The sequence below is a fragment of the Maylandia zebra genome, linkage group LG14 (assembly GCF_041146795.1).
Source record: "Maylandia zebra isolate NMK-2024a linkage group LG14, Mzebra_GT3a, whole genome shotgun sequence".
NCBI classification, from domain to species: Eukaryota; Metazoa; Chordata; class Actinopteri; order Cichliformes; family Cichlidae; genus Maylandia; species Maylandia zebra.
The window spans coordinates 23,576,987-23,649,075 of NC_135180.1; the positions used below are offsets into that span (position 1 = coordinate 23,576,987).

The following is a 72,089-nucleotide window of genomic DNA, read 5'->3' on the forward strand; positions in this document are numbered from 1 at the left end:
GCTTTTGGCCTCACTGCAAAATTATTAACACATAATGAGGACAGTTGAGTATGCTGCATTTAAAGCAATCACATTTTTTATGTTCTTAGTTATTATACAACATTTTCCAGCTTGTTCTTATGAAGACTTATTTCAGTCCTTTAGTTGTGAGGAACAAATGTACGATTTAACAACGAGTTTGAGTCAAGTACTTGGAGAAGTTTAGGGGTCAGGCTGGCAAGCAAAAACTGTGGCAGCTTGGGCAGCTGACTGAAAAAACGTCAGGTGAGGAAAAAGTGAACTTGATTAATGTGTAATTTTCAAAGGGGATGCTGAAGGATCAGAGTGATAAATGAGGCAGTGGGAGGGGTTGTAGGTGAAAGAGTGAGTAAGGGTCATGAAATAAAAGAGGCCAGAGGTTATCGTCCAACCACTGCATGAGTGATGACGTGTTACAGCACATGCTGAAATGCACTGGCAGTAACCCAGAGTGTTATTCGGTACAATGCACATGTGAACATGAGATCATAAAACACATGTGAGGTGCACATCTTCAGCTGCTTATTTTCATGGCCCTATTTATCTCATCTCTCTCTCTCTCTCTCTCTCTCTCTCTCTCTCTCTCTCTCTCATGCGCACGCACGCACACACACACACACACACACACACACACACACACACACACACACACACACACACCTACCTGTGCACTCCTGACAGGTGTTGAAAGATGAAATATACAGGGGAAATGGGTTTATAGAGTTCCGGCTGTATGCTCTGGACAGTTACCACCAATGCACTGCTTCACACCCAGTACGCATGTGCAAAATTGGTAAGGTAGGGTTAGGTCCAGATATCTGTGACTTCTTTTTGACGCCTCAACACACTTATTTAATACACATATTGCCATGCCTGCACACATATCTACTTCTAAAGATGTAATGCATACATCGGTAGTGGTATTTGGTAATGGAATGTTTTAAATGCATAGGAAATCAGCTCAATCTGAAATCTCATCCTGTTCTCTTCTGTGGAGGCAGGACTGTGAAAATTAAAGATATTACATCTGAGAGCCTGGATTGCTGTAGGAGATATTGACAGGAGTAGGCACAGATTTTTATATTTCTGTTATCAAGAAATGGATCAAAGAGGAAATACTTATATCAAGGCAATGAAAACATGAAAAGAGATCTAAAAACAAATGATAAAGATTCAACTAGCTTAAGGGGGATGCGTTGTTTTAAGGCAGGGTCCTCCAGTTAAAAACGCAACAATGCTGTTCAGTTAGTCTGACCCCCTCCATTCAATCCTTCTCGCGACCTCCATTGATACATGTGATCAAAAGCATGTGTGTGGTGTTCTTGTTTTCCTGAAACAGTCAGAAGAAATTTCCTCTTTTGTTTAAATTTGAAACCAGTCACAGTGTCATATCGTGCTCTCTGTGGGTTTCCTCTTTCTGCTCCAAGTGACTGAAGAAGAATATATATATTAAAGATATTTCATGCATTTGGGCTCCCGAAAAGGAAAAAATAAAAGTCTCCCACCAGTTGTGCTGTTTGCTCTGTTTATTAGAGGTATATTGTCAAACATTTTACAAGCTCTTGCTTAAATGTTTCCATTTAGAGAGAAGAATGCAACACTGAAACATTTACCAAGCTCAGCAGAGAACACACTTATAGCCCCTGTTTGAAAGGCACTAAAGTCCCTGTTTTAATATCAGTCATCCTTTTTTTTAAAAAAACATCTTGACACATGCAGACACAACTAGCTAAGACACCTGTTGTTACACACGTCAGTAGCTACAATACACAGAGCTTACAATTGGCTTGTTAGTTGAGCTTTTGTAGGCCACACCACTTACGTCTGCTATTGTGTGTTGTACACTTAAAAGTGTTCAATGATAACATGAGAAGTAACACAGACTGTTAATTCAATACACTGAACATTTGCATGGATGTAAAGCTACCTTAAGTCACTTCATTTGGATTGCAGACTTTAATATGCTGTATGCTCTATTGAGTGCAGGTATCTTAAATATGTTAAAGATTAAATACACCATATTGCAGCTATTTAAATAGATAACGTGTCTTTTAAGTTAGAATCAGGATTCAGTGGATTTATATATAATCACAAGACAACTATCACTGGATTTCCTCAGTCTGCAAAATAAATTTACAAAAAAAGTCTCTTTTATTTAAATAATAATGTTAATAGTACATTCAAATAATAGCATAATAGTTCCTCAGCATTATTGTTGTGGTTTTTAAATAGCTTGACGAAGGAGTGTTTGTGAAGGGGTGTATTATTTTATTACCTTTCATAAAAACATATGAACCCTTCTTCCCAGTTCAAATACTGCAGAAACAACACCATCTCAAAGTCTGGATGCCACACTGGTGCCATCGTCATATTGCTAATGCTGCCGATCATCAGTAAGTCCATCAGAACAGTAAAGAACTGTGTAAACCCTGCTCTAAAAAAAGCTAAGCACATATGCATGTGCCTGTCAGACAGTTTTTGTCAAAGCTAGATGTGTAGCAAACATGAATATACACTTCTGCTGTAATAGCAACCAGTTGGTCGATGATGTGCACTGTTGCATTGTAGCTAAATGGGAGAAATTAAATGACAGAGCACTTGTTTCTCTCCTGTTTTGTAATTACTTTTTAGTCGTGTGTGGTGTGTGTGTATATGTATATATATATATATATATATACATATACATATACATATATATATATATATACATATACATATACATATATATATGTATATATATATACATATATATATACATATATATATATATACATATATATATATATATATATATACATACATATATATACATACATATATATACATACATATATATACATACACATATATATATACACATATATATACATATATATATACACATATATATATATATATGTATATATATGTATATACATATATATATACATATATATATATATATACATATATATACATACATATATATACATATATATATATACATACATATATATACATACACATATATATACACATATATATATATATATATATATATATATATATATATATATATATATATATATATATATATATATATATATATATATATATATATATGTATATATATATATATATATATTTATATTGTTGGTTTCTCTCTCATCCCTTTCCCAATCTCTCACTCATCCTTGGTATGTTGCTACATTTGTCTCTGTCACTCAGTCTGAAATTAGTTGACTTATAGAGTCTCTTCTTGCCTTCTCTTGTCTCTTTTCATGCTTCTGTTGCTTCTGTATTCCCACCGACCACGTGAGTTTGTCACTTGGAGCTCACTACCGACAGCCGCAGCCCTCCACAACCATGTCCTGATAATTTTTCAGCACAACTCGGTCTTGAGAGTCCAGGTAGAGCAGGGCGATGGGACTGAGAGAGGTTGGGACGCAGCAGGCCCGGGGCACTGCTCCATTCACAGAGTTTACCAGAGTTTGCACCATGGCGTGGCTTGAGGAGTTCATGTGGTCAGCCAAAGGAAAGCGACACTCACCCAGGCAGAAGAAGGCGTCGTAGCCACTGGGTGCAATGATCCACTTTTCCCAGCCCACGTCATTGAAATCTACATATAGTGGATGGCGGCGGCACCTGTTGCGGGAAAGGCGCTTCAGTTTTGCAGAACGACCACCGTTTCTTTTCACCCTTCCACGTTCGCTCCAATTGATTCCTCCTTTGTCATCCGCCCAGCTCGGCACAGTATACCCCATTTTTTTGTCCCTTCCCCAGATTTGGTTTCTATTGAGATCCTTGTTTTTATTCTTGACCCTCGCCTTTGCTCCTTTTCTCCTCTGGCCATTACCAGGGTTTCTTCTGCCATGTTTGACTAAAGCCTGTCCACGGCCATCATGACTGTAAGTAACCAAGAGGGGTCTCTCTTGGGCCCAGCTGTGATCGTCTTGTCCCACAGATCTGCATACCCTCAGGTGTGCCTCTTTTGATTTCTCTGTCCCCTCACTTGCAGCAGAAGAGAGGGTCTGCTCAGGAAGTGAGGTGGTGTTGTTTTCAGGTCTGACCTCCAGGAGGAATCCTAGGCTGCCAGTCCCAGCATGGGCCTTATGTAGGAGTTCTGCACTAAGACTAAAAGCCTCCCAGAAACCACTTGTTTTATAACTACGGAGGCCATTGGTGAGTAACCTTGTTTCCAGCAGAGTGGGCTCAGGGTCCTCATGGTGCTCAGTGAGGTATAGGTTTAGTCTGTGGGGTCCAGGACCCAGAGCTGCTTCGTCACTGCGACGGAGGCGGAGCTCAGCAGAGAGCACACTCTCATCTTGAGGGATGGAAGAGATATTGAAGGAAATGTGCACTCTGGTATGATCCTCTGCACCAAGACTGTTTCCAAGGGGCTCTAAGTGGAAGAGTGACAAAGCAATATAACACTTTAGTAAGACTTTATTTGAGCAATAGCAGGAAAATTGTCAGACTATATAGCGTAGTCAGCAAATAATTTAACATTGTTGTTTTTTTAAAGAAACTTAATAAAAAAAAAATGAAATCTATATCAGATAGATTTTTTTTAAAGAAATTTACATTACATTTACATTATACATTAACCTATAACACTAAAAGCCTTATAGTTACAGCACGTGGGTTAGTTCCTTTATGGATTTTCCTCACAAAAATGCAACATTAACTAATGTCATCCTCTGTATTATCAAATAATTGTACTGGCAAAAGTTGGGAATTCCTTCAGTGGTGCTACAGGATTACCTGAGCCTTCAGATTAGATTAAATGACTGTGTGTGCTCCTCCTTTGTCATTTTCTTAGTTTGGAGCAAACATGTCTGACAGGAATATGCAGTGTTAACTCACTGATGGTTCACTGATAATGAACCATTATCGCAGGTCTGCATTTATTCTAGCTTGTTTGTGCTGAAATAAGGGCAACTGGGAGGCAAATATGATGGCCAGGATAGGCCCAAAAGCAAATGTTTCCCTGGTGAACAGGTTAATCCAACTATGATGAGAAGAGTCCCGAGTCTATATTTTATCGTAGTCTAAATCTGATCTCATACATGTTTTGAAAAAAACTTACTACACTTATCTCGTTTGATAGTGTAGTATCTTATTTTGACTGTTCAAAACTGACATACAAAGACTTGCAAAGGTGTGTTACTGCCATAAAGGTTCAAAGCTAGAATCAGCTCAAACAGATAATTCATATATCATGAATCTAGTTTGACATCAAGAGGAATCACCTGACTACGTGCCATCTAATTGTGTAAGTAAGCTTACCATCGTGGTGGAAGCTGCGTATAGTGTTGGCCTCCTGGATGTGCTGACTGGGGAAATTAAATGAAGGGTCCTCTACTAGATGGTACTGCTGCTGGTGGAAGTGGTAAAGATCCACGAGGTACCGTGGCACTGGCACTCCAGGCCTTGGGTCAGGCTGAGACTGCAGCCCCAGTCGGCTCAAAAGGAGACTCTGGATGGTCTGAGCCAGACCGGGATCCCGGAGTGACGGTGACAAAGCGGAAGGTGTGGGGTGCACCCTGCCATGATCGATCTCGCTGGTGTCTCCACCCTGGCGACCAGACGAGGCATGAGGTAGCAGCAGGACCATGAGGAGCAGGAGGTTAGGAGGGAACATGGTGGACCTGGAGGGAGATGCGCAGGTGAGGAGAGGTAATAAGGTAGAGAACAGAACAGGAAGAGGAAGTGGAAGAAGAAAGGAACGCATACAAAGTAACCTAAACATCAAAGAAAAAAAATTGCGACTTCAGGTCATGCACCACTCTGTCCTTCCTTCTGTGTGTTTTAAATAAGAATTTAAATCATATGACATAATGACACAATATAAAGTATTGCTTGAAATCTGCAAAAGAGATAGCCCCAGAGAGATGCTTCTGGACTCTGTATATTATGCTTATGTCTTCTCCTTCCTGGACACACTAGTTTCTCATCAGTCTTCAGCCTTCATGTGGCATATGTTCAAGAAATTTACCATTCACATGTCCATAAGAAGTTGTTTGCTTGCTACTCCTGGTTGTAGAAACAGTGCTACTTTGTTTTTTCTTTGTTAATTTATTGCAGGCTTCTTCCCCTAGAGATCCATTTATCTCACAGGACACCTAAGCAGCAGTAATTAAACAGTCTCGATCTGTAATTTAATCATGCTGCATGTTTGTGTGTGCTCTACTCTAGTAGTGCTGTTTGTGTGTGTGTGTGGATGCCTGTGATGTGTTTGGTATTTACAGAGACCTGATAGAGTGACATGTAGCCAGATTTTTTTCTTCCTTTTTTTTTTCAAATGACTTGAGAAAATACTTATTCAAGAATTAAGTAGCTTTTTAAAAATATTTTTTATTTGAGGTCTAATTTAATTAACCCCTTAATTATAGGAAGATTAAAGATGTATCTCAGGCATCAAATAGCAGACCTAAATGCTCAGTTTAGTCTGATGTCAGGGTAAATTCTGGTATTTTAATTACAAAAAACAAAAAAAATAGTGCCGCAATAAGTGCTCACTGACTGTAAGCCAGCTGAATAATTGGACTTCATGTCTTCTACAGTGATGTGATCAAAACAAATGAAAGCTTTTAATGTCACAGTTTTGAAAAATATGAGCTTTGGGGCAGCATTACTAGTAATGCCACTGCAAATCAATCAAAACAAATCTGCATTAGTTAAATCATGAATTCAAGGCTGCCGTCATGCACAGAGGTATCCACCACACAATTACAATTGTGTTGTTTTATTTTGCAAATAAAACAAAAAGAAAAGAAAGACAAGAAATGGGACATCCGTAATCTCCCTAGAGTTTAGATGTGCATGCACTGGCATGCTCTGCTCAGCACACACGTTGTATTCCCAACGTTGGGTCATCCACAGTTAGATTCATTTGCACCTGCACAGCCCAGCTGCATGTAACCTCCCTATTTCTTCCATATTCCTGCCTGCTTCACTCACTTACTGCACATACAAATGGGTGAAAAGATTATATTCGCAGTCACTAATTTGACTTGAAACCCACAGATGCTGCAAGAGCACTCTTTTAGCTACACTTGATTGTGTTGGCAGGGCATTCAGTGCTGGAACGCGATCACAGACAGGGGTCACACAAATACTACTGCGACCCGGCCAACACCCTACATCTCTGTAGTATGAGTGTTAATAAGTGAGTGAATAATTGCAAAGCAGCAAGGTAATGGCTAGCTTGACCTGAAAAGGAGCTGAGATGTTAAAGGGTCAGTGCAAAGGTGCAAAACTTGTTTACCAGGCAGAAAAGAAAAATCTGCACTGCAAATCAGATGAACTGCTGCACAGTAAAGAAGAACAGAACAATAAACCCCATCTGCATCTAAATTTATGTCTTTTGCAGGACTTTAAGTTTGGCTTTATCTTTTTTCTCGTCCAAGTGCTCACCTATCTCTCGCTCATTCTCGCTTCTATCTCTTTATCTCTCGCCTGTAAGGGACAGAGAATCGATTAGGGCCTCTACAGCGAGATAACAGAGGAGTTTATGACTGAGTAAACACATAATGACGCTGTAATGACAGCTAATCTTACCACGCTGTCAGAAAAAAGGTTAAAAGGAGGTCACAGGTGTGAAGGTGTGTATTTTTTATGTATATGTGACTGTGGGTATGTGTACTGTGTGTGGTACGTGGCTCAAAGGGCAAGCCTGGGAAAATAAGCCACCTCTAGCGTGGGATTGTTGCTAGCTGGCCATTAAACACCACACCCAGTGCTGTTTCACCTGAGGCAACGCAGCAGAGGACAATTACAGATTAGGAACTGCCGGACAACCTCTCCCATATATTGTGGAGGCTTGTAAAGCAGATTAAGGACAACAACACCACATCTCTCCTGTACTTTCCTCACCTACAAAACCACCCTGAGGTACAAAGGTTAGGTTGTCACACAGAAGGGTGTGTCACAGCTGCAGCGAGGAAGAGGAACAGGGGCAAAAACAGAGAAAGAAGTTTGGAAACAGTGTCCTACACTGCTTTTCAGGCTCTTTGTTTCCTCCCTGGGTGTCTGCCTTATGAATGGTTCAATCCACTTTCAAGGGAGGGCAAAGAGCATCCAGACTTAATTTAGATGTTTTATGTGTTCTGTGCATCTGAGTGGGTGGCACCCAGATGTCAGCTCATTCAAGTTGGCTAGAAAAACTGACATTTTTATGATTACATTCCCCAGTTCCTTATTTTATCTCTGACTTGTTTATACCTTTCCTCTGGCTTAAACAATGAAATGTTCTGGAAGGATAAATGAGGAGAGCCGTATAATGAAGGGGGTCAGGGATAAGGCGAAATGAAAGGTATGGAGTTCAACAGCCGTGTTTGTGTGTCTTTCCCCTCTGTGCTCAGCCTATGAGACTTATTATATGTGACCTGACCTCATGAGCAGACAGCTGAGTGACCCTGGCATGCGGCGGACGAGTGTGGCTGCTGGTCTGCCCCGCGTCTTTCTGAACTCACTGATTAAAACCTCTGACCTCTGACATCCGTTTCTCTTTCTGCCCCTCTTTTTATCTGTTTATTTCAAACTCTGCTCCCTTTCCCCTTCCTCCTTCCTCCTTGCATTCCTTGAACTTTGTCCTTTTGTTGTCATACACCACCGTATATAACCCTGTTTTACTTTTCTTTAAGCACAGTCCCTCATGTCCCCTTCAAACCATCTTTTTTTCCTTTATTCTCTTACATCTTTTGTTCTTCCCTGTTAAAATGTCACTTTTCATGCTTTTCTGCATCACCTTCCCATTTTCCTATGGACTTTCTCCCACTCCATCTCCCCCATTAGTTCCGCTCTTTTTTTCCTAGGTCTTAAAATGAATGGTGTTTTTGCGGAAGAGTGCGGCAGACTGTTGCCGGGCCAGGGGGCCGGAGTGTCACCACAGCCGGCTGATTTATCCACTGCCGCTGTCTTCATGTTACGCCTGGTCCCTCAACTTTCCCTTCCTGTTGTTCTTCCCGTGTTTCTTTTCCTAAATTCCTCCTCTCACTCTCCCTGATTTCTCTCCCCCCCTTCCAAGCTCTCATTTTTCTATGCTGCCGTCCCATTCTTTCAGAACACGATACATGCAGCGTACATGCCACAGGGTTCATTTTCAGGCTCTGAGCTAACTCATTTTCTTGAAACTGTGCCATGTCGGATAGCCTCATGGGTCCAGATATGATGTGCAGTGTGCATATACACACCTGGGATCACTTCTGAGGATACATCTGTACTGGCTAACACTTTTTCCCCCCATTAAAATGTATAAAGTGAACATACAGTCACTATAATTAAATGTGAGGTTAAGCCTGTACCATACTCCCCATACTTAACTCATCATTAATGGTTTACTCTGGGCTGTGGAGTTAATACATAATGGGGGTGGGGTGAAAAATGTCCAAAACAGTTGCAGTTGTGGCTCTACTTTCTGAGGCGTAACAGATGAAATCATTAGAACAATATTCCAGGTAGGCTGCTGTAGAGTTTTATTGGAGTCTATTAGAACAGCACTCTAATTCATCCCAGCTGGACTGATTAGTTGGTTAATGACCCAGGCGTCCATTTCTGCTCTACACATACAGAACATACACGCACTTGGATACAAATGTGTCCGAGCACAGAGCACCACAGAGCTTAAACACAGGCTAACAGCCAGGCAGAGTGAACCTAACACGGAAAAAAACTTGCCAATATATGTAACAGTGAAGGGTTGTAAAAATGTGAGACAACTTTGATATAGATTTAGAGTTAGCTCGAAAACACACTGTTTCCACAGCTTAACTGTAAATTGCTTTTTCTGGCTGGTCACATCTACATGCACATGCCTACGTGCACTGTTTTTTTTTGGCTTAAGTCTCAATTGTGAGGTAGAACAGAGCATCAGTAGTTCAGCATGTATTCACAGCTTGTCTCTTTCATCCTCTGTTCCTCAGCCCGGGATGCTGCACAGAGATCTCACAAGTGCATTGTGGTTAACAGGAGGCCCTACTGAGGCACAACACTGTAACAGCATCAGTGGAAATACTGACATATCTAAGCCATGACTGCTGAAAGCTCAGAGACTGCCCTCGTTGTGCGTCTGACAGCTAAACCGATGTGAAATACAGAACAAAAACACACCTCTGCTTTTCACATTAAAGCTGCTGAGCAATAACACTGAGGGCCAATTCATACTTCGCATGTTGCACAGCGTTGGCGAGTTACGTCATGCTCTTTGAACCCATAATGGGCACATTATTCTCAGACAAGTTGCTTACCTGACAAGAGGTAGATTGAGCAATACAGTGGGCCAGCAGTGTATTCATATACACGAGTGTGTTTTTCCCAGCGGAGACTAATGGTTTCAGCAGTGCAGTTCCTGTGGCCTGTGGTTTGACAGACAGATCTATGCATGTGTGTGTGAGAGACAGAGACAGAGGGACAGGGATGTAGTACTCACGTCCAGGTGTAGTGGGATGTATGCAGAGTCCATGGTTTATCCTTGAGCTCCAGTGTTACGATCCCTCGGCTCTCACTCCCGCTCCTTTGGACAGAATGGAGAAAGTGGACTGTTTACCTCTGTCTCTTTACCTCTCTCAGAGAAGCCAGTGCATGTCTTTCCTATGTCTCTTATGCAAATGTACTGTAGGTAAAGTTGCTTGCTCCATGCTTCTCTCCCTGTCTACTCCCTCGCTCAGCTCCTCATCCTGTTGTCAGTGTCAGATAAGCAAACTCTTAAAAAACATCCACTAGCTTCCCCTCTGCCTGCCTGACCTCTGCTAGTAGGCAACTCCCTTTTCTCTGTCGCCTACACTTCCACCCTTAGTTGTTTAAGACAGACTGGTACCGCTGCTAGAAGTTGCAAGAGGAAAATGTCTGTCTGTCTGTCTGTCTGTACTGTATCACAGGCAACAACTCCTTCTTGTTCCTAAACCTTACTATGTCTCTCTGCTTTCCTCTCCACTCTGTTCCTCCCTTTTGTATCTCCTCCCCCTTCCCTCTCTCTCTTTTCTTGCTCACATACATACACCTACACACACACTCTCTCTCTCTCTGTCTCTCTCTCACACACGCACACACTCTTTTTCCTTCTAGTGTCCAGCTGGTAAACCCAATTTAACTCTAAATGAGTTTCCTGACCACTCAGATTCTCTCAAATAGTGATGTCACTAAGATCGGCCCTAGTACATTTACAGGCTGTTATCTCTCTTTCTCATACACACACGGAAACACGTACACACATACACACCCATACACACACAAACACATGAGCATGAAAACTTAGAGATATGATAATGTGCACGCCATCACAGTAAATAACATCAAAAGAAACATACACATTTAAATGCACAAAACACACACAAATAAATAAATGAAACATGTTCAAGAGGGACTTTAAAGTCAGCACACACATGCAGACTAACTGTTTTCCTCCTTTACCAAACTCACCTGCGGCGTTTCGTTGGCAACATTTGAATTTTTCCGCCAACATGCTCGCAGACAGTCTCTCCATCATTATAAATACGAGGCCTCATTACTCTGAATGAGAGCGAACGGATTCGGGTACAAGACAAAAAGCTATGAATGGATGACTCATAAGAGCTTTCATGAAGTCACCAGAGCTGAGTGCCGTGATTGGATGAAAGTAAACATCGAGGGGAAAAAAAAGAAAAAGAAAGAGGCTGCACTTCTACACTACGCAAGGTGCATTCGTCCTTCCAGCACAGAGCGGGTGGCGGGCTGAATTTGTATTCATGGGGTGGACCCATGAGAAAACGTCTCTTTAGGATGCACCGTCTCACATATTAGATCTCATCTGGAGAATCACTTGCCCACGTTCCTGTGCTCCTCCTCTCTGTACCCTCCACTTGCTCTTCTAGTCCATTCTCGTATAACCCCCCCCCCAAAGAAAAAAAAAAGACTCATTCACAGACCTCATTCATCCCAAGGCTGTGTGACTGTCTCTGTTGCGCTGTTGCTTTTCTCTTGCAATACACACTGCTGTGATCGGAGCATTCAGTCAAAGTTTTTTGAGGTTCGGGATGGTTTGTAGTGAAAGAATCTTTGACCTGTGAAAGAAGAGATTACATAATGTGAGAGATATATTTATGTCCTGTTTGGTGCTTCTCACTACCACTATGCTCCTATTAGAAGCTGGAATGAAAACATTTGTACAAGCAGATCTTCCGTGGTTAGGTTCTTCTAACTCAACATGACCTCTGACCTCCATGAGGAGTGGTTTAATTGGTTTGATTGTGGATACAAAGGAACTTTTTGGCCTTTGCCACCTCTAAACAAATGTCAACTTCACTATCAGTCAGTGTGTAATTTCTTAGACTGACACAATTTCCTTCAATTTCACTTGGTTCTTGGGTCTGTTGTAGCAAAAAGATATTTGAGGGCACATTGGCTCAGATCCATGTTCTCCGAAAACGTTAGAGCACTTATGCAAATATGTGATGTCTTGATAAATCGAGCAGATATTTGAAGTTTACACAGCACCATTCTCGCATGAAAATATCTTAAAAGTTTATTTTGTGACCAGAAAGAGTAATATTTCAAACTCCGCCACTCTGTGTTCCTCCGCCGCAGCCTCCTTTGAGTTTTGGACGAAATGGATTCTGGGATATTGCATTTCGTCATTTCGAGCTGATTGGAGACCAAAACAGCCAATCAGATTTTTTTGCATCCAAGTCTGTGATTGGCTGGTTTTGTGGCACAAATATAACGGTATACAGAAAGAATTGAGCGCGCACAGGCAGAAATGTTGAGAGCGCAAGCAGCACATTGCGAGCAAGCGCAAGTGCAAAACCTGAGCGAGAGGGGCTGCTATTGTGTGTGTGTGTGTGTGTGTGTGTGTGTGTGTGTGTGTGTGTGTGTGTGTGTGTGTATAATAGCAAACACTGGAATACATAATTTGCACGCAGCAATGAATTTTGTTCACTCAAATTTAGCTTTTCTTCGCTCAAAATAAATTTCTCCTCAAAATGCAACACTTGCACCTGCAATTTTTCTTTACGTGCGCTCAGAATACTGGCACAAAAAATAACGCCATATCCACTCTGCTGTTGCAGCAACTTATCTTATCTTATCTTATCTTGTCTTATCCCCTGGTCGCTGGCATCAGGTGAAATGTGTTTATTGGCAGATCATTTATATTTTGTTGGTCCGAGAAACCACAAAGTCCTCCTGATCAATCTGTTATCCTCTTGTATGCTATTCTATTTAACCCCACCTAAATCCTTATCTGCTATTCCAGTTACTTTACCTGTTGGTACTGATTGGTAAGCCAGTCTAATATTAAAACTGATGACCTACCTTACAAACAGCTGTTGTTTTTACTTAATTCAAGGTAAAATATGACAGTTATATCCTAATACTTATAACTCCTAAGTGCTATGTCTTGAAAAGTCTTCTTTTTTGGTGTACTTAGGAAGGCTCTTAATCTGGTACTTGAGATTAATAAAACATGTTGTAGTTGTGGCATATTGTCCTGGAGATCAAACTCAGAAGAAAAACAGAAAGAAAACATAAAGCACAGATTCACAGACCCTTAAATGCACCACTAGGGAGAGTCTCTTAAACCTTGCTGACCCACAGATGGGCCTCTCATTGCAGACTCTATAATTGAGGACAGCTTAAATTTAGGAGGAATGTGTATAAATGATGGAAAGGATATCAAGAATATCACCCATTAAAGAAAATACCACAGCAGTGAGTGTTCCCTTCATCTGTGGTAGGTGTCATTTAGCTCAAGCTAATCAAGAATGTAAACAGGATCTTCTATATATAGGACACTTTAAGACAGAAAGGTGGCTTTAAAGACAATTTTTCAACATTAAAGTAATAGTTAGCCGCAGCTCTGGCTTCACTGAGCGCCTTCCTGAAATGAGCAGTAATCCCAGCCTCCAGCTTTCCCATCCTCTGGAAAAGCTGTCGGCTGCTGTCCCGCTGACTTCCGACGGGGGTGGAGAGAAACTTTTAAAGTAATACCTCACCGCCCTCTTAACAAGCCATCCATCCGTCCCTCATCCCAGTGTTCCCACCTCCATACTGCTCCATCCCTCCATGGACACAGAGTTTGAGGCCTCATCAGGAGAGGAGGGGGGAAGCGGGTATCTGGATTAATTCCCTGTTCAGCCACCCCTTCTCTTCTTCTCTTTTCTTTCACCAAATTGTCCAACATAATAACTTGTTGATTGGCATGATCATCGGTCCTTGGGTGGAAAGGAGAGCCTGGATAGAAAAGTTAACTTGGTGTCATAGTAATAGTAGTAAAAGCTGTAGACACACACATTTGTTTGTTTGTTTGTGTGTATTTTTTTCCATCCATCCATACAGTCTCTTTCGCTTATCCTTATCAAGGATGCTGGAACCTATTGCAGCTACTATAGGGCGAGAGGTGGAGTACACCCTGAGAGAGACAGACAGTCATTCACACCTATGGGCAATTTAGAATCACCAATTAACCTAAGCTCACTGCACGTCTTTGGACTGTGGGAGGAAGCTGGAGCACTTGGAGAAACCAAACAGACACGGGGAGAACATGCAAACTCCACACAGAAAGGCCCCGGCCAGATGGTGGAGTCAAACTCACGACCTTATTGCTGTGAGGAAACTGCTCACCACCATGCCACTGTGCTGTGTGTGGGGTTTTTTTGCATAGTAAATACTTCCCAGTTGATAACATGGGAATTTATGAGTCCTGTTATCCCATCAATAAAAGTCACGACAATCCACATTATCTGCTCAGCTAAACATCTGCTTGTTGAAGTTTTAAGGAAACTGACTGTTGATTTTCAAATTTTTTCACAACTGGATTATTTTTCACTTTTAATTGTTAATTTAATTGCCTAATTGTTGAGTTTACGATATAAAATTGTTAATTTTACATATTAAAATGAACAATTATTAATGTCCACAGCTTTTATGATGTTATTGCTGCTGTAACTTCATGTAGTCAGGATGATATTATTACATTAAACACCCTCAACGTCTTGTCGTTGTCATAAAACGTGAAATCTGAGCTCAGATGTTTTTGTTGAAATGAGAAAATCAGTTTTATATGAAACAATTTAAACATGATCAATGTTTCAGTTAAATATGTTGTGAACTTGAATCATCAACAGCAATCCCAGTCTAATGAGGTGTGTATTCAAATGCATGACTCACTGGCTGAAGGAAGAATAAAAGCATATGTCGTTTATTGGATTATTGAACCAAATAATGATTGGGTGACAAAAGTCCAAATAGAAATGAGCAGGTGGGAAGCATTAAGCCAAGCAGAAACTTAAATTAAATTAAATTTCCCATATAAATAATTATTTTATCCTCTGCTGAATTTGTTTGCTCACTTAGAAGGAAACAGTCTTTAATTTTTATGGTACTTTCATTTTAATGGAGAGAGACAGGACATTAATCATTACATAAAAGTTATAATTGAGTTTCATGTCATTGATTGAAACAAAAAACAACAGACAAAAACAAACTATTTGGTCCCCTACAACCCACCCAGAATTCTGGCTCCCAGTCAGTCAATTATAGATCCTCCAGATCTCAAGTCGTTATGTGTATGAAGCACACCCACCCACAGAATCAGTGTCTTCCATTTAAACCTCTCCAGCACCATGTGCAAGACCAAAGAGCCATCAGAGGATGTCAGTTGTAGACTTGCACAAGTCTGGAATCAATTGCACGACCATCAGCAAAGAGCTTGGTGAGAGGGTGACAGCTGTTGGTGTGGTTATTTGGACATGGATGAAATATAAAATCACTATCAGTTGCCCTCAGTTGCCCCAAAAGTCTCCAGTTCCTGGGAAAAGCTCCTTTGCTGAAATGCAGCTAATGCCATCTACTAGCTATCTACTCTACTGATAGTCATTATTTTTTCATCAATACTGGGCCAAATCTCCTTGTATAATGTAAAAACAATTGCTTTGGTTAAAATGATCAAGAGACCCACGCTGGTCTTTCTCTTCAGCATCAAGCGGACAAATGAAGTAACCCAAATGTTGTTTGTTGCCTGGAAAAGCAAATTTATCAAGAAATCTACTAGAGAATTTGGTTTACTTGTGAGGGATTGTGAGTTTTGGGAAATAGTTTTGAAGAAAGGATTAGAAAAGTAATACAGATTTACAGCTGTGGGAACAAGCCTTTTATTCTGGGCTTTGTTTAAAGCTTTGGACCTTGCACATGTTGATAAAACATATTAATCTACTTTAGCTGAAATTAATAAAACCATGTTTATCTGGGACAGTAGAACACATTTTCTGCAGCTGGGAAATGTTGGAAAGTCACACATTCCTCTGAGTAATCAATCCAGGCTATTAAACCCCCCAAATATAAACCTGTGCGAAAAGGAAAATCACTTTATTTTGAACCATGGAAACAGTTTAAAGGAACGAGTCTGACAGTTTACGGTATTGTACGTAAATGTTTTGTCGTGGTGCAGATGATGTGGAAAGCAGTTATAAAACTAAGCTGTTGTAAAAGTGAAAGCGGTGAAGTGACACTGACAGAACATCAAATTAATGTGAATTGTTGTTTATAGAAATTATGCAACAAACTCAGCTTTATCACTTAGTCATCTGGAGACTTTTTCCAAAATCCTTTGAAGAGCGTTGCTTTGAACAGAGTGAGGTATTAGGAAAAAAAAAATCTTTTGGGAGATCTAACAGCCTCAATTTAAGATGCACCTTTGGTTTAAATGACATGATTTATTATAAATAACCTTTCTGACTTTTAAAACTATGCCGTTGAGTTTACATGGCTTTCTCTACTTCAATTTCAGACACAAACACACATTACAATACTGAAATAGCTTTCAGTATTGTAATGTGTATAGGAGTTTTCCTACTTTTCTTAAACCTTCCTTACTTCCAAAACACCAAAAATATGGAAGCTAAAAGTCGATGGACATTGGTGAGTATCTCAACTTGAAACTGCTTTGCATGATGAAATAAAGCTGTCTGACCAAACATAAATTTAGTCGCAATGCTTACTGTGATTTACCAGTGATAATAATGATAATGATCATCATAAAGGACAACAGATAGATTCCTCTGAAGATTAGACAATCAGCTTGGATATCGTCTCAGATGTTGATGATATTAAGCAGTGTCTTCCCCGGTATATATGGGAATAAACACACACGCACACACACACAAACTTCTTAAGAAGTTTTCTGCCATGTTGTGTTTGTCATGAACAGAAACCAGTTTTCAGACACTGAATGCTTCCAAACACTGCTGCTTCTGTGTTGGACAGATCCAATGGACAAATGAAACACAGGCCTTTGGGCCCAAGATGTGAGATGAGCTGGTCCTATCCTAGAAATAGGATATCTGCGTCTGTCATAACAGAGCCTTCCCACTCAAACCAGTGCTTGAGATTCCACCGGATGCACTCGGAAATATCTTAGAAGTGGATATCCACTATTTTAAGCTAAACGAATATGTCTAGTCTATTTCTGATGAAAGCCATGCCCCCAGCACAGAGCAGGAGATGAGCAGGATGGGGAGACGGGCACAGAAGCAGAGAACATCCAGGAAAATTTCAAAATAAAAGACCCAATGTCTTTAGAGTAGAGTAAACGTTACTGCTTCTGTATCCAGTTTCCAGAGTTACATCTGCCACAAGAGATACAAAACAGACAAAATAGCACATAGAAGAGCTGTATGATGAAACACAGTGAGACACAGGATGGCTTTGAATAGAAAAGAAAGGACGAAAATGTGGTATAAGCTAAAACAAAGATATGCAAAAATTGCCAACAAGTTGAATGCTGAATATCAACCCCAAGTGAGTAGGTGACGAGTGTTTCACCGTTACACACTACAGTTTGTCATAATGAGACAGGCGTATAAAAGTTATAAGGTATGGCATGTAAACCTGTTCAAACTTCAGCAATAAGTGTACAAACTCGACAACACGATTAGAAGTGCTTAGATTGATAGTTTGATGTATCCAGTTAATCCTTAAGCACACTTCAGTGTTTTTAGATGCTGAGTCTGTTTTAGAGGGGAATGACCAAGAAAACCAGGATGATTTGTGAGTACTGCATGCTGGAAAGGACAAATGGATGTCAGAAAAAGAAGTGACGAGAAAGAGCATGGGGGACGAAGATGAGATTTCATTACCAGCTCATACGAAGGAATCCACTCAGCTGAAATGAGCACACATCCTGCCCGAATGTACACAGTCGCACACTGACAGACTATACACAGACACTGTCGCAAAAACAGAGTCTGACTCTTTTCATTCACCAGTAAAGAATTCCAGTGTGCGATAAGATTTCATTCTTTTGTTCTGAGCTCAGTGTTTTTAGTTAGACAGTGGGCCAGACGTGTGTGTGTGTGTCTGGACACCTTGTGTCACGTCTCCTGCCCACACTGAGTCAGTCAGACATACTTAGACTTCACCAGTAAAGACAACAGTGTTGCTAAAGGGGAAATCTGGACTTCACTAATTGTAAATCCAAGATTAAAAGTTGACTCAAAGATTCTGTGAAGTTGGTTTAGGAGATTAGGGTGGCAGAGAGCAGCAGTGGAGGAAGGTCTTAAATACTCATAATATACATGTACGACATATCGTACCTTTTCGGGAACAATACCTGCAACTGAGAACCTGGTCAGTTTTGCTTTTTATGCATTTTCACTGTTACTGTGCTAAATCCTTAGTACAATATATATTTTTATTTAGGCAGTATATTTTCATACTACAAATGTGTTTCTAACTAAAGGTCTCATCTGCTACAGATTTACAGAGTGAATTTTGCTCTATTAACTTTGTACATCCCTTAAATCAAATATATTATAACAGCATTCTTCCATCTGCAACAGACTGGTGACCCATTTAGGGTCCCACCTTTCAACATGTGGGAGCTGTGATATGCTACAGCTCATTTGTGACAATGAAATGAAAAATCAGAGCAAAATCCATCCATCCTTCCATCCATCCATCCATGTATCATGATGAAGAGCTTCGAGAGGCTCGTCATGAGGCACATTAAGACCCGGCTGCCACCTACACTGGACCCACTGCAGTTCGCCTATTAACTGGTCAACACATGACGCCATCACCAGCACCCCCTACATCTTTTTCTCACCCACCTGGACAATAAAGACAGATATGTACGAATGCTGCTCATAGACTTCAGTTCAGCATTCAACACAATCATTCCTCAGCACCTGATTGTAAAACTGAGCCTGCTGGGCCTGAACACCTCCCTCTGCAACTGGATCCTGGACTTTATGACGGAGAGACAGTCCGGATTGGTAACAGCATCTCCAACACCACCACACTGAGCACTGGAGCCCCTCAGGGCTGTGTTCTCGGCCCACTGCTGTTCACGCTGCTGACTCCCAACTGTGCAGCAATGCACAGTTCGAACCATATCATCAAGTTCGCTGATGACACGACTGTGGTGGGTATAATCAGCAAGAACAATGAGTCAGCATACAGAGAGGAAGTTCAACAGCTAATAGACTGATGTAGAGTCAACAACCTGTCTCTAAATGTTGACAAAACAAAAGAGATAATTGTTGACTTCAGGAGAGGAGGAGCGATCACTGTTCACTTAACATCAATGGTTCTGTCTTGTGTTGAACTGTCGCTGTTTTGGGTTTTTTGCAATTTTTGCACACTTACACTTTATGTAGTCCTGTGTTGATTGTCTGTTTAATGCTATATGTAGCACAATGGTCTTGGAGGAGCATTGTCTTGCTTCACTGTGTACTGTACTATTGCACATGGTTGAAATTTCACTAAAGCCACTTGACTTGACTTGCGATACCCAGACCTCTGACTGCCTAGCCACTTCACCCCCTGCTCTTCTGGTGTTGGTCCTGGTGCCGTAGCACAACAACCAACTAAAGAAATAATATTCTTACTGTGAACATGTGATTGTGTCATTGTGAGTAGGACTGTGTATCTTGATTATCTTTGGATAAAGAAGTATTTTAGCTCATTAGTTGGCTTCTTGGACATTTTATAATTCCAACTTTTATAAATAAAGTTATTAAAGTTAATTTTGACTTGTTGGGCTAGTCTCCTTGTAACTTTCTTTACCTTCCATTAACCTTAGCCAATAAAAATCTTAATACCAAACTTTAAATGATTCTTTCCTTCCATTGACCCACCTTACTGGACTATAAAACGTAGTCTATGATAGAAAAAAGGTAGCTACAACCCATACTGTTATTACAGTAAACTCTCCCTATTTTGGGAATTATATGGAAAAGTGTATATTTGCAATTAGGATATCCTAAAGATAATTTATGTCAGGTCTGCTGAATATGCAAAAATGTCAAATTTGTCTACAGGGATATCCACATCTAACCATAGGTTATGTTTCCAGTAATAAAGCAAATGTGAAATAAATTATAATTAATGGTTAATTACATTGTCTTTCCAAGAAAAATATTGGTAGGAAATTATTTGCAATTTGTGGGCTCTTAAAAATAAAACTTTACCAGGTTGTGGATTGAAACAGATACATCATAGCAAGGGCATATCAGTAAATCAGAGACATAAAATGAGAACAAGCTTGAGTGATCCATTTGATTCCTCTGAAATGGAAACAGGAAGTCTGGTGGCCACACTCCTCCTCCACAGAACATTCAAACCAAGGTTAATGTAGAGGCAAAGATGGATTTAGTCTGTGTCTGTGTGTGTGTGTGTGTGTGTGTGTGTGTCTGTGTGTGTGTGTGTGTGTGTGTGTGTGTAAGAGAGAGCGATAGAGAGAAAGAGAAGGAGAGAGAGACAGGCAAGCAATCCTATGAGCTAGTATGCATTCATTATCTTGCTCAAGGGCAAACAGCAACCTACTCACTCCACAAACGACCACTATTGCTGCACAAATTCATTCACAAAGAAACACACACACACACACACACACACACACACACACACACACACACACACACACACACACACACACACACACACACACACTGAGAGAAAGCGAGAGAAAGACAGACTAGATCCCTTATAAACTAACTTTCTTGCCGACTGATAGAGTTCCTTGTTTATCTAAGGTCAATCACATCACATTTAGTTTCATATTTCATTCTGTGGTTAGTTTTTACAGTTCCAAGAGGAAGATTTACCATAAAAAGTTTTAACTATATTATGGAGCGGACTTTATTACAGCTGCTGTTTGCATGCCTTTATATGACAGTTGGATTTTTTTCTAGATGGCTAATCAGACTCTGGTATCAGAGATAAGATGGTGGCATAATTGTCTTTAACATAAAGTGCAAATCTAATGATCTCTGTGTCTGTTTCAAATAGAATTGCTGTTTGAATAATAACAAATATTTTTTTTGTTTGTCAAACAAGAGTAAAGTACTTTCAGTACTCATCAAAATGAATTGGGGTGCCAAAAATCTTAAACTACATTATTTAAGGTCAGTCATTGATCTGAGTTGCAGCAAGACACTATTAAAAATTGTTAATTTAAAAGATAAGCAGTTATGAGGACAGCATGTTTGCAGATGTTTCAGTTTCTACAGCTGTATATATGGCCTTGCTCATTGTAGAAAGCAGATAAGCACACGCACAGCACATGTCTGTTTGGTTGTTGCATGCTGCTGCTTAATTACAGATACAGTATATTACAGGTTTGTATATACATACATGTGTGTGTGGTCAGTAATAACAGGAAGCTGGTCCTCAATGTTGACACAAAGCTGCCCGGGTGACTGGCCGTTTAAAATAAATAAACAAACACACACACGAGTGACCCACTCAAACCACAAGCTGCAGAGTTCTCCATGAGACTAAAAATACAAATTGACGAGCGCTCCACGCCATCAAACCCAAACAGGAACACCTGCAGCTCACCCCTCAGCCCGGCCTTGTTGCCGGGACGACCAGCTACACTGCGTAAAAACAGTTTCTAGTAGGATAAGGAGGGGTGGGAGAGATTTTACAGATGCCAGAGGATTCAGGTGACGATTACTGGAACACAGTTTGCAGACTTACAGCAAAGTTTGAATAAAGTCAAGGAGAGTGAAGAATGAGGAGACAGTCATAGTGTTGGGAGAGAGGTGATAAAATAGAAATATTAAAGAAAAAAAGATCCAAACTGAGAGAGTCTGGATGTGGTTTGAGTGGGAGCTGGTGCTGTTTTTAGAGCCAGCAGGTGGCTGTGGAGCACCAAGGCCACAAGACTCACAGAAGAATGTATGAATATGACTGCGGTAAATCATGCCATAGCCTTCCCAGTGCAGTGGAGAAGTAAAAAAAAAATCAGTGTGAACAAACAAAAACCAACTTTTGACCAGAAGTCTGGACTCTGACTCACATCTGGAACCATTTTTAAGTTTCACTTTCAGTCACTGTTTACTTTGGTTTTCACACACTGTTTGGTTTAGGTTTAAGCACCAAAACTGCTTGGCCAAAAAAAAGGCTGATGGTTTGGGTGTCAAATGTCAAAAAAACAAAAAACAAAAGACAATGTGTCTCACAGTAAGCAGATGTATCTACGTAAAATTTACCAAGCTGAGATGTTTTCCTGTAATCCTTGTTGCTATAGACGCTCATGTTGTTTGCGCTTATATTTTGGGCTCGATTTGTGTTCAACACGTATGGGCTGATTCCATTCAAATCACAGACCCCCTATTTCACCCCCACTTCCAAAGTATTTGGGATGCTGTGTAAAATGGAAATAAAAACAGAATGCACTGATTGGCAAAGCATTAAAACTGAGACATTTTACGTTCTCTCCGGTTACTCCTGCTTCCTCCCTCAGTCCAAAAACATGCAGTTAGTGCGGTAAGGTAATTCTAAATTGTCCATAGGTGTGAATGGTTGTCTGTCATTCTGTGTTAGACTGGTGATCTGTCCAGGGTGTACCCTGCTTTTCACCCTATAACAGGTGGGAAAGGCTCCAGCCAACCTGCAACCCTGATAATTGAAAAAAAAAAAATAAAAAAAATAAAAAAATAGTAGCTCAGTATAGTGATTGGCAGTTGGCAATCAATTTGCAGCATGTGATGTTAACCTCTTAAGCCCCAACTAGATTGGACATACAATATGTAAAGACATACATACTTAGAGAGCCAGAGTTCCTAAGAAATAACGATGGCTACGGATTCAAAAATCAGCAAAATACTGCATTTACAAATTGTGGAAAACCTTTCAGAATAGGATTCCTCCATGTGAAGCTGCAAAAACTTTCATCTACAGTCCATAATTTGATCAACGTTTTCTTAAAATCTGGAGAAATCGCTGTGGGCAAGGGACAAAGCTGAAAATCTTTGGGCCTCAAGAGACAACTGCACTACACTGATTCTGGCATGGAACTAACTGCTCAGTAACTCTGTCATACAAAAACAACACCACATGTGATCATGATCCAGAAACACTGTTGTCTTCTCTGAGACAAAGCTCACTTAAAATGGACTGAGAGAAAGTAGAAAACTTTTCTGTGGTTAGAAAAATGCAAGCTTGAAATCATGGATGCCACATCCTCTGGACTAAAGAGGAGAGTGACCATCCGGCTTGTTATCAGCGCTGGGTTCAAAAGTCTACGCCTCTGGGTCATGTTTCGGCTGTGTGCTGGCAGGAGAAGGACCCAAATGCAAAACTCACCATACAGGAATTAAACTCAAAAAGCTGCTTTATTGCAGAATGGCACAAAAAATATAACAAAACTAAACTGGGACATGGCTAACTAACACACAGCCGGGGAGGGGAACACAGCCATGAGGGTAGATCACAACATGGACACAGAGAAACACAGGGCTTAAATACACAGAGGGAGCAATCAGGGAATAGGTAACAGGAGGGAAACAAAGCTGGGGCAAATCAGACCTAACAAGACAAAGGAAGCAAAACCAGACGTATTTACATGAGACACGGACTTTCAAAGTAAAACAGGAAACATAACACAGAGATGTGAACTTGACAAGGGGATACAGCTTACAGGGGAGACAGAGCAACTAGAGAACACAGAGACATAAACCATAAGACAGAACTCTAAGAAACCAAAGACTAGAAATGATAAATAATATAATAAACTCAAAACCCTGGGTCAACGACCCAGGCATCCTAACACTCTGATGGTATGAGGGTGCATTAGAGTCTATGGAACTGGCAGCTTGCACATCTGGAAAGGCACCATTAACTGAGAGGCATAAAAGGTTTTGTGCTCCCATCCAGACAACATTTTCTTAGGAAAGTAAATAATAAACTACATACTCCATCTAGTACAAGAACATGGTTTCATAGTAGAAGTGTCTGGGTGCTAAACTGGCCTGCTGCAGTCCAGACCTTTCAGCAAATGAAAACATTTGATGCATGATTTAAAAAAAAAATCTAATGCCACAAAGAAGACCCAGGGGTTTTTAGGAACTAGAATCCTATATAAGTAAAAAACTGGGCCAACATTCCTATGCCGGAAGTCCAGAAAGTGGCCTCATCAGTTCCCACACATTTACAGACAAATGCTAACAGTGGTAAACGTGGCCCTATGCCAACTTTTTTGACACACGTTTCTGCAATCAAATTCAAAATTAGCTTTTTTGTTTTTTTAATGGTACTTGTTCTCTGTTTAAACATATACTTACTGTTACTGTTTTCTATTGTGAATAAAATAAGAGAATTGCTAGTCGTTGCATTCAGTTTTTAATTATGTTTTACCTTTTGGGGGGATTGGGGTTGTACCTCACATCTTCAGAGCTTTTTATTTTCTACACTGTGGTTTAGTTATGAAGAAATTTTTGAGAATTGGTATATTTCAGAGGAAGATGTCACACAAAAATAAGCAACATTTCCCAAACATGACCTGCTTTAAAACAAAGCCAACAGAGTGTGAAATTTGAAATGCTTAAACTATCCCATAGAGTGGAAAGCTGTCCTCTCAGGTGGCCATTGATTTCCATGTGCATGCATTTTTGTATCTATGGTTTGAACTTGAGGGAAGCTCAGAGCTTTAATTCAGGATGTGTTGTCTGGCACAGTTAGTGGCCTCTTCTGGGAGGTTAAAATGCCCTCCAACAGCTGCAGCACCTGCTCAGATTTCTCTCCGAGACAGTGTGATAAAATCCAAGTCTCCCTTCATACATAAAATAAAAATGCAGACTCACAATTCATCTGGAGTCATGACTTGACATACATTTTTGTTTTCTGCATGTGTCTGTACATACGCATATGTACTTCATGCACATGTGGGGACATATGTTTGTTCTTTGGTGAAGAAGTGCATGCCTGTCTGAATTTGTGTATTTCCCACGAATAACATACTGTACATACATGAGAGTGTTATTTATGCATCCTCTCTGTGTCTGTAAGTGCGTAAGCTCCAGATGTGTCCCGGGGTCAGAGCAGGGCTGCCCTCTCCAATCCAGATGTGTCCAGGTGTGGCCTTAAGTGTCACGCCAAAGAGAATCTTCTTAATGGCAGAAACAGGTCACAGGTTCACAGATATTTTGTCCTGACTTGTGTCTCAAGAAGAAGAAAAAAAATCACAAAAAAAATAAAAAATCAATCATGTGACAAGCAGGTGCACAGACACTTGACTTGCTGTAGTTTCTACTAAAATGAATGAATGTCTCTGGTCTAAAGTAATCTAGTGATTAATTTCTCTGTTATTATCTTTGGCAGGATATGACTGTCTATTCAGTCCTTACAGCTGTGTCCGTTGATATCTTGAGCAAGGAGGACAGGACCACGCTTAAGGACGGAGATCTGGCAACTTTACAACAGGAAAAGGGCACTCAAGTCTTACATTCTCTGGCACAGCAAATGGAGAGAGCGAGAGAGGAGGAAAGAAAGAGACAAAGAGAAGGAGGCACTAAAGTTTAACAGAATTTTTAAAATGCAGAATTTACTGAGGGGAAATGTGAGTAAAGTTCAGGAAGAACTTGGTGTTTGTTAAGTGTAAGGATTTGGGTTTCGGGGGCATCAGGTCTGTGGTCGGGAACATAAGGAGAAAGGGAAAAAGGAAGATGTGCTCTACTTGTTATCTAGCCTCACTGTTTACTCAGATTCCAGCTCACAGATAGCATCAGCAAATAAGCTGCGGCCAAGTCAACGTGCTGTTAGACCATGCCAAAACTGACCTTTTGCTTCTGTGAACACACACACACACACACACACACACACACACACACACACACACACACACACACACACACACACACACACACACACACACACACACACACACAACATATACACATGCTGTCAAGCCATTCTCCAAATTCTCCTCAGTTATAAACAGCAAGTATCAGTGGGGCCAAAGCAAAACAAGAACCTGATCCTCAGTACGTTTATCTGAATCAAATAACACAAACATGAACATTTACATTTAAAAGGCTCTGTGATCATTACATGTACAAATAACAAAACTCAATCCTTATATGTAGCAGCTAAACTACTAAAGTATGAAATAAGAGTAGAATTCAGCAGTAATTTACCAAAATGATAAAAAGATCATGCAGAAAATGTTCTCAGAATCCACTTTTGAACACCTCACAGGATCTTGTGTGGGTTATACAGTCATCCATCCATTTTGGCCTATTTGGTGAGGCTCAGATTATATATATGTACAATGTATATAATCTACAAACAGTTAAAAAAGTGATTTAACACCCCAGCAATTCAAGAAATTAGAAACAGAGGTCTAATCCACTGTAACTCGTCAGATTTTGATAACTGTAAACTATCCTCTCTGTTATATGGAGAGGAAAGTAAGATTTTTCAAAACTGTTTTAACATAATTCAGCATTTTGGAGATCATCTTAAAATAAATGATCCTGATGATGGTGACAATGGTGATAACATTGATTACTTGGTATACAACCTGTTCTTATTTTTCTTGTTTTAAAAATAATTTTATTTTTTCAAATGTGACATGTCTCAGATATACAAAAGCTGTCCTTTGGGAACACTGGGTGATAAACAGGGTCTTGGGATAAATGAGGTGGAGCTGTTGCTACCAAGCTGGTGTTCCTGGTGTGAGGGGCTGTATTTTAATCCAAACCCAATTCACTGTTTCCTAACCATTCCTGAATCATTTAATTGTAATAATGTAATAATATCCTGGCTTAGAAACGTGTTATCTATGCCAGCCCTCCAACCTCTTTATTTGGACTTTCTTGGACACCATCACCAACTGGCACCAACACCAGACGGCCTCTTGTAGCATATGACAATGGACACAGTTGTGATAGCACAAGTAAATCTATTCCTAGATATAATATTTTCTTCATTATTATTAAACCTGTTTTGCTCTCCCTGCAGCTGCCATATGTCTATCCTCCCTTGGCCTTACAATTTAAGGTGAGTTTTTATTCCTTACTGTCACCAAAGCCTTACTCACAGCAGCATGTGTCTCTATGGTGTTGTAGGTTATATAAATAAGATGACAGGAGGCCAGCAGGAGTAGAAGGAACATGACCACTTGCCACGTAGCTTTGGTGAAAGTTATAACCGGCCCATGGGCTGTTGAAGCTAGCTCTGATGTCTTTCTGGTGAGCCAATTTCACAGATACTTGATCTGACTGAGAATTATGCTATGACCAACACTTTGAAGTCTTTATTGTGTTTCTCAAACTAGTCTGAAACAGTCTTTGCATTGTTGCAAGATGCAAGCTAAAAGAAGGCACTGCCATTGCCATGAAGAGGTGTAGCAGGCATACAGCATAAAAAGTGTGGCCACAAGAGTTCCTTAACCCAAGCTTTCCCAGTAAATCATTGGCCAGAACATCATTATTCTTCCAGCAGCTTGTTTTCTTCCCACAGTGCATTCCTTGTGGACTTACTCACCTGTTACATGGCATGAGATAAAATGAGCTTTAATTTATATCACTGCTAATGTGGGAACCTCTCATCATGCCAGGGGTGCTCTAACCAGGTCATCTGGCCAATGATAATGGTTTGATGAGGGTTGCTAAGTTCTGTTCACCTGCCTGTACAGTGGCTAATTTTCTGACCAATATGTCCTAGACTATGACTTTCACTGCTGGCTGGACTCTTGGTAATTTATTGCCTACATTTAAGAAATGTACTATTTTGAAATGGATGAATCAACCCTTTTAACTTCTGCTCTTTGGTGCTGGACCTCGTAGATAATTTTATGAACTAGAAAAAAACTGTAGCAAAGTAATGATGGAATAAAGTCTCCCATGTTTTTGTAGACTAATAAAATGACTAAAGTGTATTATAATTTTGCGACAGCATTTTGATGAAGCAATAGGAGTTGGTGAGCTTTGATTTTATTACGTAAGCATTACTGGATCTTTCATAATCCCCATCTTCTTGCAATGTCCCTCATTCATATTCAGTGTCTCCCTCTTTTGCTGTATTCCTCTCTTTGTGCGACGGAGTGGTGTGACAGTAGAGAGCAGACAATGTCGGGTTACCCTGGTAATTTAGGGAGGAGGACGGAAGTATCCTGGACAGGCAGTCCCTCCTCCCGAGAGTCCCACTGATGATTCACCAGCCTGCATGATGAAGGTTGGTGACCCCAATTTGAGTAAGGCAGAAGGAGGTGGAGCGGGAGAAGAAGGCGGATGAGGAAGGGGGATAATAAGCAGGAGGGGATGGCGATGCCTACGTCAGTGGCACTCGCTAATAGGCAGATGTCCTTGTCCATGACAGAAGTAAATCATGTCTCTTGGGGGAAAGAATACGAGAACGAGAGGAGAGGAAGGGAAGAAACAAGTAAGACAGAGACCAAGATTGCTGTCTGGAGTAGTGAAGTGCAGGGCTGGATGTGAGTGCGTGTCTAAGTGAAATTATAGGCAATTAGTTCAGCCTCTGAGCCCACTGTAGAAATGTTGTTTTGATGAAGAGGAAAACAAGAAGGAGGGAAGCCAGAGAAGGTGAAATGACTCAGTTTAAGTGTTTGAAGCTGTTTAGGTTGAGTGGGCCGGGTTGCATTAAACCAGAGAAGGTCACAGGTGATCTGCAGAGACAGAGGAATACAGAAAAAAAGAGCAAAAAAAAAAAAAAGGAAAGGTAAAAGAGTAGTGTGCAGCAAAGAGCTAGTAATGTGAGTGTAACAATAGCAGACTATGGAAATACTCAAGAGCAAGTTAACTTACAATTAATAGTATATTTCTAAGGAAACAAGTAGAGAAAAGTACCATCAGAAAACTGCAAACTAGCAACAGAAATAAAAATCACTCACATCCCTGTTCCCCAGATTACGTAATATATTCTCTGTATTAAATTACTATTTACTGTTTATAATTTTCTTAAAAGGCTTGTATGGCTTCAGACAATTCATGTGGAGCAATGTGTCATGTTTTGTAAGCATCTCCTTGTTTTTGCATGAAAATATTTATCTATTTTTTTATGTAACTCTTTGAAGCACCACAAAATTGATCTTAGATGTAGTACTTAAGTGTCCCAAAGACTCGGCTAATGACTAAAAGAACATCAACTTTTATGAGTATGTGATCTACCTCCTGATGAAATAGCTGTATACCCACCCCCACTGCCAAGGAAGTTTCCATGCCACAGAAAACATAATCAAAACAATAATAATAATAACAATAATAATGGATTGCATTTATATAGCGCTTTTCAGGACCCCTCAAAGCGCTTTACAATACCACTATTCATTCACTCTCACATTCATACACTGATGAAGGCAAGCTACAGTTGTAGCCACAGCTGCCCTGGGGCAGACTGACAGAAGCGAGGCTGCCATATCGCGCCATCGGCCCCTCTGGCCATCACCAGTAGGCGGTAGGTGAAGTGTCTTGCCCAAGGACACAACGACTGAGACTGTCTGAGCAGGGGCTCGATCCGGCAACCTTCTGATTACAAGATGAACTCCCAACTCTTGAGCCACGACAGCCCTACAAAACACCAGAAACACTTATTTCTTAAAAGTAATGTGGACATTCAAGGTCATAGAAACATTTCAAGCAATCATATTATGAGACACTAATAATAATAATAATACGATCCCATCAAAAAAACTAAGGACAGGATTGGGCCTGCACCCAGGGCTGGACTGGGACAAAAAATCGGCCCAGGCATTTTGACTAGAGACCGGCCCACCAGGTATTATAGGAAAAGCCATAAAGCCTTTGAATGAAAGCAGACGCTGTTGTGACAGTGATGTACACTGTCTTTTTGGTATATTTATGATTTCTATACATCTTACGTCAGATAAAAACTTTGGTTGTAAGATTCAGATAATTATTTATTAAAAGCTAGACATTTTAAATGAGAATAAGAAAGAGACACATTTCTTTGTGCCCCCCTCTCCCTGTTAATGCCCTACCTGGCCCCCAGGCAAAACTTTGCTAGACCCGCCCCTGCACAGTTACCAGCTGTCAGCTACTTAGAAAAGGATCCTGGTGTTATTTGTCTCTCAGAAACAGTTCATAACTTCCCTTCAACTCATTCATGTCACCTAAAAGGTAAACCTGTTTCTCCATCACCTGTTCAGCTCTGATGATTCAGTAAGGACATCTCCTGGTTTCATCTTCATGTTTCCCTCTCACCACATATCCAAACCGACATCATGACCAGCAGCTTTTACAGCTGTGGCTCCAGCAAACATCAGCTGATACTAGAAATTAATATTAAATAACTTCTTACCTGAAGTTCAGTTCACCACACTCAGACTGGTGGCCGCCTCGGGTCTCTCCTCCTCCTGCCTCCCCTTTCTCTCATCCACCCGCTGGCCTCTGTGGAAGCTCCGCCATAGCCACCACCAAACAACTGAGTTATTTTTACACATCTGCCAGCATCTGGCCAATCCACCACCTTTCATTGTTTGTACCATTACAAAGGGGAAAAAAAAACCCGGCAAATACCGGCAAATGCCCGGTATGGCTAATGGCCAGTCCAGCTATGCCTGCACCTGAAGCAGGGTTTAAAGGGAAAATCATACTCATCAACAATGTGTTCCTATTTTTTTCTTATTAGCAAACGTAGCTGAAAGGTTTCTGAATAACATATGGTTCAAATCATGTTTCAAAAGTAAGGCTTGAGTGAACCATCAAATCTGATAAACAACTTAATTTATATTACTGTTCAAAGAGTTTATTTTTCATGTGCCACAGCTTGGCATTGCTTTATTGACTGCATAGAGATATTTGCTCAGTAATAATAAAAGAATGACATCCCACTGTCTGCCTACACACTCAACATGTTCTTTTTCATCCTCATCTCTGAGTTGTGTTCATGGTGCAGATGTAAATAAAGTTGAGGTCATGGAAGAAGTATATTAATTTTTTCTTGTTTAAAGATTGTGTGAAAATATAAGGTATTTTGGCATACTGTGGGCTAAACGGGTTATTTTGCAGTACCGGGGTGAAGTTTACAGTAATGCACGATGTTGGAGTGGTGGAGGGCTGGCTGTGCTGTTCATGGTCTATGTTGGGCTACATCAAGGCTAACAGGTATCAATTTAAGGTCAGTATTAGTGGCTCACCAAATTTTTACTTACTTTATATTGTCTAGGGGGTTGGAAAGCAGCCATATAGCTCATTACACATCTGATTATACCTTGTTGAATTCAGATCGCAATATCTACAAAGAGCAGTGAATGTTAAAGTATCAGTACAGGTCAACTGATAACAGCCTGTCCACTGAGAAAATTCTTCTGGTGCTCCCAAAACAAACTATGTGGCTTATTTCCAAGTGATTCCTTTCCCTATGCTGCACTGCTACACCCAATCTTCAGGTTACTCCAACTGCCAAATCCCACTTTAACTGCTGCCTGGGATAAACTGGCAACCTCGACAGGTGGTAACGCACTTCTCATCCCACGAATGCTGTGGTACACTGCAACCTATACCAGCTGTCATAGGCCAAAAATGCAAATGTAAAATAGCTAAAAATAGCTATTTTAAGGCCTTGTAAAAATAAAGTTGGGAATCTTTGACGTTACCTTAGATCCTAAGCTCAGCATACTAACATGACCATAGTTCAGCTGATGTAAGATCTGTAATATGTCGTGAACCGCTAAATCACAGGTGTCGAACTCCAGGCCCTGATGGCCGGTGTCCTGCAGGTTTTAGATGTATCCTTGATCCAACACAGCTGATTTAAATGGCTATATTACCTCCTCAACATTTCTTGAAGTTCTCCAGAGGCCTGGTAATGAATTAATCATTTAATGCAAGTGTGTTGACCCAGGGTGATATCTAAAACGTGCCCTCGAGGCCTGGAGTTCGACATCCCTGCAAGATAAGCACGTTAACGTTTGCTAGTTGGGACCAAAAAGGTACAGTTGAAGTTGATAAAAAAATTTCATAATTTTGCACATATAGATGTCATACACCAGAGGATTAAATAGATGACCACTGTGAATTGATCCTGGCATTAGCTGAAATATCATGATGGCAGTCAGTAAACTGACTTTGAAATCGATACAACATATTTAATAGGAATATTGATGACTGCACAAATGTGACTTTTACGTGTAGAAAAAAAAAGGATCTCAGAGATAAACATCAGTCAAACCTTCACTCAAATATTCACAAGCTTCTCAATAATAGCATTTCTAGCTGGTCCTGATTGGTCACAGCTGATGAACCTGTCCAATCAGCGCTGACATCAGTTGGTCCTCAGCATCACAGACAGTAATTAGCAGCATCTTCCTGTGTTTACTCCTGTGGGGAAGGGAGTGGGCCGTGATAGAGTCTACAGACTTATAGATAAATGGAGATAACTTTAATCTCACTCTAATTGGCGCTTCCCTTCTCCTCCCACCTCCTCATATGTCTTCCTGTCTAGACTTGAGTTGGACATAAGCCTCCACTTTCCCATATCATGCTGTGGCAACTTCTTGATCATGGGCATGGATAGATATAGTCCAATATGGATTTGGTTCCTTTGCAGGGCTACAGGCCAATAAAAAGGAAAATTATAGTTTAGTATCTTCACTTTTTTATTTAAACAACTGGCAGCTTCATTTATGGGAAACAGTCTCAAAATGCTGTTGTGTTCATACATGTATATTCACCCTAAACACAAATAAAATTGAGTCTTTCAATGCCTAAGGGGTTTTTACAGTTTGGATTCCAGGCTTTTTCCAGCTGGCATGCTCCACTGCTGACCTCTTTATCTCCCTGGCCACTTGAGCTGGGGAAATGAGGCTGCCACAGAGCGCCTGGCCCTCACAATTGCTGGAGATCCTCCAACATTCCCCGCGGTGGCAAGTCAAACAAACCTGGGGACTGATTGTGACTCAGCCATTCCTTTTGTGTCTGTTTGCCTGGCTGCTTTGACAACACCTTCAGTGAGAACTTTACAGTAAATATCAGCACTTCTACTTTAGAAAACGTACTGTGACTGTATTGTATGCGCTAACATAAATGGGGTTTTATTCATTTATTTACCCAGTTCTTCTTAATAATATCTATAATCATAAAGGAGGGAAGCACCAGAAACACTCTCTCATTCATTCACTTCCTTACATAGTTTACAGTATTCTATAATGAATATTTAATTTGTGTTTTAGAAATAAACATAAATCTTTTCTGTCGTCACTGGTGGCTGTAATATTATAGGATTAATTTAATCATAATTACTACAATCATTGCATTGAGGGATTTTCAGCACTTCCATTGTGAGAATGTTTGAACTCATTAACTTGTGTATAAAGTTCATAATTAGAAAGCAGACACTTAAGTACAAAGTAATTCTGCTGCCTTGCATAGTAAACAGAGAATGATACAGTTGTCTAGAACTGTGCACATGTCTGCTGACACAATGTTTTTATGTATGCAAGCTGCTGAAAGCAAATGAGCAGTCAGGAGGCAAAGTATCGGACAATCTTCTTGGCATACTGTACCTTGCACTAAAGAAGGTCTGTATCAAATTTAGTGCCTTTTGTCTCACAAAGATATTTTTTAGTGATTTGTCTGTTGGTTGCACCACAGAGAGGTTCAATTCAGAGTCATATTTATAAAGCAACAAAATTACAACAACAGTTCCCTCAAGGCACTTTATATTGAAAGGTAAAACCCTGCAATAATTCAGAGAATAAAAACCACACACCCATGAGCAACCACTTTGGTGACAGTGAGAAGGAAAAACTTGCTTTTAACAGGAAGAAACCTCCAGCAGAACTAGGCTCAGTGAGGGACGGCCATCTGCTCTGACTGGTTTTGGGTGAAGGAGGGACACAGGGCAAAAGACACACTGTGGAGGAAAGATTTTCAGCACGATTGTAAAAGTAGAGAGGGTGTCTGTCTCCCAAATCCAAACCGAGGGTTGCTTCCACAGTAGAGGGGCCTGAAGGCTCTGCCTCCCATTCTACTATTACATATCATAGGAACCACAAAAAAACAGCAGTCTGACAGCAAAGTGCTCTATTGGGGTACAAAGAGGTCTTTAAGATAAGATAAGACCTGAAACTGAGTTTAGATTTAATTCTGGATTTAACTCAGAAGGTAATCTGGGAAAATTGTGGTCTCTCTTTGTGGTCTTTGTCAGTACCCAATTAAAAGCTAAACTAAAAGTTTCTCAGTTAGATTTTAGAAAAGCGTGGTAAAATGAATGACAAAGTTGGCTTTTTTCATTACTGTTTTTCTTTTAATTTTGGGGGGATTGAAGCAACCCAATTTTACTTCCAACTCATTTTATATTGATGCTTAATCAGGACCCCTTAGCCCTTCTTTTAGCATTCACTTTTAGCATAATTGTTCATTGTACAAAAAAAACAAACAAAAAAAAAACTGTCTACACAGAGGCAGAGTGACACTGCAGGCACATGTAATGAGAAAAGGGTACGCAAGCATCACTATGTAAAGCTGGTACTGTGAATGCTTGCCTTCCCCACTAAACAAGAAGAATGAGCAGTAAGACAACAACCGCAATGTTTCCAAGTCAGTTACAAATAAGCAAAAATATTAAATTAAATGTGAAGTTGAAGGGAGAAAGTGATCACACTGACTCATTGAGGAAGCAGAGGAATGAAAAGCAGTTTCACTGACTCATCAGCCGGCTGAGTGAATTCCCCATCTCATAATCCAGTATATTCATTCATTGTGCTCCCAGTGTCACAGCTCAGACGAAACTTAGTCCTCGTTACCATATATGTTAACGGGTTTAACTCTAGCATTGATGCAATGACAACCAAAGTTAATACTTGCTTATACTTGGGTTAATACTTGTTCCAATGAATGTTATCACGTGAATCATCATTTCTTCCCCCTTTTGATAATGAAATGTGCTAAAAATACCAATTCATGAGGTCACTGCCCAATTATTTTTGTCTGCTGGCTGGTGTTTTTGGCAAAAAGGGTGATTAAGTGGTTTTGAGAGCTATCAGACACTTGCCAGGAAGTGACAGAGGACCACAAACAGGAAAGAGCGGAATGTGCTTCCTGTCGGCTGATGGTAGTGTACAGGGGCAGATTCCTTGTACCATAGTGACTGATACACCAGCATACACACACATGCATACACTAAAAGGCAAGGATGTTTTTCCACTGAAATCAGGGAGAAGCAGACTGTCAGGAAAGGCAAACAGCAAGAAAAGATAACACTGAGACAGCGTGTTCAAGTGCAGTGCGGCACATCGGGAAGCATAAGCCAACACCAGGCCTTCAGAACTGCCTTGTAAAGCTCATTCTCACTTAACCTTTAGAAAATACTCATGTAATATTTGTTTTGTTGAATAAAGTGAAGTCATGAAGAGATCACTCTTTCGGCCAACTTAATAATGCATCTGTTTGACAAAGATCTTCCCCTCAAATTGGACTGATCTTTTTCATACTAAAGCTTAATTTTCTAGGTCACGTTTGCATGAACAATGACAGCCTGGCATGCTGGCATAACAGACTCTTTAACAAAAAGCTTTTTACCAGTCAGATAGAACCAAATCTGTGAAGGTGTTCACCGAAAACACCAAAACAGTGAGCTGAAAAAGGTTTCTGCTTCTTTCCATTTTCTTTTAATTGCGTTTCATCTGTCCAAAGACCGTCCACTGAACTGTGCAAAGTATTTTAAATGTCTTCTGGTAAAGTCTAATCTGACCTTTCTGTTCTTGAGTGTCACCAGTGGTTTGCACCTGGTAAGCCCTCTGTATTTATGTTCATAAATCATCTCTTCATTGTAGACTTTGACAATGACATGCCTACCTCCAATACGTGATCAGATATCAGATCGGAAGTGTTATTAGAAAATGAACCAGGAACCAACTAAAGCATGAAGTTGTATAAAATTGAAATGAATGTGTTTATGTATTGTATACATTACTGCAGATAGTCACAGAGGTGAGAGTGAGAGCTGGGGGAGTTGAGAGCTGCTGGTCATAGAACAGTATATGAAATTAACATTGGTTGTCCTTGAGGGCTTCCTGATTCAATCACACAGGCTTGATGACGTCATGCAGAGGTTTAAGCCATATTTCGGATTAGGGAGGGTGAGAGAGAGTGAGAGGGATAGCAATGTGGGGTGGCGGGGAGGCGGACGGGGGGGGATGAGTCACTACCTCACTGATGACTGTCTCCACTGAGTGGTCAGATAATTCAGGTACAAAAAGAGACACAGGCACAGCACGACCGCCTAATGGCACTCAAATAAAATGACTTATTGGGAACTCGCAAAATACACCTTTTAGGAAGATTAAATAGTATTGATGCCACCCCTCCTCCTCCCCATGAGGCTGGTACAAAACAATGACCAATACTGTTCTTCTGTATTTAATTAATGATCAGGGACTTACACGACGGATGTCTTTGCTGCCATCATATGTTGAGTCAGTATGGGCTCTATTACTGAAACATTCAAGAAAAACAATCTGGTGTAATCCTGATTCATCAAAGAGTACAGTTGATTTAGGTTATACAGTCCCAATCAAAAGTTTAAGACGACTTGAAAAATGGCAAAAAATCTTATTTTTCAGGGTTCGATCTTATAAGGTTCCAAGTAGAGCTTCAAACTGCAACAACAAGAAATGGGAGTGAGACAAAACATTTTTTTGAGCATGCAATTTATTAAAAACAAGCTTAAACTGAAAGAGGCTGCTTTATAGCTGATATAATGTTTAGGACCCCAAAGAACAAAAAAAAAAAACCCATAAACCCCCCAAAAACAGAAATCAAAGTCCCAAACACGAACTCAGTAATAAGTAGGTCCACCATTATTGTTGATCACTTCAAAAATCGTTTCACGGCGTGCTTGATGCAAGCGTGCTACCTGACAGAAAATGACAATGAATCCATATTTTTGCACATAATTGGCCTTTAAAAGGCATGTGGTTCTAAACCTTTGATCAACTGTAAAGCCGACTGTTTCAGTTAAAGCGTTGTTTTCAATAAATTGCACGCTCCAAAAATTGTTTTGTCTTACTCCAATTTCTTCTTGTTACATGTTGAAGCTCTACTTGGAACCTTGTTAAGATCCAACCATGCATTTTTTTTTAAATCGTTTTCAAGTGGCCTTAAACTTTTGATTGGGACTGTATGTTCCATGCTGTAAAAATGACTGAAAAAAATATAATCGCATCACTATAATCTGCATCCATAGATGCAAGGTCAGAAACAAGGACAGATGATGAACCTCGAATTGTCATCATTACAAATTTCTTGATCATCAGAATCATCATTTTCAGTCAGTCAGTTGAGATCCTGCTGAACAGTCCAGCAGGCGAGTTTCACGAGTAAAAAAAAAAAACATTTGTGAAAAACTTGCTAAGAAAGAGGATAGCAAGATAATACTTTAAAAACTGTTGCAGTCCAAACATCATTACTTTTATGATGATATTGGAGAAATATCTTTTGTTTCTTTATACTCTGTACCTGATGAAACCTTTAAGAGGAACAAATTACAATTTTCCGTTGATCAGTTAATCAATTGAGTATGAAGACTTAAAGTGTTCATAACATACTATAACAGTTCTACATGTGAACATGAGGTTTTGAACTGTGTCTAAGTTAGCTCATTGTACAGCAACACTTTTATTACGTTTAATGTCATTATTATGAATATGAAACTGAAGATCAAGGAAATCGGCTGTCACACTTTTATAGATTAAATGGTTTTTTGTTTTTTAATTTCTCCAAATAAAAACAAACAAAATAAATATCCAGTATGATATATGTACGTCAAGGGCACTGGCACATATATTTTTCTTAAAAAAACAAAACAAAAATAGTAATACATTTTCAAGCAGAAACCAATAAATATAAAAACTGCGTGCAACTAACTGTTGCTACTGTAGTCGACAAACTGTTCTACCAGTTTGATGAAACAGATATTACACTGGTCATCATGATGATAGAGAGCCAACTGGAGAAAACTCAGTTTGTAGCTTTGTTGTCAGGCATTTTTAAATAATTATAAAAAAGGGTTAAAATATAGCTATGCAGTGGTAAGCCTTACAGGACAGACTTTGATTCCAACTGGCTGGAGGTGCTTCTGTGTGGAGTTGGGATGATCTCCCTGTGAATGCACACAGTTCCTCCAACAGTCCAAACACATGCATGTTAAGTTAGACCAGACCTTCCCAAAGTGTGGGGCATTGCAGGGGGGGCGCGGTATGAAAAGGGAAAAAAAATAAATAAATAAATAAAAACCAACGCTTGGACACTGCTAGCACGGGGCTCGGGCCAACATTTTTCTTGTAAAACAAAGGGGGGCCTAGCAAAAAAAGTTTGGGAACCACTGAGTTGGACGATGGTTCTAAATTGGTTATAGATATGGTTGAGTACGAATGGTGTTACTCTTTATGTTCTTAGCCCTGTGATGGACTGGTGTCATATTTAGTATGAACCTAACCCTTAGTCACATTATACAGTACTACACAAAAGTGGGAGATATATATATATATATATATATATATATATATATATATATATATATATATATATAAATATATATATAGCTTCCAGATAGCCGACCATTTCAGAGGAATGCTTTGTTATTGTTTTGAGAGGAATGTTTAAGTCACTTAACACTGACCTATGAATCACCCAAACATAAAAAGCACCTAACTCAAGTAATGCACCAGTGTTGTGTCTACAGATAATGACAACTTGGCAAAGAATCCATTTTAAATTGAACAGTTCAGACAGTTAATAGCAGCCTGTTGTTGAAAAAACAAAACAAAAAAAACAAAAACCCGTCCCTAAAAATATCCCCCACAATTTACTCCTTTTCTTTAGATTAATCTAAAGAATTATTAATTACTAGTAATCTGTTATTATTATTACCATTATCATTATTATATTATTAAGCTAAATACCAAAGATAATAAAATCTGACAGGCATAAAAGAGAATTTTTGCACGAGCAATGTAATTCCACCACAAGAGGTATCAGCTGAACCTGGCATATCTTGACACGCTGTGCAGTGCAATCTTAAAAAAAATTGAGGAAACTGACCAAGTGGAGGACAAGTGTCAGACCTAAATTACAAACTACAGCCAACACAGCCAAGGACATAACATCCGAAAGTTGTGTCCTTAAGAATAAGGGGGAAAACAAACAAACAAAAAACCTGTTCACTGAAGTCTCATTAGAAATGGTCTCAGTGGGAGAGTGGCCATCAAAAAGCCATTCTTAAGGGAAACAGGCTGAGCAATGACAGAATAGACAAGGACTGGACTGAAAAACAGTGGCAACAGGTCCTATGGAGTGATCCACATTTGATTTTTTTTTTTTTAGTTAGACGAGGTCAGGGAAGAGGTTTCCAGCCATCTGTAAAACACAGTGGAGGGTCTAGTGTGGTTTGGAGCAGTGTTAAAAAGCTTTTCAAAATTGGTGGAATAATGAACACTGAAAGGTACTATCAGAACCGTGGAATACCACCAAGATTCCACGTATCTGATTGGAAAATGCTTTACTTTTTAGCATCCCAAACATGCTGCCAATGCAGTAGAAGAATAGCTGGATAGAAAAAGACAATGAAAGACATCATGGATTATCCTCCAACATTACTGAAGCAGTGTATTATCTTAAGAGAGAATGAAACACAAGGAAGCCAACATCCAAAGCTTCTTGAATGTCCTTCAAGAAGCCCAGAGAATTATTCCTGAAGACTACTTCAAGAAATTACAAAAAAGCTGTCTTAAGAGCTCAGGATGTGCTGAAGAATATAGATTGTCTTACAAAATATTGACCTTGAAGCTTGTACTGTAAATGTACAAAAAGTTTGCTTTATTTAAACTGCATGTTTTTACACGTTTCAATAAATCACACATACTTCCCATTTCTGTAGAAAAATAATAAAGAAATGGAGGTACCTCAAGACCTTTGCACAATGCCAAAAGGAAGAGTTTAATGAGCCCACTTTAGGAAAAGAGCTCGATTCAAGAGTGGCTTTTGAAATTGAGCTTTTCATTAAACATGAATATTTACCAGTTATTTCTTTAAACATTTTATTTTGCAAAAAATAACATTTTGCCACACAGTCCTGATCACTTTCACAGAGAATACAAAAGTGTTTCCTTTAAGTGCAATAATTTATATACCACATTCAGTTAAATTGAATGAGGCAATTTCACAACTCCAGCACCAGTACAGCAGTAACATGTTTGTACATATCCAACTCTGATGTTTAACTGAGACAGGAAACCTGTTCATAAACATGATACTGAGGCTAAATGTCAGGTGACATCTGGCAGGATTCACTGACCTCAAAAAGCTGCATTATCTTTGAAGTTTTGCACTTCTTTAACTTTGCAGACTGTTACAGCCTCTACCTCACGCATTTGTTGAGACTTATTATGAAACCACTAGTGGCACTTCTGATATTTGAGAGTATCATTGAGCTCTGGAGCAACCACTAAACTCTGCCATCAGGTTTGGATGGCTACCTCTTGACACAAAGGCACGCGACTCCCTCTTGTGTTGAAACAGTGGGACTGCTTGTTGAATGCAGTCAAATCACTAGCATATAATCCAGTCCACCGCACACACAAAAGCAACATGTTTATACATCAAAGGTGAATGATATCACATCCTGACATCTGATTAGAGCCTCTTTCTGCACACCAATGGGAGTGTGCAGGTCAGACACCTGAAAGTTCAGCACGTCAATATCTGATGCCCCAAATGTGGCCTCCACCTTCACATTCTCGTACATCTGGAACTGAACCTTCTTGTTGGTCATGGAGAGCAAGCACCGGAGGAAGCCCTCTCTCAGCACAGATCGAGCATCCTGCTCTTTCTGCAGCTGCTCGCTGTCGGTATCTGAAGCTGCTGAGGAGGAAATGGAGGTTCGGCAGAGAGCGATGAAGCGGGGCGAGTTGGGGTCAAATCCACGGCTGTTGGGGTCAGGTCCTTTGGGCAGGCGGAGTACGGGCACTGGAGTCGCCATGCTGACTGCTTCTGCCAAAGCCTGCAAAAGGAAAATAAAAGTCAGGAGCAGGAAAATAAATGTGCTCAAGAAAAACTTTTCCAAGCACAACCACACAAAAAAAGATTAAACTGCAAACTAAAAATAAACAGATCTACTTGCAGTTCAAGATTAGCTACAATATTATGAAAAAGTCATTCACTGTCACTTGTAAAGTGTCAGTTAACTTTTCTTATTATATGTAAGACTCAGCAAACTAAGTATTTAAGATGAAGTGAGGGGGATCATCATGGAAAAGTTATTTATTAGTTACATTAAGTAACAGGTATAAAAGCAGTTATGTAATTATAGCGCTATAGTTACAGATCCTGCTACGAAATGTATGTAAACCATATGTGTTTGTTTTAAGTTCATTTCTATGGGATCAAAATGACATCTTAACAATTCTAAGTATAAGTGGTTATTCTTTTTTTCCCTCTTTATCCTGTCAATTACGCATATCCGTGTTCAGATTTTTGAGAACTGGTCTTCAGTCAAAGATGTTTGACATGGGCAGAATTAAAAGCAGCATGTCACGGATAAGAGAGATATAACGGAGACATAAGAAAAACAAACAAACAAACAAAAAACCCAACAACAACACTCGCCTTAGTGTCGTGCATTCTTAGCTTTACTGAAATCAACGAACCTTTCATAGCTCGCTAAGAGTTGCTGATTAACAAATGATTTGATCCCATTCTCAGCTGCATATCACTGTAAAGTATATTTTGATTTTGTGTTTTTCCTTTTGTGCGTGCCTTTGTAAGATTAAAGCAAATATTCGATGCGCCATTCAGGGTTTTGATAACAAGTTATCCACATTAAGTTTTTTTTTTATCGTTTTCTCTCCAGCCCCCCTCTTTCTTTCTTTCTTTAATACATTCGGGACTTTTCATTGTAAAAATGCACTTCAAATTTAAGTTATTAATAAACACGAAAAAAAACCGATTTATATCATCGTTTCATCCAGAGCAGATGTTACAGTAAGCTAAAATGTACGCTGACCTACATTAGGCAAATTTACCAGAAAAGTAAAATTGGCCAGTTTATGATCAACTGAACTTCATTAACAGTCAGACACTTGGTTTACAATCCCGTTTAATTTAGACACAACATAACCGCACAAAACGACCAGAAAGCATAGTGAAACAATCGAATTAAAATGCACATATGCTCTTTCCTTTACTTACTGTGTGCTTTCTCGTGTTAGCACCGTTAGCAACAGCTATCTAGTCCCAGACCTTGTTGTTCGGTTTCTTCCTCGACGGATTCATTTGCGCATATAAATCAGCTTAAATGTGCATTACCGCCCCCTAGTGGACGTGAGAGCAAAGAGCCAAATTTGCAAATAATATTCGCAATTTTTTTTTATTTGAAAAGTGAGTTTTGAAATATTTTATTCTATACATCAATAATAATAATAATAATAATAAAGGTGGACATGTAGAGATATCAAGAAGCAACTGTTAATACCATTAAAAATAATGTTTTTGAATACAATTACTTTTTAAAGACACAGTAAAGTAACTTGTTAAAAGTGTGTCAAAGGTAAGTCAAATAACCATTCATTAAATCCGACATAAGCAGAAGAGCATTTCTGAAATCAAAGTCATGCTACAAGCTAGTTTGCTGAAAATTACCTCCTCTGTTGTCATTTAAGCTCACTGTAGCATTTTTCTTCAGGACCTGTAGTCGCAAACATTTGAAAAATCCACCCACAGAGCATAAGTAAATTTTGTAGCCACTGATGTAAACAATATATATAACTTTTCACTAGTCCGTTGTTATGTTGCAACATAAATTTTGAAAGCACATACTTTTGAAAGATGAAATAAGATGAATTACCAGTTGAACTTTTCACAACACCTGGGGCTTGTTTTGCCCCACAGCCACTGTGTAGTAAACAGTGTAGCAAAACAGAGCTCAAGTGAACCAGATAGATAGACATAAGGTGTCACGGTCCTGGGTTGGTTTTCATATTATTACAGACCTTTGTTTTTATCTGGGGTTTGACTGCTAGTGTGATGGTTTCTGTTTTGTATTTCTTGTTCAGAGGTTTTGGTCCTTGTACTCTGTGTCCCCTGTGTAGTTTCAAGTTTGTGCCCTTAAGACGGTTGTATTTCCTGTTTTACTTTGAAGGTCTGTGTCTCAGGGCCCTGTTTCAGGAAGCCGGTTTAGAAAACTCAGAGTGAAAAACGATACGCAGGGTTGAGTAACCCCGAACTGTCCAACTCGGAATATTCGGTTTCAGAAAGGCTGATAACAATTAGTTCAGTCAACGCGGAGTTGCTTTAACCCCAAGTGAAGCGCGCGGACGAGGATACATAAAGCCCTGATCAGTGGAGCACAGATTAAGCGAGTCACCATGGAGACGGAGGGAAAGAAGGTGCGGTCAATGTATTTTACAGCGCTTGAGGCCGAAATTCTGATGGCAGCATATGCCGATAACATGCAAATTCCGCGGAAAAAAGTAACACAGCGACAGCTGCAAAAGAAAGTGAGCATGCATGGCAAAACATAGCCGACAGAGTCAATGCGTGAGTGTTAATTTAAACATTGATCTAGGGATTTCCACCCATTTAACACGTTATTTTATCATATGTTATTTTATTTGTTATTTTATACATTTTATTTTGTGACGTGATGTGAGCGCAGGTGCAACCCAACAGGCCCCAAACGTTCCTGGCAGCAAGTAAAAATGAAATATAAAAATATAGTCCAAACAGGTAAGGTGTAATTGTATTATGAGCCATAGTGCTTGGTCTGTTTGTCCGATGTAAATCAATTGCAGTTAGAGGCTACATTAATTTTCTGTCTGTAAGCACTTATTGAAATTATCTGAGCACATTACAAGTACATATTTGCTTACTCTGTATGCTCAAATGTGACCCGTTATAGCCAACAGAAAAAAAGCGGAGGCCCGAAAAACAGGTGGGGGTCCTCCACCACCACCACCACTCACAGAGGCTGAGCAGTTGGCCCTCAGCCAAAACAGTGGGCGCCCTGTGGCCGAAGGCATCTCTGCGGGGACATCCTCTGAGTCAATAACCCCGCAAGACACAAGTGCCTACATAGGGGGTAAATTCAAAATAATACATGATGTGCATACATCCTTTCTTCACAGTCACCTTTGCAGTGCCACTCATTCATCTGATAAACTCTTTACCATAATGGATTATTTTGTAGTGGAGTAATTTTCCGACTGATTTTGCCTTCCCTCAGTCTTGGTTGTCTTTGAGAGCATAATGACAATGAAGTGTAAGGTGATAGGTATGTTTGTTAATTGCCATTTGGTCCCTTGTAAGTTATAAGTGACCTGTATAAACCTCATATTCTATCAGTTGATGGTGATGGTGTACTGCATCTGGTGCAGCCTCCTGTTGAGCCAGACCAACATGCAGTTGTGAGTACTCTTAATACTCCACAGATTATATGAGTTTACAGTAGAACAGCAATGTTGTTTATTTCTTTACTACAGGAAAATAATGAAGAAACATTGACAGCTGTTACAGAGGAGGAAGCAACAGAGACACTTTATGAGGTTTACATCTTTTAATACTTTGTGTACAGGAAATACAGGCGACCAATAAAGCCAGTTGAACAAAAAATCTGTTTATTCTTCTTTCAACATGTTGAGGTGATGGGTCAAAAGAAATGATTGTGACATATGGTGTCTCTGACTGCTCTTCCATCTTGTATGTCCGTGGGAGGGTCAGGATGTTCATGGTTTGGATCACTGCTGTTTGGTTCAGAAGGACAGTGTTCTCCTCTAATTGTGGCAATGTTGTGAAGAATCACACATGCCACAATAATGTCACATGCCCTTTCTGGGGTGACCCTGAGTCTTTGCAGGCACTGGAACCGGGCCTTAAGCATTCCGATAGTCATTTCAACTCTGGCTCTTGTCCTGCAATTAGCCAGATTATATCGCTGCTGTGGGCCCGGTTCAGGGTCAGAGTAAGGGGTAAGCAAATAGGGTAAACATGGATACCCCCTATCACCAAGCAAGTAGCCAGTGAACTCTCCTAAGACAGAAGGATACACTTCAGTTCAAATGTCCCTGAAGCAATTGGTCTTTATATATTTTAAAGTATTTTCAACTCACCATGTCCAAATTTTGTGCTCAGTGTACATTCACGGAATATTTGTGAGTCATGGACAGAGCCTGGCCACTTGGCTTCCACATTTGTGATAATGTTGGCAGCATCATATATGATCTTCACAGTGCAGAGAACACAAATTAGCATCCATTACTATGATGAAATAATTTGTTAGTTTGAAATGCTACAGGGAACTATGTACCTGTACATTAATGCTGTGGAAAGACTTCCTGTTCACATAGTCTCCTTCATTTACTGAAGGAGCAATGATTGGAATGTGAGTGCCATCTATACAGCCAATCACGCCTGGGAACCCTGAAAATAAATGTAAAATTTAAGTAGTAGTTCAAGTATCACCACATCATAAATTAAGTTTTGGTCATCCTGATACCTGCAATTTTGTGGCATCCCTCTTTGATAAATCTTGTGGGTCTATGACCGGGGAACACCACAGACGAGTACAGGAGACGTTTCAGTGCAACTGTAACATTCCTGACTGCCCGACAGACGGTAGCCTTGGAAACGTGCTCAGCGTCACCAATATTATACAGAAAGCTCCCGTTTGCAAAAAACCGAAGTGCAATACAAATAATATGTACAGAACTGAGAGCATGTCCGCGATGTGTCACATGCGTAATATATGGCCTGAGGATGTTATCCAAATAACTTAGAGATTGTGCTGAGAAACGGTAACGTTTGCACAGAAAATCATCAGGAAATGATAAAATGTCCAAACGCGCTCTGATCACTCTCTCCCGGCGGAGAGCTCTGCGGAGAATTTGGGCTTCACGATCTACTGGCTCTTCAAGGAAGGGACACGCCATGTCTGACACTTCCTACTGTCAGGTTTCCGACAAAGGGGCGGAGACAGTCAGGGTTAGTTGTAGTAAACCTGCTAGGGGGCAGGTTAGCTTCACGGCGTGTGTCGTCATAGTGACTCACTCAGGCTTCAGCTGAACTCGCTTTGTGAAACCGAAAACCCAGAGTTTTCGTTAACTCGGGGTATACTTACTCAGTTTTTCCACTAAACCGGCTTCCTGAAACAGGGCCCAGGGGCCCGTTCTTCGTACGTCGCTTACTACATCCAAGATCAAATGACACATCCAAGATCAAATCATCGCGCTAACCGTGAGCTCGCTAATCCGGTTCCCCGAACACACCTGCTGTTGACGATTACTACAGCTGGACGCAGTAATGTGACATCACTGGGTGTCGTAAAAGGGGCTACGCATCGATAGTAGAAACATTGATCGGCAACCCTCTGATTGGTCGGCGAAAATGTCGACGGAGCGCGCTCGGCTCGGTATTTTTCGGCAGCAGAGCAAGAACTCTTGAGTGAGGGATTTCAGGAGTTTCAGAGCTTAATCAGAACGCAAGGGAACACTGCAAAGGCTGCAAAAGCAAGGAGCGAGGGCTGGCAGGAAGTTGCTGACAAATTAAACTCGTAAGTAATTTAATAATAACAATAATAATGGAGTGGATTGATATAGCGCTTTTCAAGGCACCCAAAGCGCTGTACAATGCCACTATTCAGTCACTCTCACATTCACACACTGGGGGAGGCAGCTACGGTTGTAGCCACAGCTGCCCTGGGGCAGACTGACAGAAGCCAGGCTGCCATATCGCGCCATCGGCCCCTCTGGCCAACACCAGTAGGCGGTAGGGTAGATTTATTATATTACACTATATTATCCAATATTATATTACATTATATTATAATATGTTATATTTTATCCTCTGTCACATTAGAGCCACGACAGGGCCCACTAGAACATGGGAACAGGTAAAAGTGAAATATAAGAATATTCTACAGAATGGTAATATTTATCACTTATATTGCTTTTAGTCTCTTGGGAAGAGACCCTGGAATAATCTGTTTGTTTATAACAGCAACCAAGAAAAGGGCAGAGCAACAAAAGACAGGTGGTGGTCCTGCACCCCCTCGTCAACAAGTTGGTTAAGTAAATAATACCCTCACGGGAATATCGATATCTCTCTATGAGCACACTGTCGCGCTGAGCTAAAGGATCCTGTCTGTCCCGCAATATACGCTGAATTCTGAGGACTCTCCTTATCAATCTTGCACCTTCCGCAATGGGTTGGTCGCGTATACGGACAGGACATGGCTGCGACAGGCTTCCCAAATCCACCTTCGCTTTTATAGCCGTGGTCTCTCATCTTGATTACACGAAGTAATTTACAATTACTACTCTGAAATATGAATTACATCTGTAATAATCACATACATGTAATAGAATGTTAATAGTACATTTCCCTTTTTTAGGAAATGACCTGTATGTATCTGTGTGACATCAATAAAAGGATCAAGTGCTGCATTATCTTTAGTTACATTGATAATATTTATTTATGGTGAAACAGTGGAAAAATATCGCTGTTGCTTTCGTATAAATGAAGCGGACATACCTGCGTGGCCGCGATCTAATCCTGTTTACATAAAGTAAACCTGCTCCCGAGCAGGTTTACGCTTACGGCTCTGTTGCTATGACAGCAAGTCCCGGATGAGCTTCGGGGAACCGACTGATCCAGGATCACGCGAAATCGTCAACAATCTAATCCGGCTAACCTACTTAGCGAGGTACGAAGAACGGGCCCCAGGTCATGTATTCTGTTTTGCTTCCCCATTGTCTTGTCTAATTAGGCTCAGCTGTGTCTCCCTCCTGTGTGGCATTTCCTTGTTACCTTTGCTGGGTCTCAATTCAAGGGCGGCATCCTTCAGAGACCCGGCCTTCGCAGTCTACTCAGGCCAGGTTGAGAAGGCTGGAAGTGCGAGGCTGTGAAATAGGACGGTCTAGCCTTCAGATTTACGTCACCAGCTGTGTCTAATAAACTCAGCCGTCTGCTCCTTGCTGTCTTAAATATAACAGGACATTGGAGTAAATTCTCTACCATCTCACACTTCTGTTTGATCAGTTTTCTATTTGTTTATTCAGCTGTGTAAAAACTATAACTTTAATCTCAGCCAAACCGATTTACTCAGGAACAAATAAAACACAGAAAAAAGCCAAACAATAACATTGTTAAGTTACCTGAGTGGCAAAAGACCGCGCGGGGTCTGAAAACAATGTGCAGGGAGTCTGGTGTTCTCGTCAGCTTTAGTGAGTCCTTACCACCCTTTCAGCTATTGAGTCTCAGAAAATATTGGAGCACTTTTGCAAATATGTGAGCAGATATTTGAAGTTGACACAGCTACATTCTATGTTAAAAGTTTACTTTGTGACCCAGAAAGAGTAATAAGATTAATATTAAAACTAAACAGCTGCCACTATTGTTGGAAACTGGAATTGGCTGGGCTGTGTTATGAATCCTGGGATAGGTTGGGCCACGAAGGATACACCTGACCCATCCTTCAAATTCGGGGGAATGAAGGATGCATTTGGAGCAGCCTTCGAATTGGGACAGCCCTCGTCGCGTCACTGTGACGTAGTCGGCCTTCAAATGCGGCCTCGGAAGGGTCCAGCCCTTGAATTGAGACACAGCCCTTGTGTGTATATTTAGTGTGTGGTTACCTCTGTTCTTCATTGGAGCGTCTGCGTATCATGCATGTTGGTCATCCTGCTCATCTTCCCCAGTGTCTCTCCAGCTATGTTTCCATGTTTCAGGTTGTTTAGTTTTATAGTTTCATGTTTAGCTGTCCCCGGTTTAGGTTTTTGTTGGTGGTTTTGTGGTAATTCTTACAGCTGCAACAAAGGCTCAGTTTGAAACACTCTGTCCTGCATCTTTGTCTGCGCCTGGGTCCACACCTCTTATGACCACCATGACATAAAGGAAGATATTTTGTGATTTTTATTTCATTTTCATTCATTCTTTTTTTTTTTTTTATCTTTGACAGGTCTGAAAATGTATCGAACTTCAACTGAGAAAATGAAGAAGCTTTTTCTCCAAGAGAAGATTTATTCCTCCAAGGCAGGGGTGGGCAACTCCAGGCCTCGAGTGCCAGTGTCCCACGGGTTTTAGATCTGTCCTTGATCCAATCTTGATCCATCCTGATTTAAATGGCTAAATTACTTCTTCAACATGTCTTGAAGTTCTCTAGAGGCCTGGTCATGAACTAATCATTTGATTCATGTGTGTTGACACAGGGTGATATCTAAAACCTGCAAGAAACTGGCCTTTGAGGCCTGAAGTTGCCCACCCCTGCTCTAAGGTCATTATAAGGTCTTTGATTTTGTTTGCTCACAAGATGGAGCCAACGTGCTTCGTATTTGCAAAGTCATCATTCAGTGAAAAGAGATAGTGGAAAGTTGTGGGTTGGCAACCAGAGGAGTGAATCCAAAGGTGTAAATAATTTCCCACACCCAAGCATTTGTAGCCTAAGCTCATTTGCAAATCCTGACGCTTTGTCCTTTAAAGGTTTGCTTTGTTCACAGTTAACATATTTGCACACAGATCCTGTCACTGTCTGTCTCCATTTAACCTGTGTGAAGAAGACCCCCCAATTGGGGTCAGCAGGGGGCTGAGGATGAGATGAGCATCACAGCATACATAGTTTGGGAAGCACAGACACCTTGTTCATGTTGCTATTAATTTGAGTGACAGGTGGAGGCCCAGTGTTTGTCAGTGCATCCCAGACAGTTTCTGCCTCTCTCTCAGTGGTGCATCCAGCCATGTTGGAACCCTCCTCTGAGGTCACAGCAGCAGCAACAGTGCCAGGCTGAAGAAAGTGAATGTACACAAGGCAGCAAGCCCAGAAAAGTCCAGGACGCATACTCAGGGAGTTTGCTGACCAGCTGGCACATGTCCTGATGGACAACTTTACCACCTTTCTGAAGCAGACTGTAGTTTCATCATGTTTCAAGTCTGCCATCCTATCATTACAGTGCCCAAAAATCCACCATCACATGTTTTAATGACTGTTGCACTAGCTCCCCTAATGATGAATTGCTTTTGAGAGGCTGCTAAGAACTACATCATCTCTATAGCTCCCATGTACGACTGCTACGGAGGCACAATGGAGTATGTTGACCAGCTGTATCTCCACCTGGTATGGCAATTGCACAGTCTAAGACAAAAAACAACTGTAGAGAGTGGTAAGGACTGCAGTGAACATCATCAGGACTTCTCCATCTATCCAGGATGTTGTGCACAAACGACGTCTCAGCAAAGCATCGTTTCCATCATCTGTGACTCCACCCACTGACACCAAGCACTGTTCTCCCCCTAGAAAAAGATTTTGTGGCATGAATTCTGTTTTAACTTTTCCTGTCTTGGTTCCAAAAGTTTATTTCAGTGCAATAAAACTGCATTTGCTGAACAACTCCATCTCTGCACAAAGGTAAGACACCAGTCAAACAGAATTCAGCCACTCAGCCAAGTGCTTCCCACTCGACCTCTCTCTATTTCCAAAGATCCTGTACATATGTCTGTGAAAGTTCTCAGTCATCCAGGTCATTGTAGTCTAAGGAGCTTGGATAGGAAAGCGTCTGGACTTCTTTAAATCGCTTGAAGACGTTTCACCTCTTGTCTGAGAAGCTTCTTCAGTTCTAGGGTCAAATGGTGGAGAGTCCCAGATTTAAGCCCTGTGGGAGTTTCCCCCGAAGAGGGACAATAGACCCCCTAATGATCCTCTGCCTAATCACATGAGCCAAGGCGTGAAAATGGGTGTAGGTCACAATCAGCCAAGGTTTTGGGTGAGCTCATTGTGAAACCTAACCCCACCCTATCATGGAATTTCCTGAGGTCAGATGGCCCAGGATGTGAGTGGGCGTTAAGGTGTCTGGGAAGGGATCTCAAAACTGGATTATAGATGGCAGACAGTTGGTATCGTAAACCACCGCCTCTGTTCAAAGATGGTCGCTCACAGTGGACGTAAATGGCTTCTTTCACTCCTCTTTCAAACCATCTGTCCTCTCTGTCCAAAATGTGAACATTGGCATCCTTGGAAGAGTGACCTTTGTCCTTTAGATGCAGACGAACAGCCGAGTCTTGTCCCTGGAGGTTGCTCCTCTATGTTGTGCCATGCGTTTATGAAGTGGCTGTTTGGTTTCTGGGCATTTCTCGCTACACTACAGCATACACTACCTTGTTAAGTTTGTGTTTAGGAGATTTATCTTTGGGATGAACCAGTTTTTGTCTGAGTGTGTTGCTGGGTCTGAAGTATACTGGGATATCGTGCTTGGAGGAGATTCTGTCATGGTCCGGGTGAGTACGGGGTTTTTCCACTCCGCTGGGCTCCACCTTCAGGCAGAGACTCCAATCAGCTTCCACACCTGGTTCCAATCAAGTCACCAGCATATAAGACCAGCATTCACAACAGACCTCTGCCAGATCTTCTGCTAAATCATGTCAGTGCTAGGCCGCCAAGCCCTTGTGAGAACCCTTAACTACTGCTTTTCTCCTCACCGTGTTTTCTTTGTCATAGGACCCACCTGACAGTCGCGCTTCCCAACCTAGACTACTCACATCTCCGCCTGGACGCTGGTTCTGTCATCTGGTTGCTTCCTTTCCATCATTGGACTACACCTGCCTGCCTCCCTGCCAAGCCCCTCACTCCAAGCATATTCTGGATCCTCTCTGGACACTCCTCACCCGGAACCCCCTGGACACCCCCTCCTCGCATGACACTTTAAACCTGCTACGCTGACTGCGTACCTCCATCCAAGCCGCTGCCCCTTTTTTCCATTCCCCGGATCCATCCGTGAAATCTAGCACCTAGTCATAGCACTCATAGTTTCATGTTCACAGTTTGGCCTCACAGTTCTCAGTTCATAGCTTCCACAGTTCATAGCATTCATAGTTTCCTGCTTTGTAAGTTCACTAGGCACTGTAAATAAAGCACTGTGTTCACGCCCGTTTTGCCTCCCTCTGTGTCTTCATTTGAGTCCATAGCCTGGCCCTCTCGGCCGTAACAGATTCTCCTGAGTTTTTCTGATACACCGGCTACATAGGGGATGACAATGTTGTTGTGTTTGTCCTTCTTATCCTCCCTCGCTGGTGTCTGATCTTCTTTTCTGTGCCTCTTTGCTGACTTGATGTTTTAAGAGCTTTCTTCACATGTGTGTGTGTTTCTTCTTTTTCCCTTCAGGCTTAAAGGGAATATTTTCTGCCCGGTGTTGTACGGTCCTGATTACTCCAAGTTTGTGTTCCAGAGGGTGGTGGGAGTCAAAGAGGAGGTTCTGGTCCGTGTGTGTGGGCTTCCGATAAATTTTAATTTGAGGTCTCCATTCCCTTCAATGTACACGGCACAGTCCAGGAATGGCAAACAGTTATCCTATGTGTCTTCCCTGGTGAACTTATCCACAGAGTTAATGTGAGCAGTGAAGGATTACACCTCTTGTGTTCCTGTACAGTTTTTCCTTACTTATTGTTAAGTTTTATATATACATTTATCCACATTTCTTAGATTTTTCTCACATGTATATAACCTAGATTCTTTAAAAAAAAATTAATATCTTTAGTTTTATTCATTTCATACAGTCCAAAAACTCCAGTCCTCGAGGGCTGGTGTCCTGAAACTTTTCAATGTGTCCCTGCTGCAACACACCTGAATAAAATTTAGTGGCAACCCCTGACCCAACTCAAGTAAATTTAAGTAAAAGTTCATTGTAAAAAAGTACTTCTAAAACTACTTTTATTGCACCATGTTCATTCACCCTGAGCTGCTGTAACATGAATCAAATTGCTGAATTGCCACCTCAGCATTCAGCCAAGTTCTATTACTAATGACCTACTAAATTTTGGTGTAGCAGGCAGCCTCCCCCATATCTCAGCCTGTGTGGGAGGCTGACATGATGACTGAGCAATCTTCAAAAGAGATTGAGATATTTTGGCTGCTGACCTGAGAACTGAGATCATTATTTCTCTAACAATATCCATAACAGATCTAAACCATAAGTTAGAAAAAAATCATTTGATCACAGTCTTACTTTTTTTTGCCTCTTTCTTACCATAATCATCCCTCATAGTTTAAATGGCCACAGAGTGTTTGTTCTCATTACTGTGATGTGAACTGATGAGCAGTTTAAACACAAAAAGCTAAATAAACATGGATATTGTAAAAGAGGTTCCATGCTCCACAAATGATAAATGGCCTGTATTTGTATAGCGCTTTACTAGTCCCTAAGGACCCCAAAGCCACAGCCACCCTGGGGCGCAATGACAGAGGCGAGGCTGCCGGACACTGGCGCCACCGGGCCCTCTGACCACCACCAGTAGGTAACTGGTGAAGTGTGTTGCCCAAGGACACAACGACCAAGACTGTCCAAGCCGGGGCTCAAACCGGCAACCTTTCAATTACAAGGCGAACTCCCAACTCTTGAGCCACAATCGCCCACATATCAAGTGCATCTGTCAGGACTGACTCAAGGGAAAAAGTGCAATGAAGGATTATTTGCAAACACTAAGTGAGCAAGATACAAATGTGAGGGAGTCGGGGGTTCCAGGAATCCACGGGATGTAGGGAGACCGACACCACGCTCCACTTTTGATACGCCACGTCACTCTGCCAAACACCCACACTCAGGAATCCAGGGGTGGGAAACAAGAATGAGTCCAGGAAATCTATATACAATAAAAAAAAAAAGAGATCAAAACCAGGAAATCACAAGGAAACAAGAGAGACAGTTGGGGCGAGGGCTACACTAATGTGAGTTGTACAACGATCCAGCGACAAAAAGTCTTGAGCCACTGCCTTAAATAGTGGCCAGGAGTTGCAGGATAATGAGCCACAGATGAGTAACTGCTTGCAGGTGCGTGGGCCAAAAGCTGGAACCCATAGTGAGATCCGCATGAGGTGTAGTCCACCTAAAACAGGGGTGGGCAACTCCAGGTCTTGAGGGCCGGTGTCCTGCAGGTTTTAGATATCACCCTGGGTCTACACACCTGAATCAAATGATTAGTTCATTACCAGGTCTCTGGAGAACCTCAAGACATGTTGAGAAGGTCATTTAGCCATTTAGATCAGGTTGGATCAAGGGCACATCTAAAACCTGCAGGACACCGGCCCTCGAGGCCTGGAGTTGCCCACCCCTGACCTAAAACTACCAACCAACCACCCAACCAACCATGGAGCACAGAGTTTAAAAAAACACTAACACACATCAAACAATTTATGGTTAGGGGGAGTGAGTTCCTTAGTGTAAACATGTGAAAATCCCCCTTCTTGGTCTATTTTTGCCTCTTTCTCTAAAATATTTGAATTGACTTGTGTCACCTTTAAACAATCAGTATGCTTGATAGGGAATTTAAGGATATTGGCTTGTACAATTGATCCATCCATCCATCCATCCTCTTCCACTTATCCTTGTCAGGGTCATGCAGGGGCTGGAGCCTATCCCAGCTGTCTTAGGGCGAGAGGCATGGTACACCCTAAACATTTCCCCAGTCTAACCAGGCTAACACATAGAGACAGACAACCATTCACATTCACACCTATGGGCACACACACTATGATCTCTTTAAAGAAAAAAAGTATGTGCTAATTGTTTTGTGTCTTCTTGTACACATATGCTACACGACTGGTGTATTAGCGAGTAGTCTTTCAGTCATTAAGTGTGCAGATGGGTTTTTTGGTCATTCCAAAACTTTTGTATTTTATAATTTAGATCGCTTTCTACCCAGATGAACATAATGGACAATTTTAAAACTTGTCTTCATCATATATTTTTTAAAATCAGAGGTAAGTTAGTTACCCTGCTTTGATTTTTTTTTTTTAATGTTTTTTTTTTGTGTCCCGTTTGGATCTTTAGCCATCAGAATTGTTGTCTTAAGGCCAAGAAAGATGCCAAGCGGATTTATTTTACCAAGTGGATCATCATGGCCTTGCCATATTGGTCCATTTGATTGACCTTTAATTTATTTTATTTTCAGTTGCTACAAACGGGACAGACATGACTGGGGGATAGGACAGGGAGAAAGAATGAAAGAAAGAGAGGGAGAGAAAGAAAACCAAAGCGGAGAAGAGACGATGAGAAGGGGGGAGAAGAAAGAAAAAAAAACAAAAAACAAAACACCTGGATCACCTGTATGGAGAAAACCCTGCTTTGATATTACTGAACCCGTGTTGTAAATGAAGGTTTATGATGGCTGTACATTTTTAAGCAAACACATTGTGTGTGTGTGTGTGTGTGTGTGTGTGTGTGTGTGTGTGTGTGTGTGTGTGTGTGTGTGTGTGTGTGTGTGTGTGTGTGCATAAGCCACCTTGATTCTGTGATGACTAATTGCCCATTTTTGGGCAATATCACAAGGGAGGTGTGGTTTTAAAACAGTTTAGACTGAGCTGTTTGCTTCTTTTGCATCTCACTTTTAGAGACAATGTGCGGTCGGAATTTACAGATGTTCTCGCTCTGGGCTCTAGGCTTTGGTAGGCTACTTCATTCCTTTGCCAAAATTGAATATTTTGAATTAAACATTGTTACGTTAATAATGCTTCCATCTCCCGTCTTTCAGTTTTGCTGATTTTTGGCATCACCACTGTCTGTGGTAAGTAAGGTTTTTTTTCCTGAAAATTAGAGACCACTTGTTCTATACAGCTTATACTGTGCAGATATTGTGTATCCTGAACTCTGTATGTGTGTGCGTGTGTGTGGACGCAGAGGATGCATGTATTTATTTGTTATTCATTTTTTATATTGCTATCTATCTATCTATCTATCTATCTATCTATCTATCTATCTATCTATCTATCTATCTATCTATCTATCTATCTATCTATCTCTGTGTGTGTGTGTATATATATATATATATATATATATATATATATATATATATATATCTTTATGTGAAAAGACAACAGCAGAAGAACTAGCTTTCTGTTTCCATCTGTTCCCTTTCCCCCCTCTCTCTCTGTCTGTGCACTCTTCTGTGGTTTTGTCGTGACTAATGTACAGTGGAAAAAGGCAGTCGATTGTTGCTTTTGAACAGATACTTTTGTAATATTTATCAAATTGTATCACACTAGACAATGACATGGCATAAGCTTTGAATTAGGAAATATTGAATCTATTTATTCAGAAAAACAGATTTAACGGGTTTTAGTTTGTTAATACAAATTATTCACAGCTGTGAATGTTTGCTTGTCCACAGAGCCTGCAGGCTCCAATAATAATTGTCATCGGTGAGTCACCTATGCCTTACTGTGAAAATGTGTGATGCTTATTTTTACCATTTGATCATCATTGCAAGTTAAGTGCTGTTCAGTGAGTGTCACTGAGGTTCCCTACAAGAAAAGAATTAACAAATGAGGCTGTCATGCCTGTTCAAACAAAAGGTGCGAGTTGGATTTGTTGAAATTGGTGTTGCATGCTTGTCCACCTTTGTTTTTTAATGGCTGAATAATGACTAAACATTTGTCCATTCTCTGGTCTCTTGCTGTTTAAGTGTGCATTAACGATTTGACCACATCTGTCAGTCCAGGGTTAACCTCTGCTTTAACCAGTTGATTGGCCGTAGTACCTTCACCATCCACTTCATTAAAGTAATTTATCTTTCCACTTCTGATCATCATATTCACTTCACTCATTAGAGCCCACACTTCTGACATCACTTGTCAGTTTGACCGGCAGTATCTTTTAGGTTCAAACAAAAGGCATCTTCCACAAACTAATAAAATACAATAAAGGTAATGAAACCACTTGTTTTCCCTGCAGAGGAAGATATACTTTTATATCTGACTGCCAGCAATAATGTCCAGGCTTTGGTCATCTATGCTTTTCAGAAAAGACTGTAATGGAACATGGTATGACATCAAAGAGGCTACATGCTGTGAAAACAGACTTCACCCTGGTGCAAGCCTGTCTTGTTGTGGAAATGAGCCTTACAGTCCTGGAACAGCCACTTGTTGTAAACAGCAACACAGACACACTGTCACAGGTAATGAATTTATAAGATAGAAAACTGGAATGTAAAAAAAAAAGAAAAAAGAATAGAATAGTAATATTAAAAAGTCATCAGCTGGTATTAAAATAGGTTATATGTTTCCATATATTCAGATCTATTCTTGAAGGTCTTTTTCTCACTTCTGAGAACATTTGTGTATCACTCAACCTTGCATTATGGGTATTAAGCAGATAAAGGTTTTTCTTTTTTAGCAAACAAAAATTGCTAGACACCTACAGTGCTGATGTGATGGTTGAGAGGGAAAGCTTACACTATTTTGTTGCAACCGTCATAAAGTACGGGGAGATGTGAGGAAACAGAAGTACAGTGCATCAGGAAAGTATTCATAGCGCTTCACTTGTTCCACATTTTGTCATATTGCCATCTTTACCAATAGATTAAATTCATTTTCACCCCAACATTCTACAGCTAACACCCCAAAGTGACAAAGTAGAAAAATAGTTTGCCTGAAATTCTTGCAAATTCATTAAAAATAAATAAAATAAATGATAACATATACATGTACAAGTATTCACATCCTTCACTCAATACGTTTGAAGCTCCGTATTGAGTCTTATTGAGTATGATTTTTAGACAGTTTGTCATATTATTCTTCCCAGAAACTCTTAAGCTCCATTGGGTTGGACAGGGACCATATGTACACAGTCATTTTCAGATATGTACAATTAGATTTAAATCTGGTTTCTGACTTTCCTAATTAAAGACATTCACATACTGGTCCCAAAGCCACTCCTTTGCTGTCTTGGCTGTGTGCTTAAGATTGTTGTCCTGTTGGAAAATTAACCATTGCCCCTTCTCCAGTCTCTGCTGCCGAAAAACATCCACACAACGTGATACTGCCACCTCCATGCTTTTCTGTAGTGATGGTGTTAACCAAGTAATTAGTGGTGCCTAGTTTCCTCCAGATATGATGTTTGGCATTCAGGCCAAAGAGGCAAATCTTTGTTTCATCAGACCAGGGAATGGTTTCTCGTGGTCTGAGAGTCCTTCAGGGGACAGCCACTCCAGGCAGGCTGTCATGTGCCTTTTACTGAGGAGTGGCTTCTGTCTGGTCATTCTACCAGACAGGCCCGATCAGTGGAGTGCTGCGGAAATGTTTGTCCTTCTAGAAGGTTCTCCTCTCTCCACACTGCAATACTGGAGCTCTGTGAAAGTGATTATCAGGTTCTTCGTCACCTCCCTAACTAAGGCCTTTCTGCCCTGACCACTCAGATTGGTGGGGCGGCCAACTCTAAGAAGAGCCCTGGTGATTCCAAACTTCTTCCATTAATGTGCTCATTGGGACCTTCAATGCTGAAGAAATTTTTCTGTACTCTTCCCCATATCTGTGTCTTGATACAATTTTGTTTCATAGGTGTGAATATTTTCCAGATGCACTGTGGCTGTCTCGATGCTGCTCAAGTAAAAGAAGCAAAAGAAAACAAAACAGTTTTTAGATTGAACTGAGTTTCTTTGAAGTTGTGAACTTTCTAATCGTGATTTGATGCACTTGTAATAACACTCTTTCAGCAGTTACATTAAGGTACTGGTGTCTGCATCCTGTTTTTACAGCCAGAGTTACACAGGGTCTTAGTGAAAAGGTATCCAGCTGCTGTGAACTGAAGGCTTACAATCCAGTGAATGAAATATGTTGCCAGTCAGCCATCATAGCAAAACCTTCACCAATGGCTGAGTGTTGTGGTAAAGGTGAGTAGATGCACTGATGGAAAGCATTAATTAAATCAATTCTAAAGTATACAATGTAAATATGGAATTATGTTTTCTCCATCACTAAGTTTTGAGTGTCTGCAAATTTGTAGTTGTTTGAGTATTAAATCGTGAGATTCAGTTAAGGTGCAAACTGAAAGACATAGGAAACTGCAAGGTGGTGTCAAGAGAGAATATAACTAGCCACCATCAGATGGCAGACTTTGGAAATCAAGAGAAATGACTGAAGGCAGAGAAAATGATTAAGTGGTGGCTTGATGCATGCTCAATCATTCAGGTAAGGGAATGCCAACATTTTCATTGGGAGAAACTTTTTGTCACTCATCCAAGTGATTTCTTCAGTCTCAGCTGACTGCTGGTTTCCCCAACCTTATAAGTAATACATCTGCATAATGACAGGCACTATCACCACTGACTAACAATGGGTCATGAGGGCGGTTTCATGATCATTATTGTGCAAATTGTCATGACCATTAAGTCAAAGGAGCTTGCAAAGAAAAGCGTCTGGACAAGAACCCTAGCAAGTATAAAGCTAATATAACGGTGGAAGTATTACTAAGGGACATAACTAGATTGAACTGAAATCAGTGATTGTCTCTTGAAACAGTCATAATGAGATGCATCAGGGCACTCGTTTGGGAAGTTATTATGAGGCACTTTCTAAATGAACTTTCATTTAAAAGGTCAACAAGACATAAAAACTGAATGTACAGAATATACAGTAAAACATGATTAGAAAACACACACACACTTAAAGGTTTACCAACATTGCAGCAGCTTGACAGCTTAGCTATGGTTAAGGTAAATTAAGAAAGCAAAAAACAAAACATATTTTCTTTTCACAGATGTTTTTGATAGGGTCAAGCAGTTGTGTTGTGGTTCACCTGATATTAAGATGATTCTGATGAGAAATTCCAGTCACCATCAGTGCTGTGGTCACAGCCAGTATGACACCGAGACTCAGTGCTGTTGTTCAAATGAGAAGAGGCTGGAAGTATACCCAAAGATTTCATCCTGCTGTCTCAGGGACTCCACTTCAGGTCAACACAGCATATCACACTGTGTAGAATAGATTTAATAAAATCTAAATCTGAAAGTTTTTGCAGTTTGCATCATACTTTACATGTTAGACCAAGACAAGAAAGTCATTTCATGGACTAGAAATAAAAAAAAAAAGTCTTATCCCTCAAGACTATCTGCACTAGATATGCCATGTCTTTAATGTTGCATATACTTAAAAAAAATCTTTGTGGAAGTATGATAGCTGTCACAGAGTATTTAAAGGAAGCCAATGTTAATTACTGTGAGTAATGAAATTGTGTTGACTGTCTTTTCAACTACAGCTCATTTATGTGGAAATGAGACCTATGACAAAAACACACAACTATGCTGTCAGTCAACTGTTATTGACAAACATTCACCGAATCACAGATGCTGTGACAAAAGTAAGTGAAGCTGAAAAAACAGAAAAGTATTTCACTGAATATACAGTAGATGATTAGGAAGATTATTCACCAAATGAAGAACATACAGACATCTTTAAAAAGCTCCATATTAGTTTAGCTATGATTAAAGTTCAAGTGTTTCAGTTTTTGATATCTGTATCTTTTCCACAGGGGCGTATGATGGGGAAAAGGAGCTGTGTTGTGGTCCAATTAGTGATAAGAAGATCCTGACAAGGAACTCCCCAGGTCACATGTGCTGTCATCAAGGCCAGTTCAACAGCAAGACTGAGTGTTGCTGCTGGAAGGATGATGGTGCTGAGATACAACCGAGGAATTCATCTTGCTGTAAGTCGTGTATATTTGAATGGCATAACTTGCCAAAGGCAGCTTAATGCACATCTTAAAATTCGATTTAAAAGTATGCTCTTCATTTTATATTTTATATTTAAATCATGAAAACTGAATACAGTTTTATTTTAGTGTTGGGAACAGTTTCATCATATTTGTAATGAAATCAACTCATAGACCACAGCGCTTATCGCATTACATACTTATAATCAGATTAAATGCAATAAAAAATTGTTACTATATTATCGTTTTAATCAAAATCCTTTGTGCTTCATGTTCACAGGTATGCAACAAGAGGTAAGTGTTATGTTTTCCAAGGAAGGAAGTTGTAAATAATTAAACTGAAAATAACAGACAAGCGCCACTCAAGGGCAAAAAAAACAAAGAAACACAACAAAACCAAAAAGATGTTCACAAAAAAATGTCTGTTAACCGAAAACATGCTTTTATCCACAGTATGTGGCTATAGAAGGGCTCCCAAAAGTTCTCTTTTGCCTTTGCCTATAGAGTCAGCTTGGCAGTACCCAAGTCCAAAGTCCATACTATTTTATTTATTGTGTGTGTGTGTGTGTGTGTGTGTGTGTGTGTGTGTGTGTGTGTGTGTGTGTGTGTGTGTGTGTGTCCAGGCACCTGTGCTCCAACCCAACTGGTAAGTTAACTGTGGCTTTGACCTATTATTATCCACTTATCTATACATACACACATACAAACATTATATATATACATTATATATACAAGCATTTTCTTAACCAACCATCCACTGCTTTGTTGACAGCACTACAAATCTTTGGACTTCTCTCAATGAGCTTCATGATGTAGTCACCTGAAATGGTTCTCACTTCACAGTTGTGCCTTGTCAGGGTTCATTTGTGAAATTTCTTGCCTTCTTAATGGGGTTAGGACCATTAGTTATGCTGTGCAGAAGTCAGGTTGGTACACAGCTGACAGCCCTAATTTAAAAACTGTTAGAATTCATATTATGGCAAGAACCAATCAGCTAAGTAAAGAGAAACAACAGTCCATCATTACTTTAAGAACGGAAGGTCAGTCAGTCTGGAAAACTGCTAAAACTTTGACTGTGTCCCCAAGTGCAGTCAAAAACCCAGCAAATTAGATTACATGAAGACCGCCCCAGGAAAGGAAGACCAAGGGTCACCTCTGCTGCTGAGGAAAAATTCATCCAAGTCGCCAACTTAAGAAATTACAAGTTAACAGCACCTCAGATCAGAGCCCAGATAAATGCCACACAGAGCTCGAGACCCATCTTTACATCACCTGTTCAGAGGACACTGTGCAAATCAGGTCTTTATGGTCAAATAGCTGCTAAAAAAACACTACTAAGGAAAGGCAATAAGCAGAAGAGATTTGTGTGGGAAAAGAAAAACAATCAATGGGCATTAGACCAGTGGAAATCTGTGCTTTGGTCTGATGAGTCCAAATTTGAGAGCTTTGGTTCCACTCACCATGTCTTTGTACAATGTGGAAAAGGTCAAAGGCTCCCACCTTGAAGCATGGAGGAGGTATGACGGTGTGGGGGTGCTTTGCTGGTGACACTGTTGGGGATTTATTCAAAGTTGAAGGAACATTGAACCAGCACGGCTACCACAGCATCCTGCAGCGACATGCCATCCCATCCGGTTTGCGTTTAGTTGGGCCATCATTTATTTATCAACAGGACATTGACTCCAAACACACCTGCATGCTGTGTAAGGGCTATTTGACCAAGAAGGAGAGTGATGTAGTGCTGCAACAGATGGTGTGCCCTCCACAATCACCTGACCTAAACCCAATCGAGATGGTTTAGGCCGAGGTGAACCTCAGAGTCAAGGAAAAAGGGCCAACAAGTGCTCAGCATCTGTGGGAACTCTGTCAAGAATGTTGGAAAACCATTTCAGATGACTACCTCATGAAGCTTGTCGAAAGAATGCAATGAGTGTGCAAAGCAGTAATCAAAGTAAAGGGTGGCTATTTTGAAGAATCTAAAATATAAAACATGTTTTGAGTTATTTCACAGTTTTTTGTTTACGACATAATTCCATATGTGTTGATACCAGTGTTGGGCAAGTTACTTTGAAAAAGTAATTAATTATAGTTACTAGTTACTTCTTCAAAAAAGTAACTGAGTTAGTAACTGAGTTACAAGATTCTAAAAGTAATTAATTACTTGAAAAGTAACTATTGCGTTACTTTTAAAAATATGCTTAACCCTCTGGGGTTCAGGGTATAACTGGCCATTTTTAACTACTTTTGATGTTTTCTCAACATTTCACCTTTAAAAACTATTTACTTTGCCTTGTTTAGTATCATTGTTTTCAGCACAACCTCACGTGTCTGAATTTACAGTTCTATTTTCATTTGACATACTGTATTAACACAATTGATCTAAAATCAGACAAAAAACATAAAATTCGAGTAGAAAAAAGTTATAATTTTTACTGTAACAACCACAAACATGTTTAATGAATCATATTTCATAACTTTAAATGCAAATATAAATTGTCAATTTTAAAATCATATGCACAAGTTTTGCAAACAACAAACTTATTTGCAGCCATTTACCTTTTACCCCTTTTTTAAGGTTCAAGGTTCTTTATTTGTCACATAGAATAGAATAGAATAGAATAGAATTCAACTTTATTGTCATTGCACATGCACAGGTACAGGGCAACGAAATGCAGTTTGCATCCATCCAGAAGTGCTTTAGTGATATAGATATATTACAATATATATTAGCAATAATATAGATATGTGAGTATATTACAGAAATGGGTCTATTATGGTATGTTATAATGTACACGGTATGAAGTATGTTGTGAATATTCTATAACTATAAGTATGTACAGGCTGTAGTGAGTACAAGCTATGTACAGGATATGAACAGGATATAAATATGAAAAACTATACAGAATATGAAATAAATAAATTTACAGAATCTGGGATATACAGCTATACAGAAATGGGAACTATGCAAGTTGTAAACAGTTGTAGGGTTAAAGATTATCGAATGTACAGAATGATTATTTACACAGAGCTATACAGTAGTGCAGTTAAGATAAGTGAGGGTGTAGATAGTTTCTACAGAGGCTATATAAAGTGCTAGTGGTTGTGAGTGGTGGTTCAGTCCATGTTATTATTGTGTTTGAGGGTACAGTTGTCCATTGTGGGTGTGTGTATGTTCAGTCCATGAGTTTAACGTGGGTCAGATGTCAGGAGGCAGAGTTCAGGAGTCTGACAGCTGTGGGGAAGAAGCTGTTCCGGTACCTGGTGGTCTTAGTCCGGAGGCTCCTGTGGCGCCTCCCAGAGGGCAGGAGGGTGAAGAGTCCATGTGATGGGTGACTGGGGTCTTTGATGATTTTCCCAGCCCTTTTCAGACACCGCTTCCTGTCGATGTCTTTTATGGCAGGAAGTGGTGCTCCGGCGATGCGCTGGGCAGTTTTCACGACCCTCTGCAACGCCTTCCGGTCCGAGGCAGAGCAGTTCCCGTACCAGACTGTTATACAGTTGGTCAGGATGCTCTCGATGGTGCAGCGATAGAAGTTCACCAGGATGTCTGAGGACAGGTGGTTCTTCCTCAGAGTCCTCAAGAAGAAGAGGCGCTGGTGAGCCTTCTTGACCAGCTTGGAGCAGTTGGTCGTCCAGGTGAGATCCTCGGAGATGTGGACTCCCAGGAACTTGAAGCTGCTCACACGCTCCACAGCCGTCCCCTTAATGTGGATGGGTGGATGTGGGTCAGCATTCCTCCTGTAGTCCACGATGAGCTCCTTGGTCTTTTCGGTGTTAAGCAGCAGGTTGTTTCTGTCGCACCACTCAGCCAGACGATCCACCTCCTCCCTGTAGGCGGCCTCATCGTTGTCACTGATGAGGCCAATCACCGTGGTGTCATCTGCAAACTTAATGATGGTGTTGGAACCATCAGCAGGTCTGCAGTCGTGGGTGAAGAGGGAGTAGAGGAAAGGGCTCATCACACAGCCTTGTGGTACACCGGTGTTCATTGTGATGGTAGATGAGCAGCGGTTATCCAGCCGGACATGTTGGGGGCGGTTGGTCAGGAAGTCCAGTAACCATTTGCAGATGAGGGAACTGATGCCCAGGTCTGTCAGTTTCCTGATGAGTTGTGAGGGGTGGATTGTATTGAATGCTGAACTGAAGTCTATAAACAGCATTCTGGCGTAGGTGTTGTTGTTGTCCAGGTGTGAGAGGACAGAGTGCATTGCGATGGAGACTGCATCCTCTGTGCTCCTGTTCCGGCGGTATGCGAATTGGTGGGGGTCCAGGGTGGGGGGGAGACAGGATTTGAAGTGTGCTAGGACCAGTCGCTCTAAGCACTTAGTGATGATGGGGGTGAGTAATCATTGAGGCAAGATGGGTTGGAGTTTTTGGGTATCGGGACGATGGAGGTGGATTTGAAGCAGGCCGGTACCACAGCGTGGGCCAAGGACAGATTGAATATGTCTGTGAGCACTCCTGCAAGCTCCCCAGAACACGCTCTGAGAACACGCCCGGGGATACCATCAGGGCCTGCAGCCTTGTGGACATTGATCCTGCTCAGCACCGCTCCTACATCGGTGGGGGAGAGAGTCATAGGTTGGTGGTCTGGCGTCATGTCTGCTTTGGTTGTGGTTGTGGGGTTCCCTCGCTCAAAACGAGCATAAAAGTTGTTGAGCTCGTTGAGGAAGGAGACATCAGAGGATGCGGGGGAGGGTTTGGTGGTCCTGTAGTCTGTGATGGTCTGGAGTCCTTGCCACATGCGTCGGGGGTTGGAGTTGGAGAAGTGTTCTTCTACCTTCTTTTTGTAATGGTGTTTGGCTTTTTTGATGCCCTTCTTTAGATTAGCCCTGGCTGTACTGTAGGCGTGTGGATCTCCTGACCTAAAGGCAGTGTTGCGGGCCTTCAGGAGGAGACGAACATCCCGGTTCATCCAAGGCTTCTGGTTGGGGTACATGGTGATCCGTTTCTGGGTGGTGACACTGTCTGTGGTTTTGGAGATGTAATCCAGTACAGATGAGGCGTACTGGTCCAGGTCTGTGTGGGTGAACATATTCCAGTCTGTGTTTTTAAATCTGTCCTGGAGCACTGCGTCTGTCCCCTCTGGCCACACTTTAATTGTCCTCACAGCAGGTTTCACACGTTGGATGAGTGGTGAATACCTAGGTGTGAGGAACAGGGAGAGATGGTCCGATTGTCCAATGTGGGGGAGGGGTGTGGCTTTGTAGGCTCCAGCCAGGTTGGATTACACATGGTCTAAAGTCTTGTCTCCTCTGGTGTGGCAGGAGACATGTTGGTGGAATCTGGGGAGGACTGTCTTTAAGTTGGTGTGGTTGAAGTCGCCAGCAACAATAAAAGCAGCCTCGGGGTGTTTATTCTGGTGTTTGTTAATGGCTGCAGAAAGTTCTTTCATGGCCAACCTAGCATTAGCGTCGGGGGGTATATACACGGCAGTGAGTATGATCGAAGTGAATTCTCTGGGGAGATAATAAGGTCTGCATTTGACCATTAAAAACTCCGCATTAGGTGAGCAGTGACTCTCAGTAGTAGTGGAGTTCATGCACCAAGCATTGTTAATATAAATGCACAAACCTCCACCTCTGGTCTTGCCGGAGTCATCTGCTAGCCTGTCGGCTCGGTGTGTGTGGCGTCCTGCTAACTCGATAGCATTGTCCGGGCAGCTGTTGTTCAGCCATGTTTCGGTGAAAAACATGACATTTGAGTCCATAATCCGTCTGTTGTTAGTGATGGAGAGCCGTATCTCATCCATTTTGTTTGCCAGAGAACGGACATTGGCGAGAAAAATACTGGGTAAAGGCAGCCGGTGTGGTGTTAGCTTTAGCTTAGCCCGTAGCCCTCCGCGCCTACCTCGCCTTTGTTTACGATCTCGGCGCCGTCTGCGTGCACTTCCGCCCAGCCGGGGAGAGTGGGCAGCCTCCGGTGTTCTGGAGATCTCTGGGATGAGTCGGAGATCGGCGATAAAACTGTTGGAGTTGTGAGTCCAGATGTCCAGAAGCTCTTGTCTGCTGTAGGTCAGCAACGCACAGCAATTCTGGACGAATAATCCGGTTAAAAGTGCATAGTTATACAAGTATAACACACAGTGAAATGTAGCCTGACACGCTCCTCGACATGTGCAAAAATAGGGGGGGGGGGGGCTGTAGAGGAAGAACATCATATATATATATATATATATATATATATATATATATATATATACATTGGGTGAATGTGCAGTAGTAGCAGCAAGCAGGTGAATTCTGTACATTAATAAGAATAGACATCTGACTATTTTACAGGATAGACAATATAAACATATTTAAAATTAAAGGAATTTGAAATGTACCATTAAATAACCATTTCAAACTATTTACATAACAATCAGGTGTTCTGCATTCAGTAAGATGCCACAAATTATTTGTGCCACTTCAAAAATTTCTGTCCACTATATAAAGGAGAACATCACAGCCTGATGCCTGTAGGTCTGACAGCAGCAGGTGTATCACTCCTCTTCTCTACCTGGAGACAGCAATCGCCTTACTGTTCTGACACACAACACAAAGCAATCCACAATACCACACACTAACTGCACACTCCAACCACGCTAAACGTCGCAAATCTCTCACATCTCAAAACTCACTCTCTCTCTTTTTCTGCTGCCTCTCTCTCTCTCTCTCTCTCTCTCTCTCTCTCGGTCTAAAACTTCCCCCTCTTCCTAAACAACCAAATGTCATGTTGCCATATCATTTTTGATTGGTCGTTTTTTGGGGTCATAAGCAGAGAGTGCTTGCTAGCGCTGACCTTAGACAGTAAACATGACAACACAATTTAAAAACTGCTATATATCACCTTTTTGCTTTGTCATCTTGAAGTGATCATGTGATTGGCTTACCACGACTACTTTATTCTTCCTCAGTCAAACAGCAGCACTCATGCGATTGTCTTGCCCCCTAGCTACAGGTGTTGTGCCAGAAAGCGACTGTGGCCCGCGGGAGCCCGCAGAGCTGCTTAAAGCTGTGGAGCCCAGCTTATTTACAGCTACTTCCTTACAACTGATATAAGATGCGATAAGCTGAACACAGCTTCAGCCGTCTGTTTGTTGAAAAACAGTAACGCGACCGCACCGTATTTTCTTGTTAGTAACGGTAACGGCATTGTAACGATAGAAATAGTAATTAGTTAGATTACTTGTTACTGAAAAAAGCAACACCGTTAGTAACGCCGTTACTTGTAATGCAGTTATTCCTATCACTGGTTGATACATAGTTTTGATGCCTTCAGTGAGAATCTACAACGTAACTCATGCAAATTAAAAAAAAAAAACATTAAATGAGAAGGTGTGTCCAAACTTTTGACTGCTAGTGTATCTGGGGCTGCGGGGTCGATGTAGTGCATCTCAGACATCAACTGACAGGTCACCAGCATATCACAGCTTTATTTTTGTCAACAATGATATTTATAACATTTATGACTTAATGCTTTAATATTAAAAATGGCTTTAATCTGTTTATGAGGCACTTTTCATAGGTTAGGAATTTAAGTCCTTTTAGGCACTGAAACTATTTGGTTAGGTTTGGGGTTAAAATACATCTTTGCAATTTCCTGCAAATTTAAAGTGATGAGAGGATGGGGAGCAGGCGAGAACACAGCTGGGACGTAACGAGGTGGGGAGGAGACCAAAACTGAAGATAGTGACACAAGACACAGACTGTCATTAGTAAAAAAGTAAATAGAAGAGAGACACAGAGACGCAGATTCGACACTTAGACATGGAAACATGAGACGAGGCGAGGTGAGGCACAGGAACAGAAATCCGGAGGGCTAAATATAATACAACAGAAAACAATAATTCAATGAATAAAACTTAAAAACACTGGGTCACAGACCCACGACAGTGACAATGGCATAGATGCCACATGACACCTTGTGTATATCTGTGAGAGGCTTTGAAAACTTAGCATAGTATTTATGCGATGTTGACTGTTTTTGTGTTTTTGTTTATTTTTATCTGTTTTTGCATATCCGCAGCACTGAACCAAACACACATCTCTGTCGGTCATCATGCTACAATCCAAAAGAGTACCACTGCTGTGAAAGAAACCAAAAGCCTCACTGGTTCTGTACCTCAGGTATCACTGTCTGTTTGTTTTGGTTTTGCAGCTGTCGTGTCAGTTACTATCACGTAAAAATTACATAACCCTGTGGTTCTAACTTTGCAGCTTTTGGAAGAGAAAGTGGAACTGGATCACAGCCCAAACTCCAACAAAGCAGTTAGAACTTAGTGAGCAGTTTATTTTGCTCTACTGGTGTAAAAACAAAGAGTTGTTTTCAGCATAAATTTCCCCTACAGAGCACATTGTGCCATTTGTTCTTGTGATGTTAGCTCACTGTGGAAAACTCTTCAAGTAATAAAGTGTGAAGACAAAATATGCCCCTAGTAATATCATTTTATATACTGTAATACTAAACTAACTCTTTCTAAAACTGAGAATAATGCCTTGGGAGTTTATCAAATGATGAAACAAAGAAATACTATCTTGTCTTCTATTTGTATTTGTAAAATCCTATATGCTCATTTTTAGTTAAATGTGTGCATTAAAGAGGGTTTTGTGTCATGAACCAGAGGTTCATGCAAGATATGGACTCTATGTAGACTCAAACCCAACTTAACTTTTCACAAGACTTTATTTACACAGCAGAAGAAGAGTGAGGTAAACATGAATATACACCAGCTGAGAGCAGACTATCATGGAATCAGAATCAGAAAGGGTTTTATTGCCAAATGTTGAGCGGGTTTACAACATTAGGAAATTGCTGGAGAGCCACTGGGAGAGAATAATTAATCACAGAGAGTCACTAATAGTGAATGACCCTGGAAACCCAACAACACCGGCTGGAAAATCCCAGACACTGCCATGGAACATGACAGTTTTATTTTTGGAAAAACATAATGTGAAGCTATAGTTGCAAGGGAACACCCTGACTAATATTTTCTCAAACATGTTCCATGCTCTGAGTAAATGTTATTTTCTTTCCTTTCTCAGATCCTTTTTTTCCCCTGTTATGTCTTTCCTGATGTAACTGAGTTCAGCATTTATGAGAAGTTTCTTTTTTTTTTTTTTTTTCTTTTTCCTTCATTTGCACATTAAAATGAGAACCCATTTCTTCCACTCAGTAATGAGATCTAGGACTTGGTGTTTTTTAACGGGTGCCGTCTAAATGCCAGATAGGTATCTGGAATGAAATGCACCTCACAAACATTGCGTATGCCATGCGTCAGCCTTTATACAGTTTAATGTAGTGCTTCACTGTTCATTGTTCATGTTTAAATTAATAAGCTGGCAATAGAGTTTTACATTATATATCGCGTCAGTGATTCATTGTGCATGTTCAAATTAATAGGCCAAGAAATGAAAAGGAAGACGCAGCCCTACTTCCATTCCTAATGTTAGTCTCACAGATTTCCCAGCTGTCTCGTGTTTTTGTCCCAGGTGTGACAGAAATACAGGAAAATAATCTGCTTCTCTGTAATTGGGCAAATCCACACTGTTGTCATTGTGGACAGAACGATGTTGGCTTTCTCTGTAGATATGTTCATTAAAGTGACTTCCTGTCTTTCAGAGCTCATCATTCCTACAGATTAGCAGCAGCTGTTTTTGTTTCATCATTAAAGTCAGTCCTACAATCAGTTTACTCCTGCGTCCAGTCAGGCCTGCAGCACTTCTTCTGCTTCCAGCAATATTTCAGCTAAGGATGTTTTCAGTTGTGATGATTAAAGAGATTCTGAATAATCGATTGTGCGTTAACTTCCAAAGTAACACAGTGCATTTGATGTTTTGCCAAAGAATGACTTCTTCTGAGTGGTATATGGCAGAGGAGGAAGGGGAAAAACTTGATTGTTGTATTTATTCCCAGCCATCCATAAATCCATCCGTTTATCCACTTTCTACCCCAATCCAAGGCCGCTTCACGGGGTCAGCACCCTTCCAGCTAAAATGTATAATTTGCCCAAACTTTCTGTCTAGTGCTTTTAATTTTTCCTTCATAGAGTTGTCGTCAGTCAATACATAGGGAAAATGTTAGTTTCAGTAAGAACTGGGCAAGTACCATTACAGCAGCAGACCTGGGTAACTTTGATATGGAATTGTTCTGCAGCTGTTTGTAAATGTTTGCCAGCGTTATGGTTTCTGATTTATTTCAGGCTCCTCAGAAGTCTGATATTTATTGGACGGCAGATATTGTTTTGTGGTGCAGTAATTAAGGAGCTAGCAGTCAAGGGGATTGTATGGGAGAAGAGGCAGAGCCCAGAAGCTTTGGGAGGAAGCAACAACGAAATCATTTGCCTGCTGTTGCTTACCAGGGCTGAAGCCGACGTAGCAAAGATTCTGCAACACAATTGATTGTGCAGCAAGTTGAAGCTTGTTTTGCTTGGTGGTGTACAGATGCATCCACCGGTATCATCTTAGCATAAAACTTCATATTTCGACCAATCAAAATGTTCAGAATCACCTGTGTATGTGGGAAAGCACTGCAGGAAACTGCACTGTGAGTTTGAAGCTTTTGCACAATTTCATCCAACAATGCAAACCAGTAAATTATACATTTCAGGAACTTCCAAAGAAAGTGTGGAAGAGAGTCTTCATTGATTTCCTTACCAAGCGCCAGCTTTAGAGACATACGATACTTTACAAGCATGAGAAGTTTCTAACTCCTGTCCTCTCTCCACCCTTCCAACCCTCACACCTCTATGTTTAGGTCAAATCAAGGCAACACCCACTGTGTATAATCCACACATACAAGTCTGCTGTGATGGATGTATCTCTGCGTGGAAGCCTTGGATGGATCAGGTAATAATCAAATTGTTTTTCCTTGTCTTGTTTGTTTTGTTGTTCTGTCTCTGGGCCTCATTTTTAGTTATAATAGAAAGGTCAAAAGTTTTAATTTGTGTCTCTGGGGGAAAAAAAAATCCTTTTCCAATGACAGTGATAGACTTAAAGCAACGTTTTCTTTCAAATAAAAAAAAAAAATTATATGTATGTATTAGGAGAATTTTGGAAGAATTTTTAATAAGATTGTTAATGGGTAAAATGATGGGCAACACATTTCATTATTAAATGAAATGTGTTGTGTCACATCCTAATTAGGATGTAGAGCTGACAGCAGTGGAAAAGAGAGATTCTAGGAAAAAATTCTGCTTTACTGACCCTTTGATGAGAGAGCTCAGAGCTCCACCCCGCTCCTTTTATACAATAACTGAGGGTGTTTTTCGATCTGTCTAAAACTCATCGAACGGCCTCAGTATTCGCTACTACTAATGCAAAAGGGCCAAAAGGCATTTCTGAACAATTTACTGTATTATCTCTGATTCTTCAAGTGCTGTGGAGAGACGCCGTACGGCTCGGGACAATGTGGAGTT

At 40.7% G+C, this 72,089-nt stretch overlaps 4 protein-coding genes across 6 annotated transcripts in view; 2 read left to right on the forward strand and 2 right to left on the reverse strand.

Moving 5' to 3' along the window:
* Window positions 1–3,094: 3,094 nt before the first annotated feature.
* Window positions 3,095–10,931, reverse strand: bmp16 (bone morphogenetic protein 16). Of its 2 annotated transcripts, XM_004543658.5 has the most exons (3): window positions 10,430–10,931; window positions 5,287–5,648; window positions 3,096–4,399 (listed from the first exon to the last, which is right to left on the reverse strand). In XM_004543658.5, exons 2-3 carry the CDS (start codon window positions 5,639–5,641, stop codon window positions 3,336–3,338), a joined length of 1,419 nt encoding a protein of 472 aa, XP_004543715.2. In that variant the 5' UTR covers window positions 5,642–5,648; window positions 10,430–10,931; the 3' UTR covers window positions 3,096–3,335. The 2 variants fall into 2 exon arrangements, with proteins under 2 accessions (XP_076729346.1, XP_004543715.2); XM_076873231.1 differs by lacking the exon at window positions 10,430–10,931 and having other exon boundaries at window positions 3,095–4,399.
* Window positions 10,932–40,032: 29,101 nt separating this feature from the next.
* gemin7 (gem (nuclear organelle) associated protein 7) lies at window positions 40,033–48,125 on the reverse strand. Of its 2 annotated transcripts, none has more exons than XM_076873232.1 (2): window positions 48,036–48,125; window positions 40,033–41,238 (listed from the first exon to the last, which is right to left on the reverse strand). In XM_076873232.1, the coding sequence occupies exon 2, from the start codon at window positions 41,215–41,217 to the stop codon at window positions 40,831–40,833; it is 387 nt and encodes a 128-aa protein (XP_076729347.1). In that variant the 5' UTR covers window positions 41,218–41,238; window positions 48,036–48,125; the 3' UTR covers window positions 40,033–40,830. The 2 variants fall into 2 exon arrangements, with proteins under 2 accessions (XP_076729347.1, XP_004543716.2); XM_004543659.4 differs by lacking the exon at window positions 48,036–48,125 and adding an exon at window positions 42,426–42,548.
* Window positions 48,126–55,604: 7,479 nt separating this feature from the next.
* Window positions 55,605–61,195, forward strand: LOC143421983 (uncharacterized). The gene is made up of 10 exons (XM_076892035.1): window positions 55,605–55,653; window positions 55,740–55,772; window positions 56,376–56,406; window positions 57,007–57,161; window positions 58,740–58,874; window positions 59,741–59,935; window positions 60,239–60,340; window positions 60,512–60,685; window positions 60,972–60,985; window positions 61,145–61,195. Exons 1-10 carry the CDS (start codon window positions 55,605–55,607, stop codon window positions 61,193–61,195), a joined length of 939 nt encoding a protein of 312 aa, XP_076748150.1.
* Window positions 61,196–61,318: 123 nt separating this feature from the next.
* Window positions 61,319–72,089, forward strand: part of LOC101467537 (usherin-like) — a 16,749-nt gene continuing 5,978 nt past the window's right edge. Inside the window, exons 1-4 of the mRNA XM_004543660.3 lie at window positions 61,319–61,337; window positions 68,702–68,802; window positions 71,429–71,520; window positions 72,048–72,089. The exon at window positions 72,048–72,089 is cut by the window's right edge and continues 185 nt beyond it. Coding sequence (XP_004543717.1) covers window positions 71,512–71,520; window positions 72,048–72,089 — 51 coding nt within the window. The 5' untranslated portion in view covers window positions 61,319–61,337; window positions 68,702–68,802; window positions 71,429–71,511. The remainder of the gene's footprint in view (window positions 61,338–68,701; window positions 68,803–71,428; window positions 71,521–72,047) is intronic.

Excerpts from the sequence above, each read along its gene's own strand:
- bmp16 (XM_076873231.1), bottom strand. The coding sequence starts at position 5,641 with ATGTTCCCTCCTAACCTCCTGCTCCTCATGGTCCTGCTGCTACCTCAT. Across the intron at positions 4,400-5,286 it reads ACGCAGCTTCCACCACGATG|AGCCCCTTGGAAACAGTCTT; the intron begins GTAAGCTTACTT and ends TCTTCCACTTAG.
- gemin7 (XM_076873232.1), bottom strand. The coding sequence starts at position 41,217 with ATGGCGACTCCAGTGCCCGTACTCCGCCTGCCCAAAGGACCTGACCCC.
- LOC143421983 (XM_076892035.1), top strand. The coding sequence starts at position 55,605 with ATGTGCGGTCGGAATTTACAGATGTTCTCGCTCTGGGCTCTAGGCTTT. Across the intron at positions 55,773-56,375 it reads TGGCATCACCACTGTCTGTG|AGCCTGCAGGCTCCAATAAT; the intron begins GTAAGTAAGGTT and ends GCTTGTCCACAG. Across the intron at positions 58,875-59,740 it reads GGCTGAGTGTTGTGGTAAAG|ATGTTTTTGATAGGGTCAAG; the intron begins GTGAGTAGATGC and ends TTCTTTTCACAG.